The following is a 71,369-nucleotide window of genomic DNA, read 5'->3' as shown; positions in this document are numbered from 1 at the left end:
GGCTACTGTTCCAGCCTGTGTGGTCTGTGACTCTGTTACAGGCTGAGGATTTTTGTTCTCAGACCTGGTCCCTGTTGTTGGCCCTTGTGCACCCGATTTAAACAGTTTACACTGGTTAATGTGAAACCATTTGGTACGTCGGGGCACCTTCACTGCATAAACCATGGGGCTGGCCTTGTCCACAATGCTGTAAGGCCCCATGTACAATGGTTCAAAACTCCATACCCTGGCATAGTTTCGGACCATGACCTGGTCTCCAACTACCCACTCTTTTTGCTTACGAGGTTCCAGTAACAGTCGATTTCCCTGATGCTGTCTTCCCATGTTCCCAGCCGCCTGCCCATAAATCTGTTTCAGGCGCTCAAAAAGGGTTTGGATGAATTTGTCTCGCTTCACCTCTCGGAGCTGGCCCTCAGTGAGCACCGGGGCTAGTACATGGGTGGGTGTTCGCATGATCCATCCAGTCATTAATTCGTGCGGGGAATACCCCGTACTTTTGGACTGGCTGGCCCGGAATCCCAATGAGGACAAAAGCAGGACCTCCGCCCATTTCTGGGGCGAGCCCATTGTCTCTTTCCTCAGCTTTTCCTTGAGGGTCCGATTCATGCGTTCAACAATCCCGGATGACTGGGGATTGTATGCTACGTGCCACTTCCCCTCAATGCCCAAGAGCATGAGGGCGTTCTGCAATACTTGACCGGTGAACTGACTCCCTTGGTCGGACTCTACAAAACGGGGGAGTCACCACCATGAGAACACTTCCCGAATCAAGATCTTAGCAGTGCCCAGTGCCGTAGCTGTTCTGCAGGGGAAAGCTTCTACCCATTTGGTGAACACACCTACCAGGACAAGGCAGCGGGCAGGGGCCCTATGTAGTCGACCTGAATCGACTGCCATGGTCCCTCTACCCTCCTGATGTGCCCCATGGGCACCTTCCTTTTGTGGGGGTCTGGTTTGTTTGCAGCGCACACAAGACAGCTTGTGCAGAACTCGCGGACATCGTCCAGAAGTCCCGGCCACCATCCCGCCTGCTCTACCCGCTGCCAGGTAAACTCAGGCCCGGGGTGTCCCGCCCCTGGACCCTCGTGGGCCAGTTGCAGGAATTCCCTCCGGTGCTGCTGCGGCACAACCCACTGCTTCTCTCGGAACAGCATGCCTTCTTTGACTGAGATGGCTGCCGTACTGTACGGACCCTCTACCTGCTTGCCTTCTGTGATGGCTTTTCGGACTGTTTTTAGGGCGGGATCCAGGGATTGGACGGTCTTTAGGTCTGGGGGCGGTGTCACCCCTGTGTTCCCTGGAGTTCCCTCCCTGCCTTGGATCGCCGCCACGGGTCCGGGTCCATAGGGGTCCCAGAGAATGCCGTTGTGGGCACCCTCCCTGGCTAGCGCATCCGCCTGCTGGTTGCCCTGACTGCGGGGTTCTGTGGTGGAATGAGCCTTCACCTTATGGATGAACACTTCCCCTTCCTCCCCCATACCACTGCCAGGATCTTTTCCAGCAAGGGCTTAACTGTTAAAGGCCGCCCGTCCGCGGAGGTATATCCGCGGCGGGACCAGTGGGCGAGGTACTCCGTACACGAATTGCACGTGAACATGCTGTCTGAGCAAATCGTGTATGGGGTTGGGAAAATCTCGGGGTGGGTAACCACGTACGCCATCGCGGACAGTTCAGCCTGCTGTGCGCTTATAGTGCTGGGGAGCTTAATTGCCAGGGCAATGTTTGCCGCAGGGTCATAAACTCCACACCCTGTGAGTCGTTCGCCAGCAGATACAGTGCTGGAACCGTCTACGTAGATTTCGCGGCCTGTGGGGTGTATCCCGGCCCGTAAACCTATGTTGACCTCCCATACCCCTTCTACGGAACACCGATGGGCTGTTCCGGGATATACCATGTTGGCTGCGAGCTTTGGCTCGCAGAGGCCTTTAAATTTGAGATCCATCTGGGAAAGGAGGAGGGTCCAGCGCGTAATCCGAGCGCTGCTTATGGTCCCATCCTTAATCCTTCCATCCAGAAGCATCTTTGTGGGGGTGTGATGGGTGAGGAGCGTGATGGGAAAAGTTCCTGTGAAGATCACTGATCTGTTCACAGCCCAATGCGTGGCCAGGAGATGCCGTTCGCAATTGGAGAAACTCCTCTCTACATCCGTGAGCACCCTGGAGGAATAAACTACCGGTCTCAGCTTGCCGTGCCGCTCCTGGAGCAGCACGGCGCTCAGGCTGTCCCCTCTAGCGGCTACCTCCAGGAAAAACTCCTCTCCCCCATCTATGGCCCCTAGGGCTGGCGCGGTCTGCAGATCTCTTTTCAACTTCTCAAATGCTGCCTGGCACCCCTCATCCCAAGACCACTCGATTCCCTTGTGTAAGAGTCGGAGTAGCGGGGCTGCTGTGGCAGCATCGTCCTCGATGAAATCTCTGCTGTACCCGGTCAATCCCAAAAAGGGCCTTACACCCGTTACTGTGTTGGGGATCGGCAGATCTTGTACTGATTCCCTTCTGGCCTTATCTATGGCTCTTTCTCCAGCGCGGATGGCCAGACCCAGGAATTTGAATTCCTGCTGGCCGATCTGTGCTTTCCTTGGGTTTACTTTGAAACCCTTCCTTTCTAACAGCTCCAATAATTCGGCTAATAGTGGGCCGTGCTCCTCCCTTGTGTCCGTGAACAGGAGTAAGTCGTCCACATACTGTACTATCTGGTTGGGCTGGATAAATTCCTTTAAACTCCCCGCCATGCATTGATGGAAAATGCTGGGTCTGTTGTGAAAACCCTGTGGCAAGCAGTTCCAAGTGTACTGTTGCCCTTTGAAAGTAAAGGCAAACTTGTACTGATCCTCCCGCCGCAGCGGAATGGACCAAAAACCGTTCGAGATATCCAGCACCATGAACGTGGTCGCCGATGCTGGAATACTCCCTATTAGGTCTGCAACTGCTGCTACCGTCGGCGCGCAGGCTGGGATGTTACTATTGAGGACTCTGTAGTCCACCGTGGCTCTCCACGAATTTTCCGGCTTCTTTACCGGCCATAAGGGGGAGTTCACGTGAGTGGCTATTGGTCTCAATACGCCCTGCTGCACCAATGAAGATATTGCGGTCTCCATGTCGGGTTCTGCCTCCTTGGGGAAGTTATATTGCTTTTGGGGTCGGATCATGGGTTCCCCGTCTACGCTGACTTCAAACCCAGTGACTCTCCCACAGTCGTGCTTGTGGGTGGCAAACGCGGTCAGATTTTCCGACACACACGCCTGCAAGTCCGTTGGGACGTTCGCTACCATGAGCTCGAGATCGTAACCTCCTGACGGCTTCATGGTGCACAGGGCCCCCTTTTCTTCCCTCCCTGGGATTACAACTACCTTACCTAAACCGCTCTCGGCTCCCCAGAGACAGTGATTTCTCAGGTCCACGAGGATCCCGTGTACCACCAAGAAATCATCCCCGAGGATGCCTTTTCCACCCCCCTCACTCCACTTCAATAGGATACACGTCCATGTGCTGTGGAGTGCTCCCAAATGAATGGAGAGCGGGATAGAGTACGCGCCAGCCTGTTCTCTGCCTGTGAAACCCGCTACTGAGAATGGAGCCTGGGTGGACAGAGGTGAGGCAAAAGGTCTAGCTGTGTGGATCACGGTGCACAAAGCTCCCGTATCCAACAGGTAACTACCCTTTTCCCTTTCCACCTCCATTTCCACCACAGGTCTTCTCCAGGCGTCATAGCGGAGCGGACACAAGTAGACGGGCTGCGCAGGTGTCAGTCATTTAGGTGCTTCGGTTGGGGTCTCGGGAGCGATAGGGCTGTTGGCGACTGCTACCTTCCCCTGCGAGGTCATCAGAGACCGCATAGTCTCTAAAATTGACTCAATCGTAGCGGGATCCACAACCGCACCACCTCCTGTTGCTGGGGCAGGGGCTACGGTTGGGTTTTGGGCTGGTGCTGGGGCAACGGTCTGGGCTTGGGCTTGGGCTTGGGCTGCGGGGAATCTCCCTTTATTATCCTTCCATGGATTTCTACAGTCCTTGCGCCAATGACCCTCCTTCCCACACCCGTAACAACTGCTGTAGGCTTGGGGAGGGCGATTCCCCTCCTGATGCCATTCCTTTTTAGCAGAAGCTGCGGGCCTTGCCTCATGTACCTTTCCTTTTAAAACAGGCGTTTTCCTACCCTTGTTGTTCCTGTAACTGATCGTGAGCTGATCAAGTACTAGTTCCTCCGTGGAGCGGGCGTTAGTAGGGTCAAACCATGCTTTGGCCTGCTCCCTCACTATTGGCAAGCAACCTGCTACCAGGCACCGGAGCCAATGAGCCCTTTGTTCATCATTTAGCGCGTTCCGGTCCGGTCCTCCCGGGCAGCTGCGCCGGTACACGGGCCACAACCTTCCGGCAAAAACCCGTGGGGGTTCTCCCTCTCGCTTCACTGTCTTTTCTAAACGGAGGAACGGAGTTCCGTCACCCTCTCCTATAATCTACAGGATCTCGTCCCGTAACAACCCATATTCCCTGTGCCCTCTCTTGCTCTCATCAGGGAGACATTGGAGGAGCGAGCTGCCCAGGGAGAACAGCAGCATCTTAGACTGTTCAACCCCATCGCAGTCATTAATGGCTGCGGTCTGCTCCACGTCCCTAAAATGGACGGAGGGATCTCCTGACTCGGAGAGTTTTGGGATGTGACTTATCTTTGCCCTCAGCTGTTGTGCGCTGTGGGGCATTATGATCTGATTCACAAGGGGTCCGTCCTCGCCATTGTCTTCATTCGGACTGAGCCTCCGGTTTCGAGTTGGACACATCGGCGCCGGCCCCGACTCTACTATCTGGTGTTGCTCTACCTCAAGAATCTCTTCATCTACCGTCTCCGTTTCCTTCCCCAGAGTCCAAGACTCATCATAAGCAGGAGGCGCAGAGGGTTCGGGGGTTGGTTCCTGAACTATCTCTTGTGGAATCGGTCTTTTGGATTCCTTGGCTAGCAACAGCTGGCTCGCTGGTGGGTTTATGAGACACACCAACCCGTTTGCCTTGGCTAGGGCCGTTCTCAGGTCCTCTTGCTCCCGGCGGCAAGCGCTGTGGTCGGTGCTCTCAGATCTATCCTCCATGGCCATCTTATATGCTGCCCTGGCTCCCAGAAGTTTTTCCTCTTGGGTCTCTATTTGCTTAGCTAGACGGAAACACCTCTCTCTCATTCTACCTTCACAGGCCTTGGCTTCAACGAACTGACATTTTAAATACTCTACCCGGGTTTCGTGGCAGCGAGTTGTGGAGTGGCGTTCCTGATTCAGCGCGTTAAGCGATTCAATCAGTTTTTGACCTCTCGCAACCTTTTCCTCTACGTCTGTAAGCAACCCTTTGATCTGGGCAGTTTGTGCTGCAACGACTTGGTCCAAAAGCTGGACTTGCTTCTTGTAACACATCAGCCAGACCGCCTTTTCTACAGATTTCTTATGCTCTTTACCCTCTGTCCACTTGATGGCTGCGTCTAGCGGGCGCCTATCCCTTAATAGGTCAGATATCCATTGTTTTGTGAGGTTGACTTTTCCAAAAACATAATCCGTTATTCTATCATCCATCACATTTCGTTTATTCAGACCTTGATCTAACACACTACTTTCCTGCTGCCAAGGTCCTGCCGCAGTCGCCATTTCTGTAGGGGGTTTCTCTTGCTCGTTCTGGTCTCCTGCCAGGTTTTGTGCAATAATTACCCTTGAGTGGTTTGACCCACTCTCCCCTACGGTTCTAGACCTTGGACTTAGATGCAGAGAACTGTAGTGCAGAGAAAGGACTCAATAGACCAGGTTGAATAGCACAAAATGGATGCTTTTATTTTTAAACAGTTTGAAGCATTACAAAATACATGTCATAGGCACAGATTAAAGTAACTACAATCATGCACAAATTTATGAACTTGACTCTATGGAAATGGGGAACACACGGCACATCGTAAAAGGGGAAACACATTACGATTTAACCTTACTCCCTCCCCTAAATACCTAAACTAAGTTTCGATTTGAGGAACTCGGGATCATGCTCACCACTATCAGAATCGCAAAAAAAAGGGGTTCGCAATCTTTTAGCACAGCTTTCCGTCGTCACGTGGATCTGGAAACTTCTGGCGCAGTCGATATTCTCTCTCTCTCTCTCTCTCTCGAGGCGGCGGGGTAGACGCAGCCTCGATGAGCGCTCGTCAAGGTTGAGATCCACTAGTTTCGATTTGGGTTCATGGAGCAGTCCCTGCCACCAATGTGATATTGAAGAAATGGATGCACGTGTCGAGGCCTTGCCTGGCTAGGCTCGGAATGTCCTTTTTATCCGACCTGGATCGTCGGTTTTTCTGAGGGTGTCTTCTTCTTCGGCCTGGGTCGTCGATGATCTCCCGACAACGGTACCCGGGCCACCCTCGTCGTCTTCTTGTCGCAGCCGAGCCTTGTCTGGCTGAAAACCGACCACGTTGTCCTTTCCGAAATGTCCGTCCGAAACTTCCTGATCGAATTCCGAAGCTACCGAGGTAGAAGAGGCGCTGATGGACTTTTCAAAATCCATATTTATACCCCTTTTGGGCCAGCCTTATCTCCCGCCAGATCATAGTCCAGTCTTTGTAATATTTTGGCGGGCAGAAATCTCTGCAGGGGCGCTTTGTCTTGTAACGGGAGCCGGTGATAACTTAACTGGCCTTCCTGGCCGATAATGTCTTTTAATGTCTTTTACATTGTCACCGTGACTCGGTTCGCATATTGATCGGTCTGGAGATTTCCCTTGATGGCTGTTAAACGGTTTCTCCTTTGTACATTAAATGGGTATAAGTGTTCATGCATTGTCCACCCATATCTTGATGGGCCCCATCCTGTTTGCCTGCAACCGTCCTGTACTTAGAATCCATTGAATATGTATGCTGTTTCACTGAGTTTCGGTTTCCCGATACTGGCTTTCGCGGGCTTACTGTTTTCAATCCACAAGCCTGTCTGGCTTGCAGTAACAGAAATCAAATGGTCCAGAAACTGATCACGAGGCCCGGCGGCCATTTTGTATGCCCTTTTATCAAAGGTTTTTCTGTGCAAGCTTACTTTGGTCAATAAACTGTCTTATTTTATCCTGTTTTCTTGCGTGATTATTGCTGAAAATTTCGAATCTTACTACACCATCCCGCACCTAAACCCGCCTCCATGCCAGTTTCTAAGGAGGCGGGTACCCACCCCGCACTGGCACCCACCTACCCGAAGCGGGAAGGGATTGGTGCCAATTAACTGCCTGTTAACAGGTGGTTAACAGGCAGTTTTTGCCTAATCCCTATTTTTAAGGTTGAAGTGTGGAATTCCCGACGGCTCCAAACCACGCCAAGTTAGAGGAGGCGGGCCGTCAGGGTAAAGGACTTGGAGGGGTCGAAATGTCTGTGTCCAGGTGATTGATGAGTCCAAGAGTGCAAAGGTAAGTGTGTTTGGTGTGTCTAAAGTGATTAAATAAGTTTTACATACCTTTTCTTACCTTTTCAGCCTTCCTTCCTTTAGGTCTCGGGAGTCCCTCATCTCACCGGCCCAGAAAGCAGAATGGCCGCAAACTGTCAAAAGTGAAAGCCTGCAGCTTACTGTGCAGGAGAGATTTCTAACTGAGTCTGTGGAGAAGGACTCAGGTTAGAAGTAAGACTGTCAGTATCTGACAGCTTCAAACAGCTGTGCAACGTTGATATTTCATCTGTCAAAAGCTCTTGACAGACGAAATTTCAGTCTGTGACGTCACCTGTTGCCGGGTGGCCCTTAATTGGCTGGGTGGGCTCAACAAGGTCAATCAAGTTAAAATCGCGTGCATTGGCCTCATCTCGATGGAGGCGGGACTACAACCCCAAAAGTTGTAGTCCCGCCTCCAACCCGACTCCTGAATGAAAATCCTGCCCATAGAGTTATACAGCACAGGAAGAGGCCCTTCGGCCCATCGTGTCTGCGCCAGCCATCAAACCCTGTCTATTCTAATCCCATTTTCCAGCACTTGGTCCATAACCTTGTATGCTATGGCATTTCAAGTACTTATCTAAAGGCTTTTTGAATGTTGTGAGGGTTCCTGCCTCTACCACCCTTTCAGGCAGTGAGTTCCAGATTGCAACCACCCTCTGGGTGAAAAAGTTTTTCCTCAACTCCCCTCTAAACCTCCTGCCCCTTACCTTGAAACTATGCCCCCTGGTTATTGACCCCTCTACTAAGGGGAAAAGTTCCTTTCTATCTACCCTATCTATGCCCCTCATAATTTTGTACACCTCAATCAGGTTCCCCCTCAGCCTTCTGTGCTTTAAGGAAAACAACCCCAGCCGGTCCAGTCTCTCTTCATAGCTGAAGCGCTCCAGCCCAAATAACATCCTGGTGAATCTCCTCTGCACCATCTCCAATGCAATCACATCCTTCCTATAGTGTGGCAACCAGAACTGCACACAGTACTCCAGCTGTGGCCTAACTAGCGTTTTGTGTAGCTCTATCATAATCTCCCTGCTCTTATATTCTATGCCTCGGCTAATGAAGGCAAGTATCCCATATGCCTTCTTAACCACCTCATCTACCTGTCCTGCTGCCTTCAGGGATCTATGTGAATGCACACCAAGGTCCCTCTGATCCTCTGTCCTTCCTAGGGTCCTACCATTCATTGTGTATTCCCTTGCCTTGTTAGTCCTCCCACAATGCATCACCTCACACTTTTCAGGGATAAATTCCATTTGTCACTGTTCTGCCCATCTAACCAACCCGTCTATATGGTCCTGTAGCTTGAGGCTTCCCCCCTTGCTATTTACCACTCCACCAATTTTCATGTCATCTGAGAACATACTGATCATAGCTCCAACATTCATATCTAAATCATTAATGTACACTACAAACAGCAATGACCCAGTACCGATCCCTGCGGTACACCACTGGACACAGGCTTCCAGTCACAAAAACAACCTTCGACCATCACCCTCCTGCCACTAAGCCAATTTTGGATCCAATGTGTCAAATTGCCCTGAATCCCATGGGCTCTTACCTTCTTGACCAGTCTCCCGTGTGGGACTTTGTCAAAAGCCTTACTGAAGTTCATTTAGACAACATCAACTGCACTATCCTCATCCATACACCTAGTCACCCCCTCGTAAAATTCAATCAAATTGGTTAGACATGATCTCCCCCTGATAAAGCCATGCTGACTATTCTTGATTAATCCTTGCCTCTCCAAGTGGAGACTAATTCTGTCCCTCAGAATTTTTTCCAATAATTTCCCTACCACTTAGGCTCACTGGCCTGGAATTCCCAGGTTTATCTCTACTACACTTCTTGAATAATGGTACTATGTTAGCTGTTCTCCAGTCCTCTGGCACCTCCCCTGTGGCCAGAGAAGTTCAGAAAATTTGTGTCAGAGCCCCTGCAATCTCCCCCCTTGCCTCAAACAGCAGCCTGGGATACATCTCATCAGAGCCTGGGGATTTATCCACCTTTAGGCCCACTAAAACCACTAGTACCTCCATTCCCTCTCAATACTAATTTGTTCAAGTATATCACAGTCCCCCTGCCTGATATCTATGCCTACATCGTCCTTCTCCATAGTGAACACAGCTGCAAAACATTCATTTAAAACCTCAACTACATCTTCCGGCTCTACACATAGATTGCCACATTGGTCCCTAATGGGCCCTACTCTTCCCCTGTTTATCATCTTGCCCTTAATATACTTATAAAACACCTTGGGATTTTCCTTTATTTTGCCCGCCAGTCTTTTTTCATGCCCCCTCTTCGCTCTCCTAATTTCTTTTTTAATTACCCCCCTGCATTTTCTATACTGTTCTAGGGCTTCCACTGTTTTTAGTCCTTTGTATCTGCCAAAAAACTCCCTTTTTTTCCTAATCCATTCTTGTATATCCCTTGACATCCAGGGTTCCCTGGGCTTGTTGGTCCTACCCTTGGCCTATACGGGAACATGTTGGCACTGTGCTCTCTCTATTTCCTTTCTGATAGACTCCCACTGCTCTGATGTGGATTTTCCTACAAATAGTTGATCCCAGTCCACTTTGGTCAGATCCTGCCTTATCATATTAAAATCATCCTTCCCCCAATTTAGAACCGTTATTTGTGGTCCATCTTTGTCCTTTTCCATGACTACCATAAATCTCACCGAATTATGGTCACTGTCACCTAAATGCTCTCCTATTGACAGATCTACCACTTGCCCGGCTACATTCCTTAGAATTAGATCCAGTACCACCCCCTCGCTTGTAGGACTTTCTACATGCTGGCTCAAAAACCACTCTTGGATGCACTTTAAGAATTCTGCACCCTCTAAGCCTTTCACACTCTGACTATCCCAGCTAATATTGGGGAAGTTGAAATCCCCTACTATTATTACCCTATTATTTCGACACTTCTCTGAGATTTGCCTACATATCTGTTCCACTATCTCCCCCTGACTGTTTGGGGGCCTATAGTACACTCCCAGCAAAGTGCTTGCCCCCTTTTTGTTTTTAAGTTCTACCCATATGGCCTCATTAGAGGAACTTGCTAAGATATCATCCCTCCTTACAGCAGTAATTGACTCCTTGATTAATATTTTGACACCCCCTCCTCTTTTACACCCCCCTCTGTCTCGCCTGAAGATTCTATACCCCAGAATATTGAGCTGCCAGTCCTGCCCCTCACTCAACCATGTCTCTGCGATAGCAACAGTATCATACTCCCATGTGTTCATCCATACCTTCAATTCATCTGCCTTACTCGCAAGACTCCTTGCATTAAAATAAATGCCATCCAGCCATGACATAATCCCTTGTGCTTTTACATATTTGCTCTGCCTTCCAGGCTGACTTGTTTTTTCCTCTATATTTGGCTACTATAGCTCCATTCTGTATCCCACCCCCCTGCCAAGTTAGTTTAAATCCTCCCCCAACAGTATTAGCAAACCTCCCACAAGGATGTTGGTCCCATTCTGCTTCAGGTGCAATCGTCTGACTTGTTCAGGTCCCACCTTCCGCAGAAGCTGACCCAGTGATCCAGGAAACTAAAGCCCTCCCTCCTGCACCAACTCTTTAGCCATGCATTCATCTGCTCTATCCTCCTATTCCTATACTCACTAGCATGTGGCACCAGGAGTAATCTAGAGATTACAACCTTTGAGGTCCTGCTTTTTAATCTGCTGCCTAGCTCCCTAAATTCTTGTTACAGGACCTCATCCCTCTTTCTACCATGTCGTTGGTACAAATGTGAACCACAACTTCTAACTGTTCGCCCTCCCCCTTCAGAATACCCTGCAGCCGTTCAGTGATATCCTTGACCCTGGCACTAGGGAGGCAAGATACCATCCTGGAGTCATGTCTGCGGCCACAGAAACATCTATCTGTTCCCCTTACGATCGAAACCCATCACTGTTGCTTTCCCACTCTTTTTCCTCCCCTCCTGTGCAGCTGAGCCACTCGTAGTGCCACGGAATTGGCTCTTGCTGCATTCCCCTGAGAAACCATCTCCCCCATCAGTATCTTTTACTTTGTCAGTCACCCATTCCCTGTCTGCCTGTGCACTCTTTACCTGCGGTGTGACCACCTAATTAAACGTGCTATCCTTGAAGATCTCAGCTTCGTGGATGCTCCACAGTGACTCCAGCCGCAGCCCCAGCTCTGAAATGCAGATTTCGAGTAACTGCAGCTGGAGACACTTCCTGCACATGTTTTTGCCCTGGACACCAAAAGTGTCCCTGACTTCCCACATAGTACAGGAGGAGTACTCCATGCTGCCAAGCTGCCCTGCCATGTCCTACCCTTAATTTACTCCCTTTACTTCCTTTAAATGAAAGAATATTAAATACACTAGGGACCTTACTTCACTTTAAACACTACTTACTCTAAACTAGAGACCTTACTTTTACTTTAACAACTGGACTGTAGAGATACTCACCAGGCCCTGCTTACCAATGAGCTCCTTCCCTGTTTGTGGCGTCACTTTAGCGGATTCGCAGTTGTTGTTTGACTGCTTCCGCTCTCGGACTCTTTCCTTGGTGTAAAGTAAGAACCAATTCCTACAGGGTGAAAAGTTAGGAAAAACAAAGGCAAAGCAAGGGATCTACTCCTTCTACTCTTCACCTAACTCCCTGACTCACCCAACTCGCAGCACTCTGTTTAAACCCACTATGCGGTGGTTATACTCACCATGAATGGTTGGAATACAAAGGGGAGGAATTGAAGCTTCAGTTGTACAGGGCCTTGATCAGACCCCATCTGGACACTGCATTCAGTTCTGGAGGGGGGGCAGCTCAGATTCACCAGAATGATACCGGCACTAAAAGGGTTAAAATATGAGGACAGGTTGCACTGACTTGGCTTGTATTCCCTGGAGTTTAGAAGGTTGAGGGGTGATCATATTGAGGTGTTCAAAATGATAAAGGGATTTAATGGGCAGATAAAGAGAATCTATTTCCTGTGGTGGGGAATCCAGAACAAGTGGGCACAATCTTCAAATTAGAGCTCGGCTATTCAGGAGTGAAATCAGAGGCACTTTTTCACACAAAGGGTAGTGAAAATCTGGAACTCACCCTTCAATTATCTGTGGATGCTGCTGGTCAATTGGAATGTTCGTGACTGAGATTGATAGATTTTTGTTAGGTAAGGTTATTAAGGGATATGGAACCGAGGTAGATAAATGGAGTTAAGATGTAATAAAACCAGGAGATGGTGGAAACGCTCAGCAAGTCAGGCAGCATCTGTGGAGAGAGAAACAGTGTTAATATTTCAGGTCTGTGACCCTTCCTCGTCGACCAGGTGAGTATTTCCAGCATTTTCTGTTTTTATTTCAGATTTGCAGCATCCGCAGTATTTTGCTGTTGTATTACATATGCGATGCAGGTCAGCTATAAGCTAACTGAATCACAGGGGCTGAATGGCCTGTCCCTATGTTCCTAAGTGCCTCCTCCCACTCTAATTATCTCTTTCCATATGCCATAACAAAAGCAAATAATTGAGAGCCGGAATGGTTACGGCAGTTGTGGAGGAGCTGTTATTATGACAATGGTCTTTTTGGTGAGGAACACGGTAATTCAAAGAGGGACATGCTATGTGGCTGATGGAGGAGCTGGGATCAGAGTGAGACAGGCTGTGTTAGTGATGGACAACTGGGATCTGAGAGTGGGTCAGGCTGTCTTAGTGATGGAGGAGCTGATATCTGAGAGAGGGTCAGGCTGCGTGAGGGTGGTGGAGGAGCTGGTATCTGAGAGTGGGACGGGCTGTGCTAGTGATGGAGGAGTTGGTATCTGAGAGTGGAACGGGCTGTGTGTGAGTGATGGAGGAGCTGGTATCCGAGAGTGGGACAGACTGTGTGTGGGTGAGGGAGCAGCTGCTATTTGAGAGTGGGACAGGTTGGTTGTGGGTGTTGGATGAGTTGGTATTTGAGAGTGGGACAGGCTGTGTGTGGGTTATGGAGGAGCTGGTATCTGAAAGTGGGACAGATTGTGAGTGGGTGAAGGAGGAGCTGGTATCTGAGAGTGGGACAGGCTGTGTGTGGGTGATGGAGGAGCTGGTATCTGGGAGTGGAACAGGCTGTGTGTGGGTGATGGAGGAGCTGGGATCTGGGAGTGGAACAGGCTGTGTGTGGGTGATGGAGGAGCAGGTATCTGAGAGTGGGACAGTCTGTGTGTGGGTGATGGAGGAGCTGGTATCTGAGAGTGGGACAGGTTGGTTGAGGGTGATGGAGGAGCTGGTATCTGAGAGTGAGACAGACTGTGTGTGGGTGATGGTGGAGCTGGTATCTGCGAGTGGGACAGGCTGTGTGTGGGTGATGGAGGAGCTGATATCTGAGAGTGGGACAGACTGTGTGTGGGTGATGGTGGAGCTGGTATCTGAGAGTGGGACAGGTTGTGTATGGGTGATGGAGTAGCTGGTACTTGATAGTGTGACAGGCTGTGTGTAGGTGATTGAGGAGCTGGCATCTGAGATTGGGTCAGGCTTAGTGTGGGTGATGGTGGAGCTGGTATCTGAGATTGAGATACAATGTGTGTGGGTGATGTTATGTTCATTAATAACTAGTTGTTATTATTAAGAACAGCTAGCTTTTGCTAGACACATTATTGAGCACATGTGGACTAGGTACAGTATCTGTAGAGGCCTCCATTTTGACTGCTGCCTTGTGGGTAGCCTAGTGCATCATGGCTAGCCCACTCTTATATACATACAGCACCACCAATGTTCCATTCCAGACTAACAGGTTACTGATCATTACATCCCCCTTTCTTTGAGGTTAAACAAAACCAGTTTCAATCAATATCAATCAATAACAACATAAACATCTTCAACAGTCAATACATTTTCAATGTAGTTTTCTTTGTACTCAAAGATTAAGTCTATCAGGCTTTTTTACTTCACGTGTGGATCTTCTGAGCACAGGTAAGTCTGATATGTTTTCTGGTGGTGAGTGACAAGATTCAGTTGCGACATTGTCATCGATTTGCTCTTCGATAGTCTCTTGTGTTTTTAGGAGGGAACGGCGGTTCCTCCTGAGAATCTGTCCTTCCTCAGTTCCAACAGTGTATGACCTTGGTCCTACTTCCTCAAGAACCGTAGCTTTCCTGTTCCATGTGTCTGGATCCTCAATCCTGACAACATCATCCCTTGTCAATGTTTCAGAGTTTTGGATGACTTGTCATAGTATGATATCTGTTTCAGCTTTAACAGTTGAAGTCTCTGTCTCAGTTCCTTACTCTGCTTTTCTTTTGCACAGCAGGGTAGCGTGGTACACAACTTGCGACCCATTAGGAGTTCAGCAGGTGAAGAACCAGAGTCTAAAGGTGAGGCTCGGTAGCTCAGCAGGGCGAGATAAGGATCATACTTGCTTTCTGTCGCTTTCTTCAGTAGCTGCTTGAGAACCTGAACACCTTTCTCTGCCTTACCATTCGACTGAGCATACAAAGGACTGGATGTGATGTGTTGAAAGTCATAATGTGCTGCAAAATGTTGCCACTCCTTACAGTTGAAGCATGGACCATTGTCGCTAATGGAATTCCATGTCTGGCGAAGATGGATTTCACATGCATTATGACACTGCTTGCTGTGGTGCTTCAGAGCAGTGCCATCTCAGGATAGTTAGAATAGTAGTCATAGAGTCATAGAGTTTTACAGCACAGAAAGAGGCCCTTCGGCCCATCGTGTCTGTGCTGTCCATCAATCCCTGTCCAGTCTAATCCCACTTTCCAGATATTTACCATTTAAATGAAAAAGGTCCATACCAACCTTTTGCCATGGTGCTGTTGGTATGTCAGTTTCTATCATTGGTTCCTTTGCTTGTTTGTTTTAGTGTTTCTGACATGTCTCACATTTGCCTATCATGTTCTCAATGTCCTTATTTATGCCAGGCCAATAAACAGTGTCTCTTGCTCTCCCTTTGCATTTTTCAATTCCGAGGTGTCCCTCATGAATCATTTTGAGCATGTCTTGACGTCAAGCCTGTGGAATGACTATTCTGTTCTGTTTTAGTAATAGTCCACTTGCGACACTCAATTCTGACCTTATGTGAAAATATTTTGGACAGGAACCTTTTGGCCAACCATGATGAGTGTTCTCTATTGCTGTTTGTAATACTGTATCTTTTACTGTTTCTTCTGCTATTTGCTTTGATTTTGTGTCTGACACGGGCAGCGCAGCAGTGACCATACTCAGATGAACCTCCACGTCTTCTTCAGTAGAGCTCACATGACTCATTGTGGGTGCTCAGGATAGTGCATCTGCTAACACTATGTATTTGCCTGGTGTGTAGATCAGTTCAAAGTCATATCTTTGCAGCTTCTTCATGAGTCGTTGAATCCTTGGAGACATCTCATTCAGGTTCTTTTTTATGATGGCAACCAGTGGGCTGTGGTCTGTCTCAACTGTGAAGGTGGGAAGTCCATATATGTAGCCATGAAACTTTTCTAGTCCAACTACCAAGCCTTCACATTCCTTTTCAATCTGCGTGTATCGACACTCAGTATCAGTCATAGACCTGGAGGCATAGGCAACAGGCTTCCAATCTTCACCCTCTGCTTGTAGCAATACCGCACCTAGGCCATCTTTTGATGCATCCGTTGAAACTTTGATTCTTTTTGTTGGGTCAAAGAAGGTGAGTACAGGTGTGGTTGTCAGCACTGTTTTGAGGTTTATCAACACTTGTTCATGTCTTTCTGTCCATGCAAATTCATTTGTTTTACGTAGCAGGTCTTGGCTGACAAGTTAGGAATGAACTTTCCAATGAAGTTTATCGTCACCATGATGCGTAGCACTCCTTTTTTGTCAGTGGGTCGGGGCATTTTTATTTGGCGTTTACTTTTTCCATATCTGGCTCTATTCCTTTCAGGTTACTGATCATTACAGCTGATGGTGGAGCTGGTATCTGAGAGTGGGACAGACTGTGTGTGTGCGATGGAGGAGCTGTTATCTGAGAGTGGATCAGGCTGTGTTTGTGCGTGATGGAGGTGCTGGTATCTGAGAGTGGGACAGTCTGTGTGTGTGGGTGATGGAGGTGAAGGTATCTGAAAGTGGGACAGATTCTATGTTGGTGATGGAGGAGCTGATATTCGAGAGTGCGACAGGCTGGGCGTGGAAGGTGGAGGATCAGGTATCTGAGAATGAGAGACTGTGTGTGGGTGATGGAGGAGCTGGTATCAGAGAGTGAGACAGACTGTGTGTGGGTGATGGAGGAGCTGGTATCTGAGAGTGAGACAGACGGTGTGAGGGTGATGGAGGAGCTGGTATCTGAGAGTGGGACGGGCTGTGTGTGGGTGGTGGAGGAGCTGGTATCTAAGAGTGGGACAGGCTGTATATGGTTGATGCAGGAGCTGGTATCTGAGAGTGGAACAGTCTGTGTGTGGGTGATGGAGGAGCTGGTATCTGAGAGTGGAACAGTCTGTGTGTGGGTGATGGAGGAGCTGGTATCTGAGAGTGGGACAGGCTGTGTGCGTGGGTGATGGTGGAGCTGGTATCTGAGATTGGGACAGAATGTGTGTGGGTGATGGTGGAGCTGGTATCTGAGAGTAGAACAGTCTGTGTATGGGTGATGGAGGAGCTGGTATCTGAGAGTGGGACAGGCTGTGTGCGTGGGTGATGGTGGAGCTAGTATCTGAGAGTGGGACAGGCTGTGTGTGGGTGATGGAGGAGCTGGTATTTGAGGGTGGGACAGGCTGTGTGGGTAGGTGATGGAGGAGCTGGTATCTGAGAGTGGGACAGGCTGTGAGTGGTTAATTGAGGAGCTGGTATCTGAGAGTGGGACAGGCTGTGTGTGCGTGATGGAGGTGCTGGTATCTGAGATTGGGCCTGGCTGTGTGGTGGTGTTGGAGGAGCTGGTACCTGTGAGTGGGAGAGGCTGTGTGTGCTTGATGGTGGAGCTGGTATCTGAGAATGGGACAGGCTGTGTGTGGGAGTTGGAGGAGCTGGTATCTGAGATTGAGACACAATGTGTGTGGGTCATGGTGGAGCTGGCATTTGAAAGTGGGACATGCTGTGTGTAGGTGATGGAGGAGTTGGTTTCTGAGAGTGGGCAGGCTGTGTGTGGGTGATGGAGGAGCTGGTATTTGAAAGTGGGACAGGCTGTGTGTGGGTGATGGATGAGCTGGTATTTGAAAGTGGGACAGGCTGTGTGTGGGTGATGGATGAGCTGGTATCTGAGAGTGGGTCAGGCTGTGTTCGTGGGTGATGGAGAGGCTGATATTCGAGAATGGGACAGGCTGTGTGGGAGGTGGAGGAGCTGGTATCTGAGAGTGAGACAGACTGAGTGTGGGTGATGGAGGAGCTGGTATCTGTCGGTGGGACAGGCTGTGTGTTTGCGATGGAGGAGCTGGTATATGAGAGTGGGTCAGGTGGTGTTTGTGTGTGATGGAGGAGCTGGTATCTGAGAGTGGGACAGTCTGTGTGTGTGGGTGATGGAGGAGCTGGTATCAGAGACTGAGACAGACTGTGTGTGGGTGATGGAGGAGCTGGTATCTGAGAGTGGGACGGACTGTGTATGGGTGGTGGAGGAGCTGGTATCTGAGAGTGGAACAGTCTGTGTGGGTGGGTGATGGAGGAGCTGTTTTCTGAGATTGGGACAGAATGTGTCTGGGTGATGGTGGAGCTGGTACCTGAGAGTAGATCAGCCTGTGTGTGGGTGATGGTGGAGCTGGTATCTGAGAGTAGAACAGTCTGTGTGTGGGTGATGGTGGAGCTGTTATCTGAGAGTGGGACAGGCTGTGTGGGTGGGTGATGGAGGAGCTGGAATCTGAGAGTGGGACAGGCTGTGTGTGTGTGATGGAGGTGCTAGTATCTGAGATTGGGAAAGGCTGTGTGCGGGTGTTGGAGGAGCTGGTACCTGTGAGTGGGACAGGCTTTGTGTGTGGGTGATGGGGGAGCTGGTATCTGAGAGTGGGACAGACTGTGTTTTTGTTTTGCAGGAGCTGGTATCTGAGAGTGGACAGGCTGTGTTTGGGCATTGGAGTATCTGGTAGCTGAGTGAGGGGCAGACTGTTTGTGGGTGATGGTGGAGCTGGCATCTGCGAGTGGGACAGACTGTGTGTGGGTCATGGTGGAGCTGGTATCTGAGAGTGGGACAGGCTGTGTGTGGGTGATGGAGGAGCTGGTAATTGTAGTTTATGTGCCTTTACGAGCCCCAGGTGTGCTGTAATGCCGGTAATTGCCACTCGGGCTATATAAACCTGTATATTGTGTATATCCGTTAGAACCACCCCCCAGACTTTGCTTAGTAAATACCTCTGAACCAACTCCTGTCTTCAGTGTCTTTATCAACACACGGGCAGTACAGTGGCGACGAAGTGGAAACGGACTTACCTGCAATTCGGCAGCACCTCAAGGACATCGATTCCTTGGGCATCCAGAAGACTCAAGGAAGTGAGAGAAGCTGTTGTTTCACCAGCTGGCCAAGCTGGTGGCAGGTACTGCGCTAATCCTTCCTGGGCATCAGGCTGGTGCTCCAGCGGCTGGCTCTACAGCTGAGACAGGCAGCAAAATCGGAGGCAAGCAATAACGGACTGGGAGGGAGCACTCGGGAGACGGCCGGCGCGGCTGCAAGCAGGTCGGCGTTCAGACCTACAGAGAGAGTCCGGCGGGAACGAGTCTCCAACTGTAGATAAATAAATAAATAAAAGAACGGAAACCGCGGGAAACAGCGTTGTCATCGGCAGCAGTGGCGGGAAAGCACGGGAAGCACCATATCTTTTCTACAGAAAAGAAAGAAAAGCGCGGGAAGTGCCATATCTTTTCTAAGATGCCTAATTCTGGCAATATTGATGCTTTTGATAACGAGATAGAAGATTGGACCACATATGTGGAAAGAGTGGAGATATATTGCACCGCAAATGGAATAGAAGATGAAAAAAAAGCTTCAGTACTTCTGGATCTAATGGGCGCAAAGACATACAAGCTGTTACGAAACTTAATCACTCCAGCCGAACCGATGGACAAGAATTTTAAGGAGATTGTTGATACCCTACACTGCCAATTCGAGGCAGGACTGGCAGATTCTCTGCGAGACAAATTCGTCTGCGATCCCCTAAGTGTAGAAACACAAAAAAGGCTATTTTCTGAGAAAGATTTAACACTGGACAAGGCTTTCAGTGCAATAGGAGCTACAGAGATACAGCAAAGGCCACAGGACTTCGGCACCCATGAAATGACACGGGGTTTCGAGAGATGTTATCGCTGCGACAGATCCACCCATGACCAGAGGGACTGCTGGTTCAAGGACAAAGCATGCAGGCAATGCGGAAAGATGGGACACATTCCACGTGTGTGCCGATCTGGAAACAAAAAATCCACTAACAGGAAAAGAATCAATAAGGAAAAGCACAGAAAGGTACAAATGATGACGGACAGTAGCTCCGAAGACCAGAAGAGCGATAGTGACTCCAGGAACAAGAGACTAAGCTCTCTCAAATTACATAATGTAATTGCCAAAGAAGATTACCAGACCATTTGGGTTACCCTCACAATAGCAGGGTCCCCAGTTAAAATGGAGCTAGATACAGGATCAGCTCTGACCGTCATAAATCGACGGGATTACGAGCGGCTATTTCCGCATATACCTTTAAAAGACACATCCATTATCTTGAAAACATATACGGGGCAGAAATTGTACCCCAAAGGAAAAATAAGGGTGCCTGCTGTCAAGCCCAACATCAGAAGGGACGTGGAGAACCGGCAGTTTCAAGGCATGAATGAAAGGCCAACTAGAACCTTTCAGATAGGTCAACAAGTTTTGGCCCGGGACTACCGTACCGAGAAATGGCAGCCTGGAACTATCTGCACACGACTAGGACCACTGATGTATACCGGAGAAAGCATAATAAGGCGCCATGCTGACCAAATCATAAATTCATCCGAAAAGGGACAACCTACACCATAACTCTATACATCTAACGATGAAGTAGAGATACCCATATCTACCTCCGATCCGGTGATACTGGAACCCGATGAACCCGACACTGGCATTCAAGCCGAATCAGCCTTGCCAGAAGAACCTACTACACCACCAGAAACTACTACACCCCCGAGGCATTATCCGGACCGAGTCAGGAAGCCTCCTGAGAGACTGACTTATAATTAATTAATGACAGCAATGTATATTATTTTGCTTATAACATGTAATTAATAATTACTTAAAATATGATGTACTGGTTAGCTAAAAGGGGAAGAATTGTAGTGTATGTGCCTTTAAGAGCCCCAGGTGTGCTGTAATGCCGGTAATTGCCACTCGGGCTATATAAGCCTGTATATTGTGTATATCCGTTAGAACCCCCCCCAGATTTTGCTTAGTAAACACCTATGAACCAACTCCTGTCTTCAGTGTCTTTATCAATACACGGACACTGCAGTATTTGATAGTGTGACAGGCTGTGTGTAGGTGATGGAGGAGCTGGCATCTGAGATTGGGTCAGGCTTAGTGTGGGTGATGGTGGAGCTGGTATCTGAGATTGAGACACAGATTGAGAGTGGGTGATGTTATGTTCATTAATAACTAATTGTTTTTATTAAGAACAGCTAGCTTTTGCTAGACACTTTATTGAGCACATGTGGACTTGGTACAGTATCTGTAGAGGCCTCCTTCTTGACTGCTGCCTTGTGGGTAGACTAGTGCATCGTGGGTAGCCCACTCTTATATACATACAGCACCACCTAGTGTACCATTCCAGACTGACAGGTTACTGATCATTACATCCCCCTTTCTTTGAGGGTAAACAAAATCAGTATCAATCAAAATCAATCAATAACAACATAAACATCTTCAACAGTCAATACATTTTCAATATAGTTTTCTTTGTACTCAAAGATAAAGTCTATCAGGCTTTTTTACTTCACGTGTGGATCTTCTGAGCACAGGTAAGTCTGATGTGTTTTCTGGTGGTGAGTGACAAGATTCAGTTGCGGCATTGTCATCGATTTGCTCTTCGATAGTCTCTTGTGTTTTTAGGAGGGAACGGCGGTTCCTCCTGAGAATCTGTCCTTCCTCAGTTCTAACAGTGTATGACCTTGGTCCTACTTCCTCATGAACTGTAACTTTCCTGTTCCATGCATCTGGATCCTCAATCCTGACAACATCATCCCTTGTCAATGGTTTCAGAGTTTAGGATGACTTGTCATAGTATGATTTCTGTTTCAGCTTTAACAGATGAAGTGTCTGTCTCAGTTCCTTACTCTGCTTTTCTTTTGCACAGCAGGGTAGCGTGGTACGCAACTTGCGACCCATTAGGAGTTCAGCAGGTGAAGAACCAGAGTCTAAAGGTGAGGCTCGGTAGCTCAGCAGGGCGAGATAAGGATCAGACTTGCTTTCTGTCGCTTTCTTCAGTAGCTGCTTGAGAACTTGAACACCTTTCTCTGCCTTACCATTTGACTGAGCATACAAAGGACTGGATGTTATGTGTTGAAAGTCATAATGTGATGCAAACTGTTGCCACTCCTTACAGTTGAAGCACGGACCATTGTCGCTAACGGCAATCCTGGGTATTCCATGTCTGGCGAAGATGGATTTCACATGCATTATGACACTGCTTGCTGTGGTGCTTCAGAGCAGCGCCATCTCAGGATAGTTAGAATAGTAGTCAATCACTATTAGATAGACCTTACCATTTAAATGAAAAAGGTCCATACCAACCTTTTGTCATGGTGCTGTTGGTATGTCAGCTTCTATCATTGGTTCCTTTGCTTGTTTGTTTTGGTGTTTCTGACATGTCTCACATTTGCCTATCATGTTCTCAATGTCCTTATTTAGGCCAGGCCAATAAACAGTGTCTCTCGCTCTCCTTTTGCATTTTTCAATTCCTTTTGAGCATGTCTTGACGTAAAGCCTGTGGAATGACTATTCTGTTCTGTTTTAGTAATAGTCCAATTGCGACACTCAATTCTGACCTTATGTGAAAATATTTTGGACAGGAACCTTTTGGCCAACCATGATGAATGTTCTCTATTACTGTTTGTAATACTGTATCTTTTACTGTTTCTTCTGCTTTTTGCATGGATTTTGTGTCTGACACGGGCAGCGCAGCAGTGACCATATTCACATGAACATCCACGTCTTCTTCAGTAGAGCTCACATGACTCATTGTGGGTGCTCGGGATAGTGCATCTGCTAACACTATGTATTTGCCTGGTGTTTAGATCAGTTCAAAGTCATATGTTTGCAGCTTCATCATGAGTTGTTGAATCCTTGGAGACATCTCATTCAGGTTCTTTTTTATGATGGCAACCAGTGGGCTGTGGTCTGTCTCAACTGTGAAGGTGGGAGGTCCATATATGTAGCCATGAAACTTTTCTAGTCCAACTACCAAGCCTAGACATTCCTTTTCAATCTGCGTGTATCGACACTCAGTATCAGTCATAGACCTGGAGGCAAAGGCAACAGGCTTCCAATCTTCACCCTCTGCTTGTAGCAAGACCGCACCTAGGCCATCTTTTGATGCATCCGTTGAAACTTTGATTCTTTTTGTTGGGTCAAAGAAGGTGAGTACAAGTGTGGTTGTCAGCACTGTTTTGAGGTTTATCAACACTTGTTCATGTCTTTCTGTCCATGCAAATTCATTTGTTTTACGTAGCAGGTCTTGGCTGACAAGTTAGGAATGAACTTTCCAATGAAGTTTATCATCACCATGATGCGTAGCACTCCTTTTTTGTCAGTGGGTCGGGGCATTTTTATTTGGCGTTTACTTTTTCCATATCTGGCTCTATTCCTTTCAGGTTACTGATCATTACAGCTGATGGTGGAGCTGGTATCTGAGAGTGGGACAGACTGTGTGTGTGCGATGGAGGAGCTGTTATCTGAGAGTGGATCAGGCTGTGTTTGTGCGTGATGGAGGTGCTGGTATCTGAGAGTGGGACAGTCTGTGTGTGTGGGTGATGGAGGTGAAGGTATCTGAAAGTGGGACAGATTCTATGTTGGTGATGGAGGAGCTGATATTCGAGAGTGCGACAGGCTGGGCGTGGAAGGTGGAGGATCAGGTATCTGAGAATGAGAGACTGTGTGTGGGTGATGGAGGAGCTGGTATCAGAGAGTGAGACAGACTGTGTGTGGGTGATGGAGGAGCTGGTATCTGAGAGTGAGACAGACGGTGTGAGGGTGATGGAGGAGCTGGTATCTGAGAGTGAGACAGACGGTGTGAGGGTGATGGAGGAGCTGGTATCTGAGAGTGGGACGGGCTGTGTGTGGGTGGTGGAGGAGCTGGTATCTGAGAGTGGGACAGGCTGTATATGGTTGATGCAGGAGCTGGTATCTGAGAGTGGAACAGTCTGTGTGTGGGTGATGGAGGAGCTGGTATCTGAGAGTGGGACAGGCTGTGTGCGTGGGTGATGGTGGAGCTGGTATCTGAGATTGGGACAGAATGTGTGTGGGTGATGGTGGAGCTGGTATCTGAGAGTAGAACAGTCTGTGTATGGGTGATGGAGGAGCTGGTATCTGAGAGTGGGACAGGCTGTGTGCGTGGGTGATGGTGGAGCTAGTATCTGAGAGTGGGACAGGCTGTGTGTGGGTGATGGAGGAGCTGGTATTTGAGGGTGGGACAGGCTGTGTGGGTAGGTGATGGAGGAGCTGGTATCTGAGAGTGGGACAGGCTGTGAGTGGTTAATTGAGGAGCTGGTATCCAAGAGTGGGACAGGCTGTGTGTGCGTGATGGAGGTGCTGGTATCTGAGATTGGGCCTGGCTGTGTGGTGGTGTTGGAGGAGCTGGTACCTGTGAGTGGGAGAGGCTGTGTGTGCTTGATGGTGGAGCTGGTATCTGAGAATGGGACAGGCTGTGTGTGGGAGTTGGAGGAGCTGGTATCTGAGATTGAGACACAATGTGTGTGGGTCATGGTGGAGCTGGCATTTGAAAGTGGGACATGCTGTGTGTAGGTGATGGAGGAGTTGGTTTCTGAGAGTGGGCAGGCTGTGTGTGGGTGATGGAGGAGCTGGTATTTGAAAGTGGGACAGGCTGTGTGTGGGTGATGGATGAGCTGGTATCTGAGAGTGGGTCAGGCTGTGTTCGTGGGTGATGGAGAGGCTGATATTCGAGAATGGGACAGGCTGTGTGGGAGGTGGAGGAGCTGGTATCTGAGAGTGAGACAGACTGAGTGTGGGTGATGGAGGAGCTGGTATCTGTCGGTGGGACAGGCTGTGTGTTTGCGATGGAGGAGCTGGTATATGAGAGTGGGTCAGGTGGTGTTTGTGTGTGTTGGAGGAGCTGGTATCTGAGAGTGGGACAGTCTGTGTGTGTGGGTGATGGAGGAGCTGGTATCAGAGACTGAGACAGACTGTGTGTGGGTGATGGAGGAGCTGGTATCTGAGAGTGGGACGGACTGTGTATGGGTGGTGGAGGAGCTGGTATCTGAGAGTGGAACAGTCTGTGTGGGTGGGTGATGGAGGAGCTGTTTTCTGAGATTGGGACAGAATGTGTCTGGGTGATGGTGGAGCTGGTACCTGAGAGTAGATCAGCCTGTGTGTGGGTGATGGTGGAGCTGGTATCTGAGAGTAGAACAGTCTGTGTGTGGGTGATGGTGGAGCTGTTATCTGAGAGTGGGACAGGCTGTGTGGGTGGGTGATGGAGGAGCTGGAATCTGAGAGTGGGACAGGCTGTGTGTGTGTGATGGAGGTGCTAGTATCTGAGATTGGGAAAGGCTGTGTGCGGGTGTTGGAGGAGCTGGTACCTGTGAGTGGGACAGGCTTTGTGTGTGGGTGATGGGGGAGCTGGTATCTGAGAGTGGGACAGACTGTGTTTTTGTTTTGCAGGAGCTGGTATCTGAGAGTGGACAGGCTGTGTTTGGGCATTGGAGTATCTGGTAGCTGAGTGAGGGGCAGACTGTTTGTGGGTGATGGTGGAGCTGGCATCTGCGAGTGGGACAGACTGTGTGTGGGTCATGGTGGAGCTGGTATCTGAGAGTGGGACAGGCTGTGTGTGGGTGATGGAGGAGCTGGTAATTGTAGTTTATGTGCCTTTACGAGCCCCAGGTGTGCTGTAATGCCGGTAATTGCCACTCGGGCTATATAAACCTGTATATTGTGTATATCCGTTAGAACCACCCCCCAGACTTTGCTTAGTAAATACCTCTGAACCAACTCCTGTCTTCAGTGTCTTTATCAACACACGGGCAGTACAGTGGCGACGAAGTGGAAACGGACTTACCTGCAATTCGGCAGCACCTCAAGGACATCGATTCCTTGGGCATCCAGAAGACTCAAGGAAGTGAGAGAAGCTGTTGTTTCACCAGCTGGCCAAGCTGGTGGCAGGTACTGCGCTAATCCTTCCTGGGCATCAGGCTGGTGCTCCAGCGGCTGGCTCTACAGCTGAGACAGGCAGCAAAATCGGAGGCAAGCAATAACGGACTGGGAGGGAGCACTCGGGAGACGGCCGGCGCGGCTGCAAGCAGGTCGGCGTTCAGACCTACAGAGAGAGTCCGGCGGGAACGAGTCTCCAACTGTAAATAAATAAATAAATAAAAGAACGGAAACCGCGGGAAACAGCGTTGTCATCGGCAGCAGCGGCGGGAAAGCGCGGGAAGCACCATATCTTTTCTACAGAAAAGAAAGAAAAGCGCGGGAAGTGCCATATCTTTTCTAAGATGCCTAATTCTGGCAATATTGATGCTTTTGATAACGAGATAGAAGATTGGACCACATATGTGGAAAGAGTGGAGATATATTGCACCGCAAATGGAATAGAAGATGAAAAAAAAGCTTCAGTACTTCTGGATCTAATGGGCGCAAAGACATACAAGCTGTTACGAAACTTAATCACTCCAGCCGAACCGATGGACAAGAATTTTAAGGAGATTGTTGATACCCTACACTGCCAATTCGAGGCAGGACTGGCAGATTCTCTGCGAGACAAATTCGTCTGCGATCCCCTAAGTGTAGAAACACAAAAAAGGCTATTTTCTGAGAAAGATTTAACACTGGACAAGGCTTTCAGTGCAATAGGAGCTACAGAGATACAGCAAAGGCCACAGGACTTCGGCACCCATGAAATGACACAGGGTTTCGAGAGATGTTATCGCTGCGACAGATCCACCCATGACCAGAGGGACTGCTGGTTCAAGGACAAAGCATGCAGGCAATGCGGAAAGATGGGACACATTCCACGTGTGTGCCGATCTGGAAACAAAAAATCCACTAACAGGAAAAGAATCAATAAGGAAAAGCACAGAAAGGTACAAATGATGACGGACAGTAACTCCGAAGACCAGAAGAGCGATAGTGACTCCAGGAACAAGAGACTAAGCTCTCTCAAATTACATAATGTAATTGCCAAAGAAGATTACCAGACCATTTGGGTTACCCTCACAATAGCAGGGTCCCCAGTTAAAATGGAGCTAGATACAGGATCAGCTCTGACCGTCATAAATCGACGGGATTACGAGCGGCTATTTCCGCATATACCTTTAAAAGACACATCCATTATCTTGAAAACATATACGGGGCAGAAAGTATACCCCAAAGGAAAAATAAGGGTGCCTGCTGTATACAACGGCAAGGAAATACCGAAGTTGTATTTATACGTTCTACAAGATGGTGGTCCACCGCTGTTGGGACGTGAATGGATCAGAACAATACATTTAGACTGGCACTCCATTCAGGCACTGATGGTGACCAGTAACGAAAAAAATGATGATGACGTCATACCTGAACGATTAAAAGACATCTTGGGCAACGCCAAGGAAGTGTTTCAAGAGAAACTAGGAACCTTGAAAGGCATCACCGCCTCAATAAAAGTGGAAGATGCGGCAATTCCCAAGTTTTTTAAGGCAAGACTGGTGCCATACGCAATTCGTCCAGCAGTCGAGGCAGAGCTGGAGAATTTGGAAAAGGCAGGCGTATTATCTGAAATAGATTGGAGCGAGTGGGCAACACCCATCGTCCCAGTCATGAAGAAAGCATTGAAGAATGATAAATCTGAAGAACAGAGAAAAATTCGCATCTGTGGAGACTTCAAGGTGACTGTAAACCCGGTCCTTCACACGGTACAGTATCCTCTTCCGAGGATAGAAGATATTTTTGCCTCACTATCCGGAGGGAAACGTTTCACCAAAATTGACTTGGCACAGGCATATCTACAGATGGAGGTTGAAGAGGCCTCTAAAAAATATCTCACGATAAATACACACATAGGTCTGTACCAGTACAATCGACTGGTTTTCGGAGTAGCATCCGCTCCAGCTATCTGGCAAAGAGCTATGGAGCAAGTCCTCCAAGGGATTCCAGGGACTCAATGCTACCTAGACGACATCCTTGTAACAGGAGAAAATGACAACGAGCACCTTGCCAATTTAGAGCAGGTGCTCACTAGGCTGAGAGAACGGGGCCTACGAGCAAATCGCCCCAAGTGCGAATTTTTCCGAAATCAAATATCATATTGTGGCCACATAATTAATAATGAAGGGTTGCATAAGTCACCTGAAAAAATTGAAGCGGTCATAAAAGCCCCAGCACAATTAAGGTCGTTCCTGGGATTAATAAATTACTATCATAAATTTTTACCAAACTTATCAACTCTTCTCCACCCTCTTAATGAACTGCTACAAACAGGAGTAGTTTGGAAATGGAACGAAGACTGCAAACGTGCCTTCCATAAATGCAAAGACTTAATCACATCCAAAGAAGTTTTGGCTCATTACAACCCATCACTGCCAATCAGACTGGCGTGCGATGCATCCCCTACGGCATAGGAGCAGTATTATTGCATAAATTCCATGATGGCTCGGAACGGCCGATAGCTTTTGCGTCACGCTCATTGAACTCAGCTGAGCGTAACTATGCCCAAATCGACAGGGAAGCACTCAGCCTGGTATGGGGAGTAAAGAAATTCAACCATTACCTACACGGACAAAAATTTACCTTTTTGGCTGATCATCAACCCCTCATCTCCATATTCAACCCTAAAAAGGGTGTTCCCATTATGACAGCGCAAAGGCTACAGAGGTGGTCCCTTTTTCTAGGGGCACACCAATACAACATAGAATACAAAGGGTCAAAACAGCATGGGAATGCTGACGGTTTATCGCGCCTACCGTTGTCAACGGTAGAAGAGGCACCTGCAGTAGACCCAATGGGGATGTTCCACTCTACCATAGTGGAATGTCTAGCAGTAACAAATTCTGCCATTGAAAGGGAAACGAGAAATGACCCGACTCTTTCATGGGTCTACGATTTAACAGTGAAGAGATGGCCAGCACATGGCGAACCACTGTTGCCAGCATTCTGGCAAAGAACAGAACAGCTGTCAGTGTGCCGAGGAACCTTGATGTGTGGATCCAGAGTGGTGATTCCACCCAAACTCCAGGATAAAGTGCTAAAGGAGCTTCACGAGGGGCATCTGGGTGGAGTGAAAATGAAGAACCTAGCCAGGGCATTTGTATGGTGGCCAGATATCGATGGAGACATCGAAGAAATGACCAAGAGCTGCCTAGGATGCCAGAAGGTCCAAAACGCTCCACCACAAGCCCCTCTACATCCATGGGACTGGCCCTCATCTCCCTGGCAAAGGGTACACATCGACTTTGCTGGTCCATTTATGGACTCAATGTTCTTAATCGCGGTTGATGCACACTCCAAGTGGCCGGGGGTAATAAAGATGTCCTCCACCACCACGGAAAAAAAGCATCAAAGTATTAAGGACCATATTTGCCAGGAATGGGCTGCCGGAACAGATCTGTTCTGATAATGGACCGCAATTTGTGTCCGAAGAATTCAGAAAGTTCTTAAAAAACAATGGGGTTAAGCACTACACGTCCGCCCCATACCATCCCGCCACCAATGGATTGGCTGAAAGGTTTGTCCAGACCTTCAAGAAGGCCATAAAGGCCATGGGTAATGAAGACATAAAACTTCAGCACAAGGTGGATAACTTCTTATTCGCATACAGGAATGCAACACATATGGTTACCAACCAAACTCCCGCCATGATGTTCTTCAATAGAAACCTAAGATGCCGGCTGGATTTGGTCAAGCCCAATATCAGAAGGGACGTGGAGAACCGGCAGTTTCAAGGCATGAATGAAAGGCCAACTAGAACCTTTCAGATAGGTCAACAAGTTTTGGCCCGGGACCGCACCTAGGCCATCTTTTGATGCATCCGTTGAAACTTTGATTCTTTTTGTTGGGTCAAAGAAGGTGAGTACAGGTGTGGTTGTCAGCACTGCTTTATCCACACTTGTTTATGTCTATCTGTCCATGCGAACTCATTTGTTTTACGTAGCAGGTCTCGCTGACAGGCTGTCTTGGCTGACAAGTTAGGAATGAACTTTCCAATGAAGTTTATCATCCCCATGATGCGTAGCACTCCTTTTTTGTCAGTGGGTCGGGGCATTTTGAGTATGGCGTTTACTTTTTCCATATCTGGCTCTATTCCTTTCAGGTTACTGATCATTACAGGTGATGGTGGAGCTGGTATCTGAGAGTGGGACAGACTGTGTGTGTGCGATGGAGGAGCTGTTATCTGAGAGTGGGTCAGGCTGTGTTTGAGCGTGATGGAGGAGCTGGTATCTGAGAGTGGGACAGTCTGTGTGTGTGGGTGATGGAGGTGAAGGTATCTGAAAGTGGGACAGATTCTATGTTGGTGATGGAGGAGTTGATATTCGAGAGTGCGACAGGCTGGGCGTGGGAGGTGGAGGATTAGGTATCTGAGAGTGAGAGACTGTGTGTGGGTGATGGAGGAGCTCGTATCTGAGAGTGAGACAGACTGTGTGTGGGTGATGGAGTAGCTGGTATCTGAGAGTGGGACAGGCTGTATATGGTTGATGCAGGAGCTGGTATCTGAGAGTGGAAGAGCCTGTCTGTGGGTGATGGAGGAGCTGGAATTTGAGGGTGGGAAAGGCTGTGTGGGTGGGTGATGGAGGAGCTGGTACCTAAGATTGGGACAGACTGTGTGTGCTTGATGGAGGAGCTGGTATCTGAGAGTGGGACAGGCTGTGTGTGGGAGGTGGAGGATCTGGTATCTGAGAGTGGGACAGGCTGTGTCTGGGCATTGGAGTATCTGGTAGCTGAGTGAGGGACAGACTGTTTGTGGGTGATGGTGGAGCTGGTATCTGCGAGTGGGACAGGCTGTGTGCGGGTGATGGAGGTGCTGGTATCTGAGATTGGGGCAGGTTTAGTGTGGGTGATGGTGGAGCTGGTATCTGTGATTGATACACAATGTGTGTGGGTCATGGTGGAGCTGGTACTTGAAAGTGGGACAGGCTGTGTGTAGTTGATGTAGGAGTTGGTTTCTGAGAGTGGGCAGGCTGTGTGTGGGTGATGGAGGAGCTGGTATTTGAAAGTGAGACAGGCTGTTTGTAGGTGATGTAGGAGTTGGTTTCTGAGAGTGGGCAGGCTGTGTGTGGGTGATGGAGGAGCTGGTATCTGAGAGTGGGACAGGCTGTGTGTGTGGGTGATTGAGGAGCTGGCATCTGAGAGTGGGCAGGCTGTGTGTGGGTCATAATGGAGCTGTTATCTTAGAGTGGGACAGGCTGTGTGTGTGCGATGGAGGAGCTGGTATCTGAGAGTGGGTCAGGCTGTGTTTGTGGGTGAAGGAGAAGCTGGTATCTGAGAGTGAGACAGACTGTGTGTGGGTGATAGAGGAGCTGGTATCTGAGAGTGGGACAGGCTGTATATGTGTGATGGAGGAGCTGGTATCTGAGAGTGAGACAGACTGTGTGTGGGTGATGGAGGAGCTGGTTTCTGAGAGTGGGACTGGCTGTTTGTGGGCGGTGGAGGAGCTGGTATCTGAGAGTGGGACAGGCTATATATGGGTGATGCAGGAGCTGGTATCTGAGAGTGGAACAGTCTGTGTGTGGGTGATGCAGGAGCTGGTATCTGAGCGTGGAACAGTCTGTGTGTGGGTGATGCAGGAGCTGGTATCTGAGAGTGGAACAGTATGTGTGTGGGTGATGTTGGAGCTGGAATCTGAGAGTGGGACAGGCTGTGTGTGTGTGATGGAGGTGCAAGTATCTGAGATTGGGAAAGGCTGTGTGCGGGTGTTGGAGGGGCTGGTATCTGTGAGTGGGACAGGCTGTGTGTCTGGGTGATGCGGGAGCTGGCATCCGAGATTGGGTCAGGCTTAGTGTGGGTGATGGTGGAGCTGGTATCTGAGATTGAGACACAATGTGTGTGGGTACTGGTGGAGCTGGTATCTGAGAGTGGGACAGACTGTGTGTGTGCGATGGAGGAGCTGTTATCTGAGATCGGGTCAGGCTGTGTTTGTGCGTAATGGAGGAGCTGGTATCTGAGAGTTGGTCAGTCTGTTTGTGTGGGTGATGGAGGTGAAGGTATCTGAAAGTGGGACAGATTCTATGTTGGTGTTGGAGGAGCTGATATTCGAGACTGCGACAGACTGGGCGTGGGAGGTGGAGGATCTGGTATCTGAGCGTGGGACAGAATGTGTGTGGGTGATGGAGGAGCTGGTATCTGAGAGTGAGACGGGCTGTGTGTTGGTGGTGGAGGAGCTGGTATCTGAGATTGGGACAGAATGTGTGTGGGTGATGGTGGAGCTGGTATCTGAGAGTAGAACAGTCTGTGTTTGGGTGATGGAGGAGCTGGTATCTGAGAGTGGGACAAGCTGTGTGTGTGGGTGATGGTGGAGCTGGTATCTGAGATTGGGACAGAATGTATGTGGGTGATGGTGGAGCTGGTATCTGAGAGTAGAACAGTCTGTGTGTGGGTGATGGAGGAACTGGTATCTGAGAGTGGGACAGGCTGTGTGTGGGTGATGGAGGAGCTGGTATCTGAGAGTGGGACAGGCTCTGTGTGTGTGATGGAACTGCTGGTATCTAAGATTGGGACAGACTGTGTGTGGGTGTTGGAGGAGCTGGAACCTGTGAGTGGGACAGATTGTGTGTGGAAGTGGAGGAGCTGGTATCTGAGAGTTAAACAGACTGTGTTTGTGTTTTGCAGGAGCTGGTATCTGAGAGTGGACAGGCTGTCTTTGGGCATTGGAGTATCTGGTAGCTGAGTGAGGGACAGACTATTTGTGGGTGATGGTGGAGCTGGTATCTGCGAGTGGGACAGGCTGTGTGCGGGTGATGGAGGTGCTGGTATCTGAGATTGGGTCAGGCTTAGTGTGGGTGATGGTGGAGCTGGTATCTGTGATTGATACACAATGTGTGTGGGTCATGGTGGACCTAGTATTTGAAATTGGGACAGGCTGTGTGTAGGTGATGGAGGAGTTGGTTTCTGAGAGTGGGCAGGCTCTGTGTGGGTAATGGAGGAGCTTGTCTTTGAAAGTGGGACAGGCTGTGTGTAGGTGATGTAGGAGTTGGTTTCTGAGAGTGGGCAGGCTTAGTGTGGGTGATGGTGGAGCTGGTATCTGAGATTGAGACACAATGGGGCAGTAATTCGGGTCGGTGGCTTGCCGCGCGTGCAAGCCCCTGATATGCACTTACCCGACGCGCTGACATTTCACCTCCAGGGACGCCTGGAATTCCATTTTGAAACAGAAGAATCCCGGGCAGCGTTTGACATCACGCCGCCCAGGAGTGCAGCCAGCGCGAAGCCTGGAGCGCGCTGTGCAAGTGAGACACGCCCCTTGAGGTCTCAGTTTAATAGGACATGCCCCCAATGTTTCTCATAAGCTGCTAAGCATTTTTACATGCAAAGCAGCATTTTAAATAGGTTTTTGGTATTTTTATGAACCTTTTGGTAACTTTTATAAACTTTTAAAAATGTTTACATTATTTTGAAGAATCTGTAGTAGTTTTAAACAGATTTAAAGCAATTTAAAGACTTTTAAAAGCCCTAAAATAATTTTTTTTATTCCATTTATTTATTTAGCAATGTCGTCGTCATACGTGTCTTCACACTGTTCCCTTTGGGGAACTGTATGAAGTGGTGGAAGGATTTATGGCCGTGATTAACACTCATTCCGTGACCGTAACCATCTTTGAACCAGCCATTAGGGTGGTTAGTCCTATGGCGGGAGGGTTTTACGGGCTCCCACAAGCTATACAAGGAGGGGGGCCACCCACACCCACGGACGCAAATATCCCACTGGATGTCAACCCAAAATTTAGAGCCGGAGCTCCGACTCCACTTGCCGGGACTGTCTGGAGCGGGGTTCGAAACCCTACCCCGTCTGGCACCAGCGGCGGGGATCCTACCGCTACGCCAAAGGCCCAATCCGATTAGCAACGTGAAATGGCTGGAATGAGCACAATTCACGGCATTAAAAGAACTCACAATTGAACTGATGATGACCTCAGCAATCTCCTCAACGAGGTGGAGGTGCAGCGCCTGCTCATCATTGGTAATGAGAAGTCAAAGGCGCCGCAAAAAGGACAGATGATAGCTTGGTCTTTCAAGTGGCAGCATAGGGCTCCAGTCACGGGGAGGGAAAAGGCGCAGGAAACGTATGGGTGTCACTTGTTGCGCGGAGTGGGCCTTTTGCGTAGCGGTAAGCATCCCCGCCGCTGGGCCAGAAGGAGTAGGGTTTCGAACCCCGCTCCAGACAGTCCCGGCAAGTGGAGTCGGAGCTCCAACTATAAATTCTGGGTGGACATCCAGTGGGATACTTGCGTCCGCGGGTGTGGGTGGCCCCCCTCCTCAGATGGGTTGTGGGAGCCCGTAAAACCCTCACGCCATAGGACTAACCACCCTAATGGCTGGCATGAAGATGGTTATGGTCACGGAAGGAGTGTTAACGTGGCCAGAAATCCTTCCACAACTTCATACAGTTCCCGAAAGGGAACAGTGTGAGGATACGTACGACGATGACCTGTTGTGCAATGCACCTCCTTGGACCCTCAGTCGCAGATGCAAGGGGGCAAATCGTGCAATTGTTAAATTTTTCATTTTATTGACATGTAAAATGTTGGCCCAGTAATTCCCTTCCAAATGCGCGAGTACCGTCGGGGTACTTATGCGTCTGTCCGGAGGAAATGCCGGTTTTCAGCATGCACAGCGCATGCGGGGAAAACCGGCATTTCCTGTCCTCTGAACGAAGGGGTTCAGAGGCAGAACGCGTGCGACTGTACAGGCAGCGCGTGCGCAGTAAAATTCGCCGCTTTCATTCATGCTTTCAGTGAGGTCAAGTCCTTACAACTTACACATGAAAAAAGCATGAGTACAGTTGCTCCAGAGGCTGCGGTTGTTTGGGAAAGGGAGGAAAGTTATTTTAAGAAATGCTGAGGTAAGTTTTAAAGTTTTTTTTTTTTTTTAAACGGGTTTTCAGTACTGTAGGTAGAAGGATCAATTGTGGCTATGTGAATTGAATTTGCTGTGTTTATTAAATGTGAAAATGACTCCAACATTTTTAAGAAAGAAACTTTTCATCAGTAATATATTCTTTTAAGTAATTATGTATGTATGTCTGTATATATTCCTTTGCGTGTATGTATATATTCCTTTACTTATGTGTATGAATGTATGTATTTAATTATGACTTTCAGAGAAAGTAACTTATTGGAAAACCATAATTAAAAACATACATTCATACACATAAGTAAAGGAATATAAAACATACATACATATACGTAAAGGAATATATGCAGACATACATACATAATTACTTATTACTGATGAAAAGTTTCTTTCTTAAAAGTGTTGGAAATGCTACATTACTCATTTTAGAACACTCATTCTCACATTCAATTCACACAGCCACAATTGCTCCTTCTACCTACCGTACTGAATACCCGTTTAAAAAAAAAAATTTAAACTTTAAAACTAACCTCAGCATTTCTTAAAATAACTTTCCCAAACAAAAATATTGCCTTTCAGAAGATCCACGATAAAATATATCTTCCTCCGCAGCCTTGGAGCAACTTTACACATGCTTTTTTCAAGCGTAACTTGTAAGGACTTACCCTCACTGAATCCATGAATGAAATCGACGAAGTTCACTGCGCAAGCGCTGCCTGTGCAGTCGCACGCGCTGTGCCTCTGAACCCCTTCGTTCAGAGGACTGGAAATGCCGGCATTCCCCACATGCACGGTGTTTCCTGAATGCCGGCATTTCATCCGGCCAGATGCGTGAGTACCCAGGCCGTACTCACGCATTTGGACCCGAATTACTGGGCCAATGTGTGTGGGTCATGATGGAGCTGTTATCTGAGAGTGGTGTAGGTGGTTTCTCTTGCTCATTCTGGTCTCCTACCAGGCTTCGTGCAATAATTACCCTTGAGTGGTTCGACCCACTCTTCCCTACGGTTCTAGACCTTGGACTTAGGTGCAGGGAACTGTAGTGCAGAGAAAAACTCAATAGACCAGGTTGAACAACACGAAATGGAGGCTTTTATTTTAAAACAGTTTGCAGCATTGTAAAATACATGTCATAAGCACAGATCAAAATAACTACAATCATGCACATATCTATAAACTTAACTCTATAGAAATGGGGAACACACGGCACGTCGAAAAAGGGGAAACACATTGGGCCAGAAATTCGCGGCCAAAGGCGTGAATGCGGTCGGGGTACTCACGCATCTGGCCGTTGGAAATGCCGGCGTTCAGCATGAACAGCGCATGCGGGGAACGCCGGCATTTCCAGACCTCGAGCGCGTGCGACTGCACAGGCAGCGCTTGCGCAGTGAACTTCGTAGATTTCATTCATGAAATCCGTGAGGGTAAGTCCTCACAAGTTACACTTGAAAAAAGCAAGTGTAAAGTGGTTCATTGGCTGCGGAGGAAGAAACATTTTATCGTGGAGCTTCTGAAAGTCTTCTATTTCTGTTTGGGAAAGGGAGGAAACTTATTTTAAGAAAGGCTGAGGTAAGTTAAAACTTTTTTTTTTGTTTAAAACAGTTTTTCAGTACTGTAGTTAGAATGAGCAATTGTTGTGGCTGTGGGCAAGGCTTCATTGAATTTTTTTTCCTAAAATGTTAAATTTATTTTTAAAATAATGAAATGCTTACAGAATGAAATAGTCATCAGTAATATTTAGTAAGTATGTATGTATGATTGTATGTATGTCTGCATATATTCCATTTAGGATGTGCATTTCTGTATGTTTTCCTTTCAGTGAATAAGATGTAGGTCTGTGATATTCATCAGGCGGGAAGGATGTGTTTGCAAGCCGTAAAAGCATGCTTCCTGGCATAGCCAGAGTTGATGTTATAGGCACTCAGTTTATTAAAAGAAGTGTAACAACTATTTCCATTTACTCCGTACAGGTACGTCTGTGTGAGGAGTAGTCTTGTGAGCGAGGAAAATGCCCTGTTGTAGAAATTTAGCCCTGATGCTACTTCTGCATTTGCTGCAAAGAAATAGGAATGCCAGGGAACAACAAGATTGAGGAACCAGGAACGTCTCCTGATCAGAAGGAACAACTACCCGCCAAACAGAGTTTACAGGGAGAGGCGATCATTTGAAATGCTGTCCGAGGATTTGTGTATCAGGCGGCTGCGCTTCAGTAAAGACGCAATTGGTCGACTATGTGACATGTTGAAGGCAGACTTGGAGCCACGCTCGAAGATCCACACTGCCTTGTCAGTGAACATGAAGGTAACCACAGCACTGAACTTCTTTGCAAGTGGATCATTTCAAGCAGGCACCGGTGACATAACCAACATCTCCAAGAATGCTGCGAGGGTCTGCATTCACCAGGTCACAGCAGCCATTTGCCGTAGGATTTCAGATTTCATTCATTATGACTTGTCAACTTGACATCAGAAGGAGATGGCCTTAGCTTTCTATCGCATTGCTGGATTCCCCAAAGTGATTGGGGCCGTCGATGGAACACATATTGCACTGAAGTCACCCAAGGATGCACCTGTGACATTCATTAACAGGAAGGGGTATCATTCATTGAATGTAATGATATTATGTGATGCGCACCTGAGGATCCTAAACGTTAATTCTGGACACCGGGGAAGTAATCATGACTCCTTTGTCCTCCGGAACTCTAAATTGTATGATTCTCTAAAGAAATTGCCTACAGGATCTGCATGGATACTGGGCGACAAGGGCTACCCGCTAAAACCATGGCTGATGACCCCCTACCGTAATACCATTAATCAGTCTCAGGAGAGATACAACCATGCACACGTGACTACACGTCAAGTGGTGGAGAGGACAATAGGAGTTCTGAAATCACGCTTCCGGTGCCTGGATAGGTCAGGGGGGACCTTGCAGTACTCTCACCAGAAAGTGGCAAGGATTGTGCTGGCCTGCTGTGCTTTGCACAACCTTGCCCTGCAGGAAGGACTGACCCTTAACAATGAGGAACAGCTGCCTCTTGAAGTGGAGGATGAAGGCGATGGCAATGTGCATGCTGCCAGGCCTCATGGAGAGGAACCAAGTGCCGCCGAATGTAAGGCTGCTCGCGAAGTGCTGGTAGCCAACACCTTCACGTGGTAGTTATGCCCTGTACCTAACCCTCCCCCCGCAAGGCAAAGACAGAAGCAGACACATATTAAAGTGCAACATTGACCTTTTATTGCATAATAAAAAACTTTTCTCATTCCGTTTCAATGTATAAAGTGAATAACTTGTAAATTTTAAGTAACTTTTATGAACGTAAAAAAAAATTTATGGACAGGAACAGTGAGGAAGTGTTACTGGAAAGAATTCGTCGTTACTTGTCTTTCTTCGTTCAAGGATGTTAATGACCTACTTAATGCAATTTAAAAATGTTAATGTTAACAGTTTTTAAATCACTTTGTAAACAGGTTTAACTATTTGTGTTTGATTCGTAGTGATATAACAAAAATAAAGATGCTAACTACCTCTTTCAATGTTTTCAAACATGTGCAAAATGGTGACTGTTAAAAAATAAAGTGTAAACATTTTACAGTAATTTTTACCTCCTTACTGCAATACAAACATTCAAAGTGCAAACTAGCTATTTCACAATTTTGTAACATTTGTTGTAAAAGTTTTTGAAGTTAAATAAATGTTTAAATTCTTTCAACATTGCTTACTGGGTGTCCTTTCCTTCATAAAAAAACACTTGAATTTAAATATGTAATTAAAAATTTTACATTTAAATAAAGTGAAAAATATAACAATTTAACGATTTGCCAACTGGCCTGTGTGACTGAGGGATGAAGGTGGCAGAGTGAGTGAGCTGAAAGTGACACTCTAACGTTTCCTGCGCCTTTTCAGTACCCGTGACTGGAGCCCTCCAGATCTACTTCCAATGGCCCTGTCAGATTGATCCTGCTCTTCAGCAGCGGCTTGAGGAAAGGGTTGATGCTGAGGCATTTCTACGCTGCCCTGCATCATGACTGGTGCAGCTGCTTGCTCCTGGGATCAAAGTGGCTCTGCACTGTGACCTGGGGAGGGCATTTGTGCGGGAATCAGCGTTATGCCAGTAGTGTTAGATACAAGCGAATTAAGCATTGCAATCATAGTTTCATTAAGTATCGCCAACTGTGAGGATATCTGATTAAGAGAATTATCATTAAGCATCACCAAATGTGAAGATACCTGATGAAGAGAATTATCCAACTGCGATATCTTTGTAAGATAATTATCATTAAGCACCCCAAACTGCGATGATATCTGATTTAGTGTAATGCCAACATTCTCCATTCCCTGCCTGAAATGGTCTCTATCATCTACTTCCTTCTCAGTGAGAGAGCTCAGCAATTGGCTTAAACCTGCAATATCTTGCTGGTCATCTTGCAGGTGCTGCTGTGCCTCAGCTACTCCCACCTGCACTGAAGTGTCCATTTGGTGTCTGCCTGTGGAGCTACAGTCATCATTGACTAGCACAGAGCCACAAGGGCCAGGAGATGGTGAGATAGTGGCCACCGACACAGGGTCTGTACACTCCTGCTGCACTTGCTGACATAGGACAGGTTGGTCCTGTTCCTCAACCACCTCAGCCACCTCAGTAACTGCTGCCATTGCATCAGAAAAACCTTCCCCAATGCCCTCTGTGGCCGCTGACTCCACGCACTGCTCATCCCGTGTGTGAGAGGTACTCGGTCCAGCTGTGGGAAGGAAGCAGAAAACATTTGCTAAGGTAAAGCACGATGTGCCACATCACAGATATTCAGCACACGCCTAACCTTATTTAACATATGGCTGCCCAGGCCAACTCACATTGAGGGTCAGAAATGCCTGTTTCAGATGCATCCGCGGGACGATTGCTAGCAAATTCGCACATCTGCTGGACCCGTTCCTCATGTTCAGTCAAAACCCTCAGCATGGCAACACCGCCTCCTGTGAGTGTGCGTTCCCTGGAGTTGTGAGCACTTTTACTCTGAAATTGCAGCATAAATAAGAGAATCACACAGCTGCATTTCTGACATGGGACAGCGAAGGCTTTGAAGACTGGCCTGGGTGTTTCTTTACATCTTTGATTGAAGTTTTACAGCTACTAGCAATGCAATCAAGATAACAGAACATTAGGTATCCTTGAGATGGCCCCAAAGCCATAAAGTTTTATTGCTACCTCAGGTGACTTTACCAAGAAGTAAATTGACTGCTGTAAAAGAAAGCCTTTATAGATCTGGCTAACTTAAATTCTAAGCAATGTTACAGTACACTTTAGTTATAACTGCACAAACCCTGACAGATCGGAGAATGTCACTTAATTTCTTGCGGCATTGTTCCGCTGTACGTGGAATGGTGGAGGTCGCGCTGACAGCTTCTGCAACTTCCGACCACGCTGCCGTCTGAACTTTTTGCGGCGCTCTCGACTGCTCATTCCCAATGATGCGCAGGCGCCTTGCCTCCACCTCGTTGAGGAGATTGCTGAGGTCATCATCAGTGAAGTTCTGACTTCTTGTAATCACGTTAATTGTTCTAATTCCAGCCATTTCACTTTGCTAATTAACTGCAAAGAATTAATAGAATGTTTTCAAGGCTTTAAAAATTGCTTAAATAGCTTCAATTGTCTTTAAAACTATGTAAGAGTCATCAAAATCATTTAAATGTTTTTAAAATTTTATAAAAGTTCACAAAACATTCATAAAATAGCAGATAACTTACTTTCCCTGCAGCTGTGTAACTCCAAAGTCCTGTGCAGCTGATCGGAGAGATTGGGGGCGTGTCCTGCTGCAATGAGACCTTAAGGGGCGTGTCTCACTTGCACTGCACGCTCCTGACTTCGCGCTGGCTGCACTCCTGGGCGGCGTGACGCCATACGCTGCCCGGGATTCTTCTTTCAGTTTCAGCAAGTGCAGGCGTCCCTGGAGCTGATCGGCAGGAGCGCGGGGTAGGTGCAAATACGGGGCTTGCATGCGCTGCAAGCCCCGTTCTGGAATTTCTGGCCCATTACGATTTCCCTTAACCCCCTCCCCTGGACCTGAACTAAGTTTCGACTTGAGGAACTCGGAATCATGCTCACCACTTTTAGATTCGCAAAAAGGGGGTACGCAGCCTTTTGGCACAGCTTTCCGTCGTCACATGGATTTGGAAACTTCTGGCGCAGTTTGTTTTTCTCTCAGGTGATGGAGCAGCAGATACAGTCTCGATGAGCGCTCGTCATGGCTGAATCCGCTACCGACGCGCCTTTAAGAACTGGATGCCCATGGAAGACTCAGTCACCGATGCGATATTGTAGAGCTGCACATGGGAAGTCCCTGGTTGAATGGTATGTTGAGGCCCTGGAGGGCTAGGCCCGGAGTGTCCTTTTTTATTTCTCCCTCTGGCCTGGCTCGTCGGTTTTCCTGAGGGTGTCTTCTCCTTCGGCCTGGGTCGTCGATGATCTCCCGACAAATGTACCCGGGCTACCCTCGTCGTCTTCCCGTCGTCGCCGAGCCTTGCCTGGCCGAACACCGACCACGCTGTCTTAACCGAAGAGTCCGTCCCGAAACGTGAATCTGAAGCGAAGCTGAAGTCAAGCCCAAGCGACCCCGATGGACTTTTCAATCCACAGTTATACCTTTTTGGGACAGTCTTCTCTCCCGCCAAATCATAGTCCTGTCTTTGTAATATTTTTGGCGGGCAGAAATCTCTGCAGGGGTGCTTTGTCTTGTAACGGGAGCCGGTGATATCTTAACTGGCCTTCCTGGCCGATAATGTCTTTTACTTTGTCACCGTAACTCGGTTCGTATATTGATCGGTCTGGAGATTGCCCTTGATGGCTGTTAAACGGTTTTCCTTTGTACAGTAAATGGGTTTAAGTGTTCATTCAAAAGTCCGCCCACTTCTTGATGGGCCCCATCCTGTTACCTGAAACTGTCTTGTACTTAGAATCCAATTAATATGTATGCTCAGTTCCCTGAGTTTCGGTTTCCCGATACTGGCTTTCGCGGGCTTACTGTCCTCAATCCACAAGCCTGTCTGGCTTGCAGTAACAGAAATCAAATGGTCCCGGAAACTGATCACGAGGTCCGGCGGCCATTTTGTATGCCCCTTTTATTCAAAGGTTTTTCTGTACAAGCTTCTTTTGGTCAATAAAACTGTTTTATTAACCCTGTTTTCGTGCGCGATTGAATTACTGAAAATTTCGAATCTTACATTGGGACAGGCTGTGTGTGTGCGATGGAGGAGCTGTTATCTGAGAGTGGGTCAGGCTGTGTTTGTAGTTGAAGGAGGAGCTGGTATCTGCGAGTGGGACAGGCTGTGTGTGTGGGTGATGGAGGAGCTGGTATCTGAGAGTGAGACAGACTGAGTGTGGGTGATGGAGGAGCTGGTATATGAGAGTGGGTCAGGCTGTGTTTGTGTGTGATGGAGGAGCTGGTATCTGAGAGTGGGACAGTCTTTGTGTGTGGGTGATGGTGGAGCTGGTATCTGAGAGTGAGACAGGCTGTGTGTGGGCGGTGGAGGAGCTGGTATCTGAGAGTGAGACAGACTGAGTGTGGGTGATGGAGGAGCTGGTATATGAGAGTGGGTCAGGCTGTGTTTGTGTGTGATGGAGGAGCTGGTATCTGAGAGTGGGACAGTCTTTGTGTGTGGGTGATGGTGGAGCTGGTATCAGACAGTGAGACAGACTGTGTGTGGGTGATGGAGGAGCTGGTGTCTGAGAGTGAGACAGACTGTGTGTGGGTGATGGAGGAGCTGGTTTCTGAGAGTGGGACTGGCTGTGTTTGGGCGGTGGAGGAGCTGGTATCTGAGAGTGGGACAGGCTGTGTGTCTGGGTGATGGGGGAGCTGGCATCTGAGATTGGGTCAGGCTTAGTGTGGGAGGTGGAGGAACTTGTATCTGAGAGTTAAACAGACTGTGTTTGTGTTTTGCAGGAGCTGGTATCTGAGAGTGGACAGGTTGTGTTTGGGCATTGGAGTATCTGGTAGCTGAGTGAGGGGCAGACTGTTTGTGGGTGATGGTGGCGCTGGTATCTGTGAGTGGGACAGGCTGTGTGTGGGTGATGGTGGAGCTGGTATCTGAGAGTGGGACAGGCTGTGTGTGTGGGTGATGGAGGAGCTGGCATCTGAGATTGGGTCAGGCTTAGTGTGGGTGATGGAGGAGCTGGTAACTGAGAGTGAGACAGACTGTGTGTGGGTGATGGAGGAGCTGGTTTCTGAGAGTGGGACTGGCTGTGTGTGGGCGGTGGAGGAGCTGGTATCTGAGAGTGGGACAGGCTGTATATGGGTGATGCAGGAGCTGGTATCTGAGAGTGGAACAGTCTGTGTGTGGGTGATGGAGGAGCTGGTTTCTGAGAGTGGGGCTGGCTGTGTGTGGGAGGTGGAGGCGCTGGTATCTGAGAGTGGGACAGGCTGTGTGTGGGTGATGGAGGAGCTGGTATCTGCGAGTGGGACAGGCTGTGTGCGGGTGATGGAGGTGCTGGTATCTGAGATTGGGTCAGGCTTAGTGTGGGTGATGGTGGACCTGGTATCTGTGATTGATACACAATGTGTGTGGGTCATGGTGGGCCTAGTATTTGAAAGTGGGACAGGCTGTGTGTAGGTGATGGAGGAGTTGGTTTCTGAGAGTGGGCAGGCTGTGTGTGGGTAATGGAGGAGCTTGTATTTGAAAGTGGGACAGGCTTTGTGTAGCTGATGTAGGAGTTGGTTTCTGAGAGTGGGCAGGCTTTGTGTGGGTGATGGAGGAGCTGGTATCTGAGAGTGGGACAGGCTGTGTGTGGGTGATGGTGGAGCTGGTATCTGAGATTGAGACACAATGTGTGTGGGTCATGATGGAGCTGTTATCTGAGATTGGGACAGGCTGTGTGTGTGCGATGGAGGAGCTGGTATCTGAGAGTAGAACAGTCTGTGTGTGGGTGATGGTGGAGCTGGTATCTGAGAGTAGAACAGTCTGTGTGTGGGTGATGGTGGAGCTGGTATCTGAGAGTGGGACAGACTGTGTGTGGGAGGTGGAGGAGCTGGTATCTGAGAGTGGGACAGTCTGTGTGTGGGTGATACAGGAGCTGGTATCTGAGAGTGGACAGGCTGTGTGTGGGAGGTGGAGGAGCTGGTATCTGAGAGTTAAACAGACTGTGTTTGTGTTTTGCAGGAGCTGGTATCTGAGAGTGGACAGACTGTGTTTGGGCATTGGAGTATCTGGTAGCTGAGTGAGGGGCAGACTGTTTGTGGGTGATGGTGGAGCTGGTATCTGTGAGTGGGACAGGCTGTGTGTAGGTGATGGAGGAGTTGGTTTCTGAGAGTGGGCAGGCTGTGTGGGGGAATGGAGGAGCTTGTATTTGAAAGTGGGACAGGCTGTGTGTGTGCGATGGAGGAGCTGTTACCTGAGAGTGGGTCAGGCTGTGTTTGTGGGTGAAGGAGGAGCTGGTATCTGCGAGTGGGACAGGCTGTGTGTGTGGGTGATGGAGGAGCTGGTATTTGACGGTGGGACAGGCTCTGTGTGCACGATGGAGAAGCTGGTATATGAGAGATAGACAGTCTGTGTTTGGTTTTTGCAGGAGCTGGTATCTGCGAGTGGGACAGTCTGTGTGTGTGGGCGGTGGTGGAGCTGGTTTCTGAGAGTGGGACTGGCTGTGTGTGGGCGGTGGAGGAGCTGGTATCTGAGAGTGGGACAGGCTATATATGGGTGATGCAGGAGCTGGTATCTGAGAGTAGAACAGTCTGTGTGTGGGTGATGGTGGAGCTGTTATCTGAGAGTGGGCCAGCCTGTGTGGGTGGGTGATGGAGGAGCTGGAATCTGAGAGTGGGACAGGCTGTGTGTGTGTGATGGAGGTGCTTGTATCTGAGATTGGGAAAGGCTGTGTGTCTGGGTGATGGGGGAGATGGCATCTGAGATTTGGTCAGGCTTAGTGTGGGTGATGGTAGAGCTGGTATCTAAGAGTGGGACTGCTGTGTGTGGGTGATGGTGGAGCTGGTATCTGAGAGTGGGACTGCTGTGTGTGGGTGATGGTGGAGCTGGTATCTGCGAGTGGGACAGGCTGTGTGTGGGTGATGGTGGAGCTGGTATCTACGAGTGGGACAGGCTGTGTGTGGGTGATGGTGGAGCTGGTATCTGTGAGTGGGACAGGCTGTGTGTGTGGGTGATGGGGGAGCTGGCATCTGAAATTGGGTCAGGCTTAGTGTGGGTGATGGTGGAGCTGGTATCTGAGATTGAGACACAATGGCCTAGAAATTCAGTAAGGCCCCGCCAGGTCTTTAGCGCCCGAAATTTAGCGCTCGCCCGAAATTCAGTTGCGGCGCCCCAAGACGGAGGCGGGCGCTATTGCAGGGTTTGGCCGCCTCGCTTGGGGCGATGAAAGTCAATTGCAGGCGTCCAGCTGCCGCTGCGGCACCCGATGCGGTGTGGCAGGCTGGGGTACTGCAGGCCTCCTCCTTCTCTTAAGGAGGAGCTGCCTGCAGCCGTGAGATCGCCGCTGGATTCCCCCGGCAAATGGGCCCGGCACCACGGAGAAGTGCCGGGCTCGCGGGAGTCAGACACCAATGCCGCGGGGGGTGGTGCAGGAGGGAGGTGCGGCCAGGCGGCCGCCGGGAAAGCGGCCGACCGCCCGTCCACCTTTATGCGCCGGCCTCTCGGAGCTGCAAGGCATCGTTTTTCAAACGCTGTTTGCGGCCGCCACGGGCGAGGCGCCCGCAACTGAATTTGGCGGTCAGCACGGAATCGCATTGGAGCCGGGGCACTGCGCACACCGATGACGTCATCGGTGCCGGCGCAGCGCTACCGGCTAACGCCGATGTTAGGGACCAACTGAATTTCGGGCGCTAAAAAACTTCCGGTGCAAACCACTCTTTAGCCAATAAGTGGGCGCAAACGCGACTGAATTTCTAGGCCAATGTGTGTGGGTAATGGTGGAGCTGTTATCTGAGATCGGGTCAGGCTGTGTTTGTGCTTGATGGAGGAGCTGGTATCTGAGACTTGGTCAGTCTGTTTGTGTGTGCGATGGAGGTGAAGGTATCTGAAAGTGGGACAGATTTTATGTTGGTGATGGAGGAGCTGATATTCGAGACTGCGACAGGCTGGGCATGGGAGGTGGAGGAGCTGGTATCTGAGAGTGGGATGGGCTGTGTGTGAGTGGTGGAGGAGCTGGTATCTGAGAGTGAGACAGACTGTGTGTGGGTGATGGAGGAGCTGGTATCTGAGATTGGGACAGAATGTGTGTGGGTGATGGTGGAGCTGTTATCTGAGAGTGGGACAGACTGTGTGTGGGAGGTGGAGGAGCTGGTATCTGAAAGTTAAACAGACTGTGTTTGTGTTTTGCAGGAGCTGGTATCTGAGAGTGGACAGGCTGTGTTTGGGCATTTGAGCATCTGGTAGCTGAGTGAGGGACAGACTATTTGTGGGTGATGGTGGAGCTGGTATCTGCGAGTGGGACAGGCTGTGTGCGGGTGATGGAGGTGCTGGTATCTGAGATTGGGCCAGGCTTAGTGTGGGTGATGGTGGAGCTGGTATCTGTGATTGATACACAATGTGTGTGGGTCATGGTGGACCTGGTACTTGAAAGTGGGACAGGCTGTGTGTAGGTGATGGAGGAGTTGGTTTCTGAGAGTGGGCAGGCTGTGTGTAGGTGATGGAGGAGCTGGTATTTGAAAGTGGGACAGGCTGTGTGTAGGTGATGTAGGAGTTGGTTTCTGAGAGTGGGCAGGCTGTGTGTGGGTGATGGAGGAGCTGGTATCTGAGAGTGGGACAGGCTGTGTGTGTGGGTGATGGAGGAGCTGGCATCTGAGATTGGGTCAGGCTTAGTGTGGGTGATGGTGGAGCTGGTATCTGAGATTGAGACACAATGTGTGTGGGTCATGATGGAGCTGTTATCTGAGAGTGGGACAGGCTGTGTGTGTGCGATGGAGGAGCAGTTATCTGAGAGCGGGTCAGGCTGTGTATGTGGGTGAAGGAGGAGCTGGTATCTGCGAGTGGGACAGGCTGTGTGTGTGGGTGATGGAGGAGCTGGTATCTGAGAGTGAGACAGACTGAGTGTGGTGTATTGATTTCTTTGTGGGTTGAATGACGAGACATTTATGAAAGAGAATGGGCTAGATTTTCAGTTGATAGCGCCAGCAGTTAGCGCCTTAAGAGTAGTGATTTTCGGGCGCTATGCGTGTAGCGCCCGTGCGCAGCGCAGTTTGCGCCCCGCCCCAAATTAACTTGCCCGTTAGCGCCGGCGCAAAGTTTAGCGCCCGCCCGGATGCGCGCGCAGAAAATGACGTCACATCCTCGTGCAACGCCCTTTGTGCGCCCCGATTCCAAACTTCAGTCGGACCGCCCCATTGTGCGGCTGGCGGCCGGAGCGTTTGGAAAAAGGAACGCAACACAACTAGCGCGGGCCCCGGGGGGCGCAAATTAAAGGGGACGTGCTCTCCAGTATAAAGGCCAGCCTTTTTTCAGAAAACACTCTTGTGCAACGCATTTCTGGAGACGCAACAAGGAGGATAGCTAACTGGTTTCAAGCAGCAAGAGCTCAGGTATTTTTGGACTCAGGCCAGAGCGCTGCAAGTGGCCTTTTGGAAATTTGAGTGTTTGCCAGGATTTGATGGGGGTTGCATGGGGTGCCAACACGGAGCTGCAGCTCCATGTCCGTAGGGCTCGCAGACGCATTGTGAGAGGGGCAGCCCTGGCTAGAGGCAGAGGGGGCTACAGGCGTCGGCCACGTAGGCCTTACCCAGTCAGGCTATACCGCCAGCAGCGCTCCTACCTAAACATGAGTGCCGCGCGATGTGTTAAAAGGCTCCGATTCCGAAAGGAGGTGATTGCAGACATCTGCCACCTGCTTCGCCGAGATCTGCGGCCAAAGCTCAGGTGCAGGACGTCTCTGTCGGTGGAAGTGAAGGTGACGGTGGCATTGAACTTCTATGCCACCGGCTCCTTCCAATACGCTGCTGGGGACATAGCAAACATCTCCCAGTGCGGCGCGCATCGCTGCATCCGCCAGGTGACCGAAGCACTGTTCAGAAGGAGAAGCCAATTCATCTCCTTCCCCATGGCCCTGGAGAGCCAGCATCAGCGCGCATTGGGATTTTCCAGACTCGGGGAATTCCCCTTGGTGCAGGGCGCCATTGACTGTACGCATGTGGCTTTGCGGGCCCCTCTGGAGCATATCGCAACAGGAAGGGCTACCATTCTCTGAATGTGCAGCTGGTCTGTGACCACAAGCAGCGCATCATGGCAGTCAATGCCAGCTTCCCAGGCAGCAGCCACGATGCCTTTATCCTGCGGCAGAGTACTGTGCATGACATGTTCCAGGCACAGCCTCCCCCAAGAGGATGGCTACTCGGGGACAAAGGCTATCCTTTGTGCACCTGGCTCATGACCCCGCTCCGCGCGCCCAGGACCGCTGCTGAAGAGGCCTACAACGAGAGCCATCAAACCACCCGCAACATCATCGAGCTAACTATTGGGGTCCTCAAGCAGCGGTTCCGCTGCCTTGATCACTCCGGAGGAGCTCTCCAGTATTCGCCGGACCGGGTCTCCCAATTTGTGGTGGTTTGCTGCATGCTACACAACCTGGCTATCCGCAGGACTCAGGCACTGCCACCTGACGTTGGACCAGCACCTCAGGAGGAGGAGCAGGAGGAGCATGAGGAGGAGGAGGAGGAGGAGCAGGAGTACGTTCCCAGGAGGGAGCGACCAGGGCCAAGGGCCGCACGACGCCACCTTATTACATGGTACTTCTAAGCCCCCTGTCAGGGATTGGCCAGGGGCCATGAGGGAAGATGAATGCTGCCGCTCCGCAACCCCTCAGCCGGCGAAGCCAACAAACACTAAGAAGAACAACCATGGAGACTGCATGAATAAAGATAATTTTTTATTACACAAAAATGAAAAGCCCTTCCCACATGAATCCCCAAAAACAATAAACGGGCCCCACAAAAAGCCCAATAAACGACTCACTCCCACAAACTGGGGAGGAGTCAGTCCACCTTTCTTCAAACCGGGCCTCAATGTCGGCCTAACGCAAAAAATAAGCCCTCCAACAACACAACCATGGGCAAAATAAAGATGGCCACCGCCATATAAAAGGAAAGCTGGCCACACCCTCTACTGAGTGGCCCGCGAGGGTGAGACCTTGCCCAGCCTTTTGCCTCCCCTGCCCGGCCTGCTGCTCCTTCGCAAGCTCTGCCCAGTGGCTGCTGCGAGGCTGGGGGAAGGTGCCTGAGGCTCAGATGCCCTTCCGCCAGATGCTGCTGGGGGGCGACCTACACGGCGTTTGGGCCTCGAGGGGCTGTCTGCTGAGTGGCGCACCTGAGCCTGGCCACCATCAGCTGCAGCCGCTTGCCCTTGACGTCCCAGTGGGGGAATGGCGGCGACGGATGGAGCAATGTGGGCCAGCTGGCGTCTGGGATGCGCTGGCTGGTGCTGTGGCGCGGTGGCACTCGGCCGGGCCCGCACTGCAGGATCCGCAACAATCAGCCGAGGGGCGGCTTGCTGGGATGGTCCAGCGTGGCGGCTGCCCTGGCGATGCCTGCCTGAGACAGCGCGTGTGGCAGCAGTGAGTGCCCCTGTTGTCCTGGTGTGCGCACGCATCACATCCACCAGGGTCTTGACGGCATCAGTCAGCATGCGGCCACTCGCGGCAGTTGCTGCCCCGAACTCGCGCACACTGGTTGCCAGCAACTCGATGGCCTCAGGCATGCGCCCCACCACGCTCATGAGCTCCGTGTGGTGCCGGTCCGAATCCTCGGCCATCTTATCCAGCTTCCGCACCTCCTCCGAGGTGAAGGTGTCCGGACTGGAGTCGCGACTCTCCCGCTGGGGAGGAGGGGGCCGAACTAAGGGACCCTTGCCACGTTGGTGGCGGCGAGTGTGCCGATCAGCAGCACTCCCCTCTGATCCTTCCCCCCTTTGGGGGGAAGGCCGCGGGCCACGCGCACAGCTCCTGGGTGGCTGGACGCCACTGGTCCCAGAAGCTGCATTGCCCTGCGACAGTTCCTCCAGGCACTCGTCCAGTGAGGAGGTGTCAAGCATTTCCTCCTCTCCTGCGGGACGTGACTGTTCCCCCGATGGTCCGGCTTGTTCCTCCTCCTCCTCCTGCTCGGAGGTGCTGTCACTGGCAGCTTCAGGGTCCTGGTCGTCACCAGCTGAAAGCAGGAATGCACAAGAGTAGCTTCAGAGTGAGGAGACGGCGTCAGCGAGGGAGTTAGGACTGGTGGCATTCAGCGCATTGTTGGGACAGTGGCAAAGGAGGTAGCTTGGATGGGCCAGTGCGATGCGAGAGGGCCAAAAGGCGAGGTCCTTACCATTGCCGGGCAGTGGAGGGTCGGATACTCCGCACGCTGTGGGGACAATCACACGGGCTCCCATGAGCACACACACGCGCTCCTCCAGGCGAGTGAGCTTCTGCAGCTTGGCGCGGCCACCCCTGGCACGGGCCTGGCGATTAAAGGCTACTTTAGCCTGCAAGAGAAAGGACGGGCTGTAAGTGCGCAGTGTAGCCCTGATGTAGTGTGCACTGCCTCCCATGGTGGAATAGCTTGGCCAGAGTGAAGCCCTGATGTAGTGTGCACTGCCTCCCATGGTGGAATAGCTTGGACAGAGTGAAGCCCTGATGTAGTGTGCACAGCCTCCCATGGTGGAATAGCTTGGCCAAAGTGTAGAGTGCCGAATGGCCATTTGATGCTCATGACTGTCCCAATGCTGCTGGCTGAGGGCTGGCCAATAGGACTTTCAGCTCCCTTTGCCCATCATGTCAGGTGTACATGCAAGAATGAGGAGGAGACTGGAAAGGCTACTCACCTTGACAATCCTGGTCAGGTCGTTGTATTTTTTACGACATTGTTTGTGGGTCCTGGGGGCATCGCCGGTGAACGTCACCCTCTGGGCGATCTGCTTCCAGGCTTTGGTGTAGTCATGGTGGGTTGGATTCCTCCCACTCTCTGGGAACAAGATCTTGCGCCTCACCTCCAGAGCTGTGACCATTATATCCAGATCACCCTCTGAGAAGCGCAGGGCACACTGACGGGCCTTCTCTGGCGTTGCCATGACTCCCTGGGGCTGAGCAGCAGTGTTGAGGCCTCTTTGCAAGGCTGCAGTGTGCAGGGCATGGCAGCAGACCAATTCGTCCCTTCCCCCTTTAAGAGCTGGTCAGCGCCACGGGGTCTGCTGTCAGTCCAAAAATGACCGCACCCGCACTGCGCCCCGCCTGGGCGCTATCCCTCTGGACCGCCAGCTTAGCGCCTAAAGAGAGTAGTGGAACGCCTCTTTTAGCGCTCCACCAACCTCTTAGGGCGAAGCCACTGAATTCCCGGCAACGGGGCGCTACTTTGGGGCGGGCGCTAACTTCGGGCGGGCGCTAAGGTTAGCGCCCCAAAACTACCTATACTGAAAATCTAGCTCAATGTCTTTTAATCTAAATTCTGTTCTAATCTTTTAACAGCATTTACAGGAGACATCAGGCTGGTGATGCATCTAGAACGAAACTGAAACTAAACTGAACTGCCTTGCTTGTCTCTGTCACATGCCCTCTGCTGGTCAGGCACAAGCAATCAATACATGCAAACATGCTGTTAAGGCATCATAATCGAACAGGCAAATACCATCTCTATTTGCTGATATCATTACATCTCCTTTTCTTAAAACAAAAGTATTTTACTTTTAACTAACAACATGTTTTCTTTGTAGTAATCTGCATTTTAACTGTAACACTTAATGAACTTACATTATCATTATCATGATCAAGGTTTTTTAACATTGCTTTGTGTGTTCACATGAAATATGTCAATACACTAGAACTTGAAGAAAGAATAAGATAACATTACTTCCTTCTATAGCAATAGTCCTTAAATTTGCTCAATGAGTCTCTCAGGAGGCTTCACGTGTCTTGAGGATTTTCTGATTGATTGTCCTTGAATCTGAGTTGTTGCCTCAGATGATGGTTTCTCAGCTGTGTGATCAGCTTGTTCAAATGTATCAGTCTCTTGACCTGCTGTGGCTGGCCCCATGAGAAGATCTCGACGATTTCTTTTCAAAACAGCACCCTCATCTGTCTGAATGGTGTATGATCTTGGTTAAACTTCACTCAGGACAGTTCCCTTCTGAGTCCATGTGTTTGTTTTGTCTTTGAACCTTACTTGGCCACCAGTGTGGATTTCAGGTAGGTTTTGTGTTCCTCTGTCATAGTAGTACTTCTGCTTTTCTTTCTGTTGTTCTTTGAATTTCCTCACTTTCTCCCCCTCTTTTGTTTTCAGGAGGTTCTCCGGGATGGATAGGTTTGACATTAGCCGACGTCCCATCAGGAGTTGGGCTGGTGACATACCACACTCGAGCGGCGTTGTGCGGTATACAAGCATGCTCTGGTAGAAGTCAGTTCCACTGTATTTTGCCTTGTACATCAGTCTTTTCACTGTCTGGACCGATTTTTCCACTAAACCATTGGACTGTGGAAAGTGAGGACTTGACGTTGTGTGGACAAAGTCCCACTCTTTGGCAAAGTGTCGGAAACTTGCATTGTAAAACTGGGATCCGTTGTCTGTGAAGACCTCGCTTGCCATGCCATTTCCGGAGAATATGGCTTTCATACATGTTATCACAGCATCTGCAGTGGTGGTGTACAGTCTACAAACCTCTGGATACAGGGAGCAATAGTCTGTGACTGCAAGATAGTCCTTCCCTTGACATACGAATAGGTCAGCGCCTACCTCCTGGTAAGGTCTCTCTGGTGCTGGGTGTGGCTTTAGTGGTTCTACCGGATTGCTTGCTCGATATTTCAGGCATATTGTGCAGTTTGACACCTCATTTGTCACATCTTGGTTGATTCGTAGCCAGTACATCACCTCTCGTGCTCTTTTCTTACACTTTTCGATTCCCAGATGCCCTCCATGGATCTTTTTTAACATCTCTTTTCTCAGACTCTTTGGGATAACAATTTTACTTCCTTTGTAGATGATGCCTTTGACCACTGATAGTTCCGCCCTGCAATTCCAGTACTCTGCCATGTCAGGTGAGCAGTCTTGCTTCATCTTGGGCCATCCATCCAAGATGCTTTTTCTCAGTCATCTCATTGTTTCATCTTTGTTTGTCTCAGTTTTATGAGCTCCATTTTTGCATCTGCTATGGGCAGTGCACTTGTGATCATGTCCACGTAGGCGTTCACTTTTTCATCCATTGTGGTGTTTGCGGGCTCACTTGGGTCAACAGCTCTGGACAACGTGTCTGCTGTATACATCAGCTTACCCGGTGTGTACGCAACATTCAGTGTATAGCGTTGCAGCCTGATCATCATTCTTTGTATTCTAAGCGGACAGCTATTTAGTGGCTTTTGGAACAATGCAATCAAGGGCTTATGGTCAGTCTCTACACTGATTGCTTGTCCTGCCACAAACTGGTGAAATCTTTCACAGGCGTATGTGATGCTGAGCAGCTCCTTTTCTATTTAAGCATATCGCGTCTCCGCGTCTGTCATTGAGCGCGATGCATATGCAATAGGTTGCCAGTAGTCATATTGTTGCAGAAGAACGGCACCGAGCCCACTCTGTGATGCATCTGATGATATCTTGATGGGTCTCGCTGGGTCATAAAACCTCAGAACTGGTTCCTCTGTGAGCAGTTTCTTTAGATCACTCCATGACTTCTCATGCTCATGATTCCATTCCCATTCTATATTCTTTTCAGTTAGTCTTCTCAGTGGCGCCATCTTTCCTGAGAGGTTGGATATGAATTTCCCCATGTCGTTGATCATTCCATTAAACCTCTGCATGTCCTTTTTGCATTGTGGCTTTGGCATATTCTCAATGGCGGACACCTTTCTGGGATCTGGTCTGATGCCCTCACTGCTAAGGATATCTCCCACGAATGTCAGTTCTGTCACCCCGAGCTGGCATTTCTCTCTATTCAGCTTCAGGTTTGTTTTCCTTGTTGCTTCCAGCACTTTTTTCAGTCTCTCGTCATGCTCAGTTCTCGTCGTTCCCCATACTATGATGTCATCCATTGATGTATCAACTCCCTCCACGTGCTCATAGATCATATGGATAGTTTTGTGATACACTTCAGGAGCTGAGGCAATGCCAAATGGTAACCTTAGGAATCTGTATCTGCCAAATGGACTGTTGAACGTGCACAGTCTTGAACTTGCTTCGTCCAATTTCATCTGCCAAAATCCTGATGATGCGTCTAACTTGCTGAAATACTTTGCATTTGCAAACTGTGCCATGATTTCCTCACGTGTAGGAAGCTTGAAGTGCTCTCTCTTTACTGCTCTGTTTAGATCTCTTGGATCCAGGCAAATTCTGAGCTTTCCATTCTTTTTGTCCACTACGACGAGGGAACTCACCCACTCAGTTGGCTCATCTATCTTCCGAATCACGTTCAGGCTTTCCATCCTGTCCAACTCTGCCTTCAGTTGCTTTTGAAGAGCAAACGGGACTTTTCTGCATGGATGTATGACCGGTGTCATGCTTTTATCTACTCTGATCGTGTGTTCTCCTGGAATGCAGCCTAGACCCTTAAATAGGCCGTTGTACTCTTTCATGAGTTCATCATAGACTGTCTCTCCTTTGCTTTCCACAATGAGGACTCTCTTTACCAGGTTCAGTCTCTCACAGGCTTTTAAACCTAGTATGGCTTGCACATCCTTTGGCACCACGATTAATGCTAGCGTGTGCTCTCTGTCCTTGTGTGTTACTTTGACAATGCATCTTCCTTTCACTGGTATATCAGTACCTGAGTATCCTGTCACTTTCACTTTTATTCCATGTATCTTTGGTCTGGGTCTAATTTTCTTAAAATCAGTCTCTGATATCACATTAACTTGTGCTCCAGTATCCAATTTAAATGGAATGTGTATGTCATTCACTTTTAGTGTCAACATCCAGTCTCTTTCTTCTTTTTTGTTTTCAGACACAACATCTACATAGAACTCCTCTATCTCGCTTTCATCTACTGTATGCACCTCGCTTTGTTGCGCTTGGTTCTTACAGCAACGGGCATAATGGTTGTTCTTGTTGTAACTATTGCATGTTTTACCATATGCTGGACACTTTCTTGGTGGATGCTGTGTACCGCATCGACTACATGACTTTCGATTGTCCCTTTCATTTTCGTTTGCTGGCCACGCCTCTTTTTTCACATTGGCGCTCTTTTTGTTAAACGGTTTGTATCCATTCTTTCTCACTGCATCCACGTTGCAGCTACTGTCACTGAACAGTTCCTTTGCCTGCGACTTCACAGTCTCTGTAGCCTTACACAGTGCTATGGCTTTTCCCAGGTCTAGATCTTGCTCTCTTAGCAGTCTTTCCCTTAGACCATTATCTGGAATACCACACACCAGTCTGTCTTTTATCAGCGAGTCTGTCAGTCCCCCAAATTCACATGTTTTGCTTCAGTTTCTCAGTTCAGTCACATACTGATCAATAGTATCACCCATTTTCTGTACACATGTGAAAAATCTGTGCCTCTCAAACGTCACGTTACGTTTTGGTATGCAGCAGGACTCAAACTGTTCCATTATTTTATCTAACTTCATTTTGTCTCCATCAGCAGCGAATGTGAAGCTAATATACACCTCCAGCGCTTCATCACCCACGACATGTAAGAACAGTGACGATTTCTTTTTATTACTTTTCTCATCAGCTCCGATTGCCGCTAAATACAACCCCACACGTTGTTTGAATCTCCTCAAATTTTCAGCCACATTACCTGTCAACTGAAGCGTCGCCGGTGGGTGTAAACTTTCCATTTTTTCACTTCGTTAGCTATTCTCCAATGGTAAGCAATGATGTTCTCTTTTGGTTTGCTAATTTGTGGAGAGCTGATTTAACTTCAGATTTTTTCTCTTCATCTCTTTCAATCACTTCTGACACCATGTATTTATTTCTTTGTGGGTTCAATGACGAGACATTTATGAAAGAGAATGGCCTAGAAATTCAGTGCCCTTAGCACCGATTTTGCGGCGCTAGAGGGCCTAGCGCTGCAATTGGCGCCGGTTCCTAAATTGCCTGGGGCCCTTCCGCGGCGGTAGACCGGTAGCGCTGCGCCGGCACCGATGACGTCATCGGTGTGCGCAGCGTCCCGGTTGCCGTGGTAACCCGGCCCCAAGCCGAAATTCAGTTGCGGCCGCCTCGCCAGTGGCAGCCGCAACTAAGACTCCGGCAAACGAGTGCTTTAAGGAGGCGCGGCGGCCGGCCGCTTTCCCGCCGGCCGCCTGGCCGCAGCTCCCTCCCCAGACTTCTCCCCACCCCCCCCCCGGAACAGATGCAAGCCCGGCACTTGTCCGAGGTGCCGGGCTCATTTTTGAGGAGATTTGCGCGGGCCGCGGCCGGGTGCAGGCAGCTCCTCCTTAACGGAAGGAGGAGGCCTGCACTTCCCGAGCCTGCCGCACCGCAGCGGGCGCTGCAGCGCCGGAATAGCGCCGCAATGCGGCGCGTTGCGCCAGTTTTCAGGCGCTAAAACCCTTCAGTAGCGCCGGCAGCCGTTTGGGCGCGGCGCTACTGAATTTTTGGCGCGCGCAAAGGGACTTAGCGCCGGCGCTAACTTCCGGCGCTAAAGCCCTGGCGCAGCGCAAACTCAATTTCTAGGCCAATGTCTTTTAATCTAAAGTCTGTTCAACTCTTTTAACAGCATTTACAGGAGACATCAGGCTAGTGATGCATCTAGAACGAAACTGAAACTAAACTGAACTGCCTTACTTGTCTCTGTCACATGCCCTCTGCTGGTCAGGCACAAGCAATCAATACATGCAAACATGCTGTTAAGGCATCATAATCAAACAGGCAAATACCATCTCTATTTGCTGATATCATTACATGTGGGTGATGGAGGAGCTGGTATCTGACAGTGGGTCAGGCTGTGTTTGTGTGTGATGGAGCTGCTGGTATCTGAGAGTGGGACAGTCTGTGTGTGGGTGATGGTGGAGCTGGTATCTGAGAGTGAGACAGGCTGTGTGTAGGAGGTGGAGGAACTGGTATGAGAGAATTAGACTGACTGTGTGTGGGTGATGGAGGAGCTGGTATCTGAGAGTGGGACGAACTGTGTGTGGGCTGTGGAGGAGCTCGTATCTGAGAGTGGGACAGCCTATATATGGGTGATGCAGGATCTGGTATCTGAGAGTGGAACAGTCTGTGTGTGGGTGATGGAGGAGCTGGTATCTGAGGGTGGAACAGTCTGTGTGTGGGTGATGTTGGAGCTGGTATCTGAGATTGGGACAGAATGTGTGTGGGTGATGGTGGAGCTGGTATCTGAGAGTAGAACAGTCTATGTGTGGGTGATTGTGGAGCTGGTATCTGAGAGTAGAACAGTCTATGTGTGGGTGATGGTGGAGCTGTTATCTGAGAGTTGGACAGGCTGTGTGGGTGGGTGATGGAAGAGCTGGAATCTGAGAGTGGGACAGGCTGTGTGTGTGTGATGTAGGTGCTAGTATCTGAGATTGGGAAAGGCTGTGTGTGGGTGTTGGAGGAGCTGGTATCTGTGAGTGGGACAGGCTGTGTGTCTGGGTGATGGGGGAGATGGCATCTGAGATTGGGTCAGGCTTAGTGTGGGTGATGGTGGAGCTGGTATCTGAGAGTGGGACAGACTGTGTGTGGGTGATGGTGGAGCTGGTATCTGAGAGCTAAACAGACTGTGTTTGTGTTTTGCAGGAGCTGGTATCTGAGAGTGGACAGGCTGTGTTTGGGCATTGGAGTATCTGGTAGCTGAGTGAGGGGCAGACTGTTTGTGGGTGATGGTGGAGCTGCTATCTGAGAGTGGGAAAGGCTGTGTGTGGGAATGGATGAGCTGGTATCTGAGAGATAGAGTCTGTGTGGGTGATGGAGGAGCTGGTATTTGATAGTGTGACAGGCTGTCTGTAGGTGATGGATGAGCTGGTTTCTGAGAGTGGGCAGGCTGTGTGTGGGTGATGGAGGAGCTGGTATCTGTGATTGGGACAGGCTGTGTGTGTGGGTGATGGGGGAGCTGGCATCTGAGATTGGGTCAGGCTTAGTGTGGGTGATGGTGAAGCTGGTATCTGAGATTGAGACACAATATGTGTGGGTAATGGAGCTGGTATCTGAGAGTGGGACAGACTGTGTGTGTGCGATGGAGGAGCTGTTACCTGAGATTGGGTCAGGCTGTGTTTGTGCGTGATGGAGGAGCTGATATCTGAGAGTGGGACAGTCTTTGTGTGTGGGTGATGGAGGTGAAGGTATCTGAAAGTGGGACAGATTATATGTGGGTGATGGAGGAGCTGATATTTGAGAGTGCGACAGGCTGGGCGTGGGAGGTGGAGGAGCTGGTATCTGAGAGTGAGACAGACTGTGTGTGGGTGATGGAGGAGCTGGTATCTGAGAGTGACACGGGCTGTGTGTGTGGGTGTTGGAGTATCTGATATCTGAGAGTGGAACAGTCTGTGTGTGGGTGATGGAGGAGCTGGTATCTGAGAGTGGAACAGGCTGTATGTGGGAGTGGAGGAGCTGGTATCTGAGAGTGGGACAGGCTGTGAGTGTGGGTGATGGTGGAGCTGGTATCAGAGAGTAGGGTAGACTATGTGTGGGTGTTGGAGCATCTGGTATCTGAGAGTGGGACAGACAGTGTGTGGGTGATGGAGTTGCTGGTATTTGAGATTGGGACAGGCTGTGTGTGTGGTTGATGGAGGAGCTGGCATCTGAGAGTGGGACAGACTGTGTGTGGGTGATGGGGGAGCTGGTATTTGAGAGTGGGACAGGCTGTGTGGGTGGGTGATGGGGGAGCTGGTATTTGAGCGTGGGACAGGCTGTGTGGGTGGGTGATGGAGGTGCTGGTATCTGAGATTGGGACCGGCTGTGTGTGGGTGTTGAATGAGCTGGTATCTGTGAGTGGGAGAGGCTGTGTGTGCTTGATGGAAGAGCTGGTATCTGAGAGTGGGACAGGCTGTGTGTGGGAGGTGGAGGAGCTGGTATCTGAAAGTTAAACAGACTGTGTTTGTGTTTTGCAGGAGCTGGTATCTGAGAGTGGACAGGCTGCGTTTGGGCATTGGAGTATCTGGTAGCTGAGTGTGGGACAGACTGTTTGTGGGTGATGGTGGAGCTGGTATCTGCGAGTGGGACAGGCTGTGTGTGGGTGATGGAGGAGCTGATATCTGAGAGTGGACAGATTGTGTGTGGGTGATGGTGGAGCTGGTATCAGAGAGTGCGACTGTGTGGGTGATGGAGGAGCTGGTATTTGATAGTGGGACAGGATGAGTGTAGGTGCTGGAGGAGCTGGTTTCTGAGAGTGGACAGGCTGTGTGTGTGGGTGATGGAGGAGCTGGTATCTGAGATTGGGTCAGGCTTAGTGTGGGTGATGGTGGAGCTGGTACCTGAGATTGAAACACAATGTGTGTGGGTGATGGTGGAGCTGGTATCTGAGAGTGGGACAGGCTGTGTTTGTTGGTGATGTAGGAGCTGGTATCTGAGAGTGGGACAGGCTGTGTGTGGGTGCTGGAGGAGCTGGTATCTGAGATTGGCACAGAATGTGTGTGGGTGATGGTCGAGCTGGTACCTGAGATTGGGACAGGCTGTGTGTGGGTGATCGAGGAGCTGGTACCTGAGAGTGGGACAGGCTGTGTGTGGGTGTTGGATGAGCTGGTATCTGAGATTGGGAAAGAATGTGTGTGGGTGATGGTCAAGCTGGTATCTGAGAGTGGGACAGGCTGTGTGTGGGAGATAAAGGAGCTGGTATCTGAGAGTGGGGCAGGCTGTGTGTGGGAGTGGATGAGCCGATATCTGAGAGTTAGACAGTCTGTGTTTGGGTTTTGCAGGAGCTGGTATCTGAGAGTGGGACAGTCTGTGTGTGTGGGTGATGGTGGATCTGGTATCTGAGAGTGAGACAGACTGTGTGTGGGTGTTGCAGGAGCTGGTATCTGAGAGTGAGACAGACTGTGTGTGGGTGATGGTAGATCTGGCATCTGAGAGTGGGACAGGCTGTGTGTGGGTGATGGTGGAGCTGTTATTTGAAAGTGGGACAGGCTGTGTGTGGGTGATGGAGAAGCTGGTATCTGAGAGTGGGACAGGCAGTGTGTGTGTGTGATGGAGGAGCTGGCATCTGAGATTGGGTCAGGCTTAGTGTGGGTGATGGTGGAGCTGGTATCTGAGATTGAGACACAATTTGTGGGTGCTGGTGGAGCTGGTATCTCAGAGTGGGACAGACTGTGTGTGTGCGATGGAGGAGCTGATATCTGAGAGTGGACAGGCTGTATTTGGGCGTTGGAATATCTGGTATCTGAGTGTGGGACAGACTGTTTGTGGGTGATGGTGGAGCTGGTCTCTGAGAGTGGGACAGGCTGTGTGTGTGGTTGATGGAGAAGCTGGTATCTGAGAGTGGGACAGGCAGTGTGTGGGCGATGGATGAGCTTTTATCTGAGAGAGGGTCAGGCTGTGTTCATGGTTGATGGAGAGGCTGATATTCGAGAGTGGGACAGGCTGTGTGGGAGGTGGAGGAGCTGGTATCTGACAGTGGAACAGGCTGTGTGTGTGCGATGGAGGAGCTGGTATATGAGAGTGGGTCAGGCTGTGTTTGTGTGTGATGGAGGAGCTGATATCTGAGAGTGGGACAGTGTTTGTGTGCCGGTGATGGAGGTGAAGGTATCTGAAAGTGGGACAGATTGTATGTGGGTGATGGAGGAACTGATATTCGAGAGTGCAACAGGCTGTGCGTGGGAGGTGGAGGAGCTGGTATCTGAGAGTGAGACTGTAAGAATACGCAATAATTTACAGTTCTGAAGATTCATTTTTTTTGATTAAAGGATCCCTGAGCGATGTGCTTTTAAATTTCCAGGGATAAAATGGCAGTCACCACATGGCCGAGACAAAGAGGCTTGGAATGCAGCTTTCTGTGTCTGGAAGTAAGGTTCAATGAAGACAAAGGACAATGCTTTGTTTACAAAGCAACTGAATGCTATTAGCATTTGTTTGTATATCGAGTGGATACAAAGGAAACTGCAGAAGAGACTTTTGCACCTTGAATGGGAATCGTTCAAGATTTGAATGGGTTTTAAATCACCCAGCGCTGGACAATAGAGCAGCTGTATCTCCCTTTTGCTATTGGACCCTTTTGGGTGGGGAATTTTGCACACAAGGCAGGATGGGAGGGGCTCACCAGGTATAAAGAAAGGGCTGAGAAGCCAGCTCGCTCTCTTGACTCTCTTGACTTCCTGGGACCATAGGTGAGCTCTCTCTCTCTCTCTCTCTCTCTCTTCGCTGGACCACATGTGAGCAGAGTTTCTGACTCCTCAACAAGGCAACCTAGCAGGAGTTAAGGGGGGATGGTGATTTAAGGGAATTGCTAAGATTGTTTAAATAACATTGTAGCCATTGTATCCCTCGTTTTCGCCATCTGCAACCCCCCTGTTATATAGTTTTACAATTTTACTGTGTTCGTGTGGGATAGTTTGATATTGTGATTATAGTTTCTTTAGTTAATAAAGCTTGATTTTTTTCTCTCATTCAAACTACGTGTCTGTTTTAATATCAATAATTATAAGCCCTGCAGTCAGAACTGGAAGGTGGGGTAGCGATTCGAAACCGCTGTTTTAAAATTGGTTTTATTTGTAAATTGGTCTGAGTGCAGGAAAAGGCTGCAAGACCAGGAAAATTACTTTAAACCAGTTTAAAGAAGCCCCGAAATCCTTACAATTGGCGCCCGCGGGCAGGACTGCAGGCCGTTTTTGATATGATATGTGGTCTGAATCTAGAGAAAGCATCAGTTATTATCTTTCTTGCTTTCAGTCTGTGGGCAGCCCTGCGGAAGGTAGTGGCAGTGTGTAAGCTGACCTATCGGGGTATAGGTGGCTGGGCTAGAAAGGGTGAGATGGGAGAGCAGGAGGAGTTTAAAGAGGCCAAGAATCGGGAGTCCCAGCTTGAAAAATGTCAGGCGGAGGTAGAACGCCTCAGAGAGGTGTATGAGGCCAGAGCTAGTGGTATGAGGGTGCGGGAAGAGAATGCACGCCTCACACTAGAGGTCACGAAATGCCAGGCATTTATAGAGCGCCTTGTGCAGGAAGTCACAGAGGTGAGGGACAGGGGGATGAGGCTACAAGAGGAGAATGCACATCTCACCCAAGAAGCTAGCGAGAGAGAGAGCCATGCGAGAAACGAGATAGAATTCCTAAAGTACCAAATCACTGAGGCCAGCGAAAATGAGATGAGACAGCGGGAAGAGAATGTCAGGTTTGGTGAAGCAGATCATGGCCCCTGTAGGTCAGAGATAGAAAGCCTTAACATGGCTTTAAAGGCATCAAAGGGAATGATTTGCATGATCAGCCCGAAGGCAGGTCAGCCGGATATTACTGGCAGCCCAAATCAAACCGCCCCAGAGGCAACACCCAGGGAAAGGCTGACTAGGGAATTAGAGATCCCAAGACAGCAGCCCACAGCTCTGGGTTTTGAGGAGCTCTGGCAGCAAGGAGGGGTGGACAATGGGGTGGTAGGAGAACACCAGCAGTTCCCGCCAGGCAGGCGGGGACCAGGACCAGTGTACCCCCTCCAACAACGGAGGTACGGTCCGCCCATGAGGAGTGAGCCTGAGAATAGGAATCCTCAGCCCACAGCAAGTTCGAGTTCACAGGCAAGCACGGTGGCTTGTGTGGGGGGAGGGGCCATTCATATTCAGAGTAAGCTGTTTAAGCCAGGGAACAGGAAAGGAGAGTTCTGCGACCCCTGTAAAGCAGGTCCAGTAGCAGAAATCCGGGACAAGGGAGGCACACAGGGGATAGTTTTGGCCCCAGGAAAAAGGCAGGTCCAAAATTCCCCAGTTAAAGCCACCTGGGTGAGGGAACATGAGTTTGCTGTCCATGCAATTTCAAGTTCACAGCCTACAAAAACAGGAACTGTGACTTGTTTCCAGGGAAAAGCAAACAAACCCAGAGAGAGATTTGCACCAGCAGGCTGCCAGGTATATTATACAGTGCGGGCTATTTGGACATGGTGGAGCAGGTTCCCAGCCAGCTGGGGCTGTGAACCAAGCTCAGGGTCCACCAGCCAAAGTTTCCCCCATAGAGACACCCCTCAGAAGGTCTCAGCGGGTGCCCCAGCCTAAGAAAGCATGGTCACCCACTTTACAGTGGAGTAGGGCGGACGCCCGAGCCGGGGAGAAGCCAGAGAACAGAGGCCCCCACTCAACAGCCATAAGCTGCGAGGGACCAGAGACAGGAGGCAGTCCAGCTTCGCTGCAGCCAGCAGCAATCTGCGACAGTGCCAGAGATTAGACTGGCCGTCCAGAGACGGGCGGCATTTGTATTAAAGCTATGTGTGTGTATATAGCGTGCTTTTAAGGTGTATTTTAAGTTTTGTTGATTTAACTAGTTTTAAGTTAAAGTGCAAAGAGTTTAAGTTTACATGTGTGCCGAACGTTTGTGTTTTGGTCCGAGGTCGAGGGACCCGAGCATGTCTCCACCTAAGGCAGCAGGTCAGTGAGACCTGGCTGCATGTCCCTTTTAAGTTTTTGCAGGAGATTGGAAAATGAAGCAGCCATGTTCGCCCAGCCCAAGCTGGACATCGAATGAAGATACGGAATGTTGGGGATCACCTCGCCACTGGACGAATCCAGGAGACCCCGCAGCGGTCTTCGGGAAAAACTGGACAGAGTCCGGAGGAACTTGCCTACTCCTCCTACGGGGAGGAGATGGCCCCAGCTGGGTGGGGCACGGCCCCCAACCCAGCACTATCCTGACCGAAGTTCACTTGCGGGAGACCTCGCTGTTGAGGAGTCACGTTGGGGAAGCGCGGGCGCCTGGTCATAGGGACGCGTTCCCCGGGGGTGGGTGGTGATGGCCCGGGAATGATTGTACTAGAGGAGGGGGAGACCCAAGAGTCGCGTGGGTGCGGTCGGGGGAGGGAGGAACTCACCCAGGGGCCCACGGGCAAAGAAGATAAGTTGTGGCTGGGAAGGATGAGTGGGTGGCCGGATCAGTGTGGGGCCTGGGAGTGCCGCCACACAGGCACCCATCATTTTCTGCAGCCAGTCGAGGGAAGACGGGAGGGGGAGGGACTGGGAGTCATGAGATCCCATACTCCCCGGTCTCGGTCTGTGCCAAGGTAATTTTAAACGTGAGGGGTACCCCGCCTCCACAAAAGGACAAGGGAACGGCTCGGGGCTGTCGGAGCAGGCTGGTCTGTAAATCCATTCTGCCTGTTTTAAAGTTTAAGCTGATCAAAGGGGGGTGGAAGGTACTTTTACTGCCCGAGTGGGAGGATCAATACCCACTCGAATTTCGCGACCCATCATCGGCACGTGATGATCGGGGTTCATTTAAGCATGTTGTTTAATGATTTTATGTATTTTGTGTTGCAGCCCCAAGTTGAGCAGAGGCGTCGGATCCTCTCCGTGCTTGGGACCAGTTTGTGACAACTTCAATTTGAGCAGAGGCGTAGGACTCTCTCCGTGCTTGCGATAATTTGAGTACATTGTGTAACTAAGATTGCAACATTTTGTAATAACTTATGTAAAAAAAAGTGATTGTAAATTTGGTTTACATTGTATAATTTTACAAGCGTGTAGGGGTATGAGACCCCTTATTGAAAATTGAAGTATCTGTAAGATGCCTACCGTACCATGGTTTTTTTTCTGGAATTTAAGGGGAATAGACAGGATGAGGATCAGTGGCAGATAGCTATTAGGTAAATGCAGGGGATGGTTGTTTGTGGGGGGTCAGAAATCATTGCTCATTTCTTCAAGAGGATACTACAAGCAAGCTGGAAGTATCCAAGGGCGGACTGTAAGAATTTGCAATAATTTACAGTTCTGAAGATTCATTTTTTTTTATTAAAGGATCCCTGAGCGATGTGCTTTTAAATTTCCAGGGATAAAATGGCAGTCACCACATGGCCGAGACAAAGAGGCTTGGAATGCAACTTTCTGTGTCTGGAAGTAAGGTTCAATGAAGACAAAGGACAATGCTTTGTTTACAAAGCAACTGAATGCTATTAGCATTTGTTTGTATATCGAGTGGATACAAAGGAAACTGCAGAAGAGACTTTTGCACCTTGAATGGGAATCGTTCAAGATTTGAATGGGTTTTAAATCACCCAGCGCTGGACAATAGAGCAGCTGTATCTCCCTTTTGCTATTGGACCCTTTTGGGTGGGGAATTTTGCACACAAGGCAGGACGGGAGGGGCTCACCAGGTATAAAGAAAGGGCTGAGAAGCCAGCTCGCTCGCTTGACTCTCTTGAATTCCTGGGACCATAGGTGAGCTCTCTCTCTCTCTCTCTCTCTCTCTCTTTGCTGGACCACATGTGAGCAGAGTTTCTGACTCCTCAACAAGGCAACCTAGCAGGAGTTAAGGGGGGATGGTGATTTAAGGGAATTGCTAAGATTGTTTAAATAACATTGTAGCCATTGTATACCTCGTTTTCGCCGTCTGCAACCCCCCTGTTATATAGTTTTACAATTTTACTGTGTTCGTGTGGGATAGGTTGATATTGTGATTATAGTTTCTTTTAGTTAATAAAGCTTGATTTTTTTCTCTCAGCCAAACTACGTGTCTGTTTTAATATCAATAATTATAAGCCCTGCAGTCAGAACTGGAAGGTGGGGTAGCGATTCGAAACCGTTGTTTTAAAATTGGTTTTATTTGTAAATTGGTCTGAGTGCAGGAAAAGGCTGCAAGACCAGGAAAATTACTTTAAACCAGTTTAAAGAAGCCCCGAAATCCTTACAGAGACAGACTGTGTGTGGGTGATGGTCGAGCTGGTATCTGAGAGTGACACAGGCTATGTGTGTGGGTGTTGGAGTATCTGGTATCTGAGAGTGGAACAGTCTGTGTGTGGGTGATGGAGGAGCTGGTATCTGAGAGTGGAACAGGCTGTATGTGGGAGTGGAGGAGCTGGTATCTGAGAGTGGGACAGGCTGTGAGTGTGGGTGATGGTGGAGCTGGTATCAGAGAGTGGGGCAGACTGTGTGTGGGTGTTGGAGTATCTGATATCTGAGAGTGGGACAGACAGTGTATGGGTGATGGAGGAGCTGGTGTTTGAGATTGGTACAGGCTGTGTGTGTGGGTGATGGAGGAGCTGGTATTTGAGAGTGGGACAGGCTGTGTGGGTGGGTGATGCAGGTGCTGGTATCTGAGATTGGGACAGGCTGTGTGTGGGTGTTGAATGAGCTGGTATCTGTGAGTGGGAGAGGCTGTGTGTGCTTGATGCAGGAGCTGGTATCTGAGAGTGGACAGGCTGTGTGTGGGTGATGGAGGAGCTGATATCTGAGAGTGGGACAAACTGTGTGTGGGTGATGGTGGAACTGGTATCTGAGAGTGGGACTGTGTGGGTGATGGAGAAGCTGGTATTTGATAGTGGGACAGGTTAAGTGTAGGTGCTGGAGGAGCTGGTATCTGAGAGTGGGACAGGCTGTGTGTGTGGGTGATGGAGGAGCTGGTATCTGATATTGGGTCAGGCTTAGTGTGGGTGATGGTGGAGCTGGTACCTGAGATTTAGACACAATGTGTGTGGGTGATGGTGGAGCTGGTATATGAGAGTGGGGCAGGCTGTGTTTGTTGGTGATGGAGGAGCTGGTATCTGAGAGTGGGACAGTCTGTGTGTCTGGGTGATGGAGATGAAGTTAGCTGAAAGTGGGACAGATTGTGGTTAGCACTATGCCTCACAGCGCCAGGGACCCGGGTTCGAATCTGGCCTCGGGTGACTGTCTGTGTGGAGTTTGCACATTCTCCCCGTGTTTGCGTGGGTTTCCTCCGGGTGCTCCGGTTTCCTCCCACAGTCCAAAGATGTGCGGGTTAGGTTGATTGGCTATGATTAATTGACCCTTAGTGTTAGGGGGATTAAATACGTGGGGTTATGGGGATAGGGTGGGATATGTGTTGGTGTAGGGGTTACGGGGATCGGGTGGGATATGTGTCGGTGCAGGCTCGATGGGCCGAAATGGCCTCTATCTGCACTGTGGGGTTTCTGTGATTCTGTGATTCTGTGATTGTATGTTCATGATGGAGGAGCTGGTGTCTGAGAGTGGGTCAGGCTGTGTGTGGGTGATGGAGGAGCTGGTATCTGAGATTGGGACAGGCTGTGTGTGGGTGATGGAGGAGCTGGTATCTGAGAGTGGGACAGGCTGTGTGTCGGTGATCGAGGAGCTGGTATCTGAGAGTGGGGCAGGCTGTGTGTCAGTGTTGAATGAGCTGGTATCTGAGAGTGGGACAGGCTTTGTGTGGGAGATAAAGGAGCTGGTATCTGAGAGTGGGACAGGCTGTGTGTGGGAGTGGATGAGCTGGTATATGAAAGTTAGAAAGTCTGTGTTTGGGTTTTGCAGGAGCTGGTATCTGAGGGTGGGACAGTCTGTGTGTGTGGGTGATGATGGAGCTGGTATCTGAGAGTGGGACAGGCTGTGTGTGGGTGATGGAGGAGCTGGTATTTGAGAGTGGGACAGGCTGTGTGTTGGTGATGGAGGAGCTGATATTTGAGAGTGGGACAGGCTGTGTTTGGGTGTTGGAGTATCTGGTATCTGAGAGTGGGACAGGCTGTGTTTGTGTGATGGATGAGCTGGTATCTGAGAGTGGGACAGTCTGTGTGTGTGGGTGATGGTGGAGCTGGTATCTGAGAGTGAGACAGGCTGTGCATGGGAGGTGGAGGAGCTGTTATCGGAGAGTGAGACAGACTGTGTGTGGTTGATGGAGGAGCTGGTATCTGAGAGTGGGACGGGCTGTGTGTGGGTGATGGAGGAGCTGGTATCTGAGAATGAGACAGACTGTTTGTGGGTGATGGAGGAGCTGGTATTTGCGATTGGGACAGGCTGTATGTGGGTGATGGAGGAGCTGGTATTTGAGAGTGGGACAGGCTGTGTGTGTGTGAAGGAGGAGCTGATATCTGAGATTGGGAGAGGCTGTGTGTGGGTGTTGGAGGAGCAGGTATCTGAGAGTGGGACAGGCTGTGTTTGGGTGTTGGAGTATCTGGTATCTGAATGTGGGACACACTGTGTGTGGGTGATGGTGGAGCTGGTATCTGCGAGTGGGTCAGGCTGTGTGTGGTTGATGGAGGAGCTGGTATCTGAGAGTGGGACAGACTGTGTGTGCGTGATGGTGGAGCTGGTATCTGAGAGTGGGACAGGCTGTGTGTCGGTGATTGAGGAGCTGGTATTTGAGAGTGGGACATGCTGTGTGTAGGTGATGGAGGAGCTCGTTTCTGAGAGTGGGCAATCTGTGTGTGTGTGTTCGAGGAGCTGGCATCTGAGAGTGAAACAATCTGTGTGATCTAATGGTGGAGCAGCTGATATTGGTCCCTCTATCAGTTTAGATACTGTAAGACATTTTCTCTCCGAGTTCACAGAGGTTTCTCTCGCCAGAGGCCTCTCTCTCTTTTGCACAGTGAAACCTTGAGTGGTTTGACTCACTCACCCCTTAGGTTCTAGACACTGCACTTATGTGCAGGAACTACAATGCAGAGAATACTCTTATAGACCAAGTTTAATGAAACGAAATGAAATTTTATTGCATAAGGAAAAACAAATCAAATGCAAGCAAATAAGAGGGTACATGGGAGGGAAAAACAAATCGTAACAATACAGTCTTAGCTAAAATAGATACAGGCATATTATACTTTACAAAAGTCATCATGAAATGGGGAAACACACGGAACATCTAGGGACAACAACTCATGTAAATTATACCCAAAATGCCCATCCCCTTAAACCTATCTAGATCCGATTATGAAGTGCCAGAAACATACTCACCAATCCAGCTAGGGATTGTAAGGTTTTGAAACAGGTCTGCGTTTTGATCCTTTCAGGCATCCTGTCTCGTCGTGGTCGACGCTGCGGGCTGCGAGCTGCGACACGCCTTCTCTTCCTCGAGGTGAAGGTCATGGACAGGCTGGATCTCAGTGGGCCTGGACGTCGATATGAGGGAAGGTCAACTGTTTGACCACTTTCAAGAGGTATCTTCTAGTCAGTTACCATTTGCACATACGTTTTCTCTGTAGGGCTGCTGCCCTCTTGTCTCATCAACGGCCCAGGGTTTGTCGACGATCTCCCAATGGTTCCCCTGGGGCGGGACGCAGGCTCGAATTGCCTTCTTGATGGCTGCTTCGCCTTCTTCAATCCTTCCGAGCTGGTGATCGTTTCTTCCTTAAAACGCTGCTGATGGCTACCCCGGGTTCCCCAAATATACTTCTCAGGAGAAGCCTTTATCCCCCACCAAATCAAGGTTAGTCTTTGTTTAACTTTTGGTGGGCTTGTTGCACAGCGGGGTAGTTATTATATTTAAACTGCTTTCGGGATGGCCATCTCTGGTCTGGAATGACCTGCATTGTTTCGAATGTCTTCTTAATGTCTTTAATGGGTCTTTGATGCTCCCCTTATGAATATGAAACTGTCTCCCTTTGTCTGGGTAAACATTTAGATGGCCTTTATCTACAGGCCGATCTGACTGGATCTGCATCCAATCTTTATGTATGTGTTAGTGTCTGGTTTCGTTTTCTCAGAAATGGCTTCCAGAACTTAATGTGGATTGAATCCACAAAGGCTGTCTGGGGACTGCAGGAACCATTTTAAAGTGTCCCAATAAGTCAGTCATGGGGTCTGGCGGCCATTTTATATGCCCCTTTTTCTGGGCTTCTTTTAAAACAGTCTTTTAAAACAGGGCCTCTTCTACCAAAGGACCCTTACAGTACAATATTAATTTTGCAGGTCTTACAATACTCACAGCAACTGTACAGTTGACGATGGTTCTCCTCTCCTCTACAGAAAATCTGTGCTTCCTTTAGGTATCCTGTTCTGCACAGTATATATTATCTTTTACACTGACTACATTGCAGTCAATTTCATGAAATTATTTACTCAGAATTTGTGATTCCTATCAGCAAGAAGCAAGAATTTTCCCACGGAATGAAATGAACACTTAGATAAGCACTGCACTCTGTGCCCTCCCCAGATAGCACTGTTCCTTCATCATGTTCCAGTGGCAATATCCAGAGGAACATAATGATTCTCTGTATTCATTTCCAACATAATTCACATTTCAATCCGTGCACCCGCTATTATTTTGCACCTAACCCAGATCTATTATTCAGGCCGTTTATTGGGAGAATTATTTTGCTCAGTGTTGTTTGTTGATTGTTAAGGTTATTTCTCAATTTGCAAATATTGGTGTCATAAGAACATAAGAACATATGAAATAGGAGCTGGAGTGGGTCATTTGGCCCCTCGAGCCTGTTCCGCCATTCAATAAGATCATGGCTGATCAGTTACCTCCACTCCACTTTCCCACACTATCCCCATGTCCCTTGATTCCCTTAATATCCAAAAATCTATCAATCTCGGTCTTGAATATACTCAACGACATCTCTCTGGTGTAGAGAATTCCAAAGATTCACTACCCTCTGAGTGAAGAAATTTGTCCTCATCCCTGTCCTCAATGGCCAACCCCTTATTCTGAGACTGTGACCCTGGTTCTGGACTCCCCAGCCAGGGGAAACATCCTACCAGCATCTACCCTGTCAAGCCCTGTAAGAATTTTGTATGTTTCAATGAGATCACCTCTCATTCTTCTAAACTCTAGCAAATATAGGCCTAGTCTACTCAATCTGTCAGGGTTCATTGACCTACCAGATGACCACTGAGGTTTCTATCTGTGTCTCTCCACCACTGTGCTTCACAGCTGTGAGCTCTGCCTTTCAGAGAGCTGCTGTCTGAGCCATGTCCTGTGACCTTTCCCAAGACGACCAGGGTCGACTCCGAGATGGGTCCACTTGACCATTCTGAACAAAGCATAAGTCACGAATGTAAGTTCAAAACATTTCACTTATGATATAGCTCCACACATGTGGGGCAGGATTTTAACTCAGGTGCGGGATGGTGTTGTGTTATCCGCATTTCGTGTTATCCACCCAAATCTAAATGTGTTGAGTCTGTGGTTTCAATTGCAGTTATACTGAATAACAGGACACAGAATACAGAAGTAAGTAAACAGGTCTTTAGTGATTGAGGGTCAGGGCTGAACTGGGATACACTTTGCTCCGCAGGGTTTATATACCGGTGTGGTTACCACCGGTACTACAATGTACAGGAGCCATCAAAAAGTAGTCCATCACCTTAAGGTATCCTCTTAAGGTGGTACAGGTTACATACACAACAATTCCTCCCCTTTTAGCTTAACAGTGTACACCCCAAATTAAACATTACATGGATAACATATATACAATTTACACACAAAACTGTTCAAAGATTCAGTCTCTGAGGAGGCCTCCTGATCCGGGCCGGATAACGCCTTTCAGGGGTCTCTGGTTCTCGTTGCTGGGGTGACTCTTCCACTTGATCTCCTATGGATTGAACATCATCATGTACGTTCGAGTCTGAAGTAGATGCTACAGGCTCAATAAGTTCTTCAACGGGTGTCTCTGCCGTAGACATGGGGTCAACCCTTGTTCTCGATTCCACAAGTTGGTCAGCATGACGTCGTATTACATTCTCTCCAACGTCTACCGTGTACATCAAGGGTCCTTGTCGTGCACGAATTGTTCCAGCTTGCCATTTATCATCCCTATAGTCCCTGGCCAACACTGGTTGTCCTATTTCGAAACTACGAGTGGCCTTGTTATTTACATGCTGGAATTGCTTGTTTTCAACTTCCCTTCGCACATTGGGTTTTAACAAATCCAACCGGGACCGCAACCTTCTGTTATAGAACATTATGGCAGGGCTTTGATTTGTCACTGCATGCGTGGCGTTTCGATACACCATCAGGAAATTGTCCACCTTGTGTTGTAGTGCAATATGATCTTCACTCATGGCCTTTATCGCCTTTTTGAACGTTTGTACAAATCTCTCGGCCAACCCATTTGTAGCCGGATGATATGGGGCAGATGTTTCACCCCATTCTTTTTCATGAATTTCTGGAATTCTTCTGACACGAACTGTGGTCCGTTGTCTG

General features: G+C 49.3%; 1 long non-coding RNA gene and 4 pseudogenes across 1 annotated transcript; all 5 read right to left on the bottom strand.

Moving 5' to 3' along the window:
- Positions 1 to 16,243: 16,243 nt before the first annotated feature.
- LOC147116126 (uncharacterized) lies at positions 16,244 to 29,771 on the bottom strand (annotated as a pseudogene).
- Positions 29,772 to 29,803: 32 nt separating this feature from the next.
- LOC147116125 (uncharacterized) lies at positions 29,804 to 37,292 on the bottom strand (annotated as a pseudogene).
- A 465-nt stretch (positions 37,293 to 37,757) lies between these two features.
- LOC147116124 (uncharacterized) lies at positions 37,758 to 40,368 on the bottom strand. The gene is made up of 3 exons (XR_015078598.1): positions 40,286 to 40,368; positions 39,395 to 40,130; positions 37,758 to 39,282 (listed from the first exon to the last, which is right to left on the bottom strand). It is a non-coding gene; the product is annotated as an uncharacterized LOC147116124 (long non-coding RNA).
- A 1,441-nt stretch (positions 40,369 to 41,809) lies between these two features.
- Positions 41,810 to 44,697, bottom strand: LOC147116123 (uncharacterized; annotated as a pseudogene).
- Positions 44,698 to 45,468: 771 nt separating this feature from the next.
- On the bottom strand, positions 45,469 to 67,670 carry LOC147116122 (uncharacterized; annotated as a pseudogene).
- Between the last annotated feature and the right edge of the window lie 3,699 nt (positions 67,671 to 71,369).

The sequence above is a fragment of the Somniosus microcephalus genome, chromosome 6, assembly GCF_052327205.1.
Source record: "Somniosus microcephalus isolate GS21.2 chromosome 6, FLI_Smic_1.0, whole genome shotgun sequence".
Lineage (NCBI taxonomy): Eukaryota > Metazoa > Chordata > Chondrichthyes > Squaliformes > Somniosidae > Somniosus > Somniosus microcephalus.
This window is presented reverse-complemented; position numbering and strand designations above follow the sequence as displayed.